The 72089-nt window shown below is 34.1% G+C and overlaps 3 protein-coding genes across 4 annotated transcripts; all 3 read right to left on the bottom strand.

Moving 5' to 3' along the window:
• Positions 1 to 37776: 37776 nt before the first annotated feature.
• Positions 37777 to 44430, bottom strand: LOC143627679 (uncharacterized). The gene is made up of 8 exons (XM_077097455.1): positions 44212 to 44430; positions 42703 to 42783; positions 41760 to 41945; positions 41551 to 41650; positions 41425 to 41459; positions 41191 to 41343; positions 38741 to 41119; positions 37777 to 38031 (listed from the first exon to the last, which is right to left on the bottom strand). The coding sequence occupies exons 2-7, from the start codon at positions 42771 to 42773 to the stop codon at positions 38758 to 38760; spliced, it is 2907 nt and encodes a 968-aa protein (XP_076953570.1). The 5' UTR covers positions 42774 to 42783; positions 44212 to 44430; the 3' UTR covers positions 37777 to 38031; positions 38741 to 38757.
• Positions 44431 to 56527: 12097 nt separating this feature from the next.
• LOC143627710 (uncharacterized) lies at positions 56528 to 60541 on the bottom strand. Of its 2 annotated transcripts, none has more exons than XM_077097476.1 (8): positions 60036 to 60541; positions 58709 to 58856; positions 58477 to 58627; positions 58275 to 58400; positions 58118 to 58198; positions 57842 to 58034; positions 57212 to 57482; positions 56528 to 57125 (listed from the first exon to the last, which is right to left on the bottom strand). In XM_077097476.1, exons 1-8 carry the CDS (start codon positions 60234 to 60236, stop codon positions 56842 to 56844), a joined length of 1455 nt encoding a protein of 484 aa, XP_076953591.1. In that variant the 5' UTR covers positions 60237 to 60541; the 3' UTR covers positions 56528 to 56841. The 2 variants fall into 2 exon arrangements, with proteins under 2 accessions (XP_076953591.1, XP_076953589.1); XM_077097474.1 differs by having other exon boundaries at positions 56529 to 57128.
• A 1444-nt stretch (positions 60542 to 61985) lies between these two features.
• On the bottom strand, positions 61986 to 66126 carry LOC143627712 (uncharacterized). Its single transcript, XM_077097478.1, has 6 exons — positions 65901 to 66126; positions 63893 to 64382; positions 63452 to 63770; positions 62850 to 62948; positions 62528 to 62648; positions 61986 to 62398 (listed from the first exon to the last, which is right to left on the bottom strand). The coding sequence occupies exons 1-6, from the start codon at positions 66076 to 66078 to the stop codon at positions 62184 to 62186; spliced, it is 1422 nt and encodes a 473-aa protein (XP_076953593.1). The 5' UTR covers positions 66079 to 66126; the 3' UTR covers positions 61986 to 62183.
• Positions 66127 to 72089: the final 5963 nt, after the last annotated feature.

Below are 72089 nucleotides of genomic sequence, written 5' to 3'. Positions count from 1 at the left end.
CACTATCTCAGGTAATTATCTTTCTACCTTTGTTTATTTACTAGCTAGTAAGTATTATCATTTTTCTAATGTTTAGTAGTTTGATATAAGTTTATGTTACCTAATATATCCAAAGCATATTGGTTTGTACTCTTGAGTTATATAAATAGAACCTATGTAAGACAATATATATATCAACCAAAGTTTGTTTTAAATGTTTATGAAAGAAAGTTTGTATATATACTAATCTAGATAAGAACAAGAATAGTTTTCTATGGTACTCTACTACTAATGTGTATGAAGCTACAGCGGTGTAATGAATGTTGGTTATAGGAGATAATTTGGACACTGAACTGTTGCGGCCAAACACAATTGACCCAGCCATTTGTTTATGTTGGATTTGGGGTGCCGATGCTTACAACTTGCATTAGTTAACACAGGTTTGAACTAGAAAGCGGTTTTTGACTGTCACCATTTTATATGTCATTGTTGGGTTGACCAGGAACAACTTTGTATTCTAATTTATGCAAAAAAAAAAAAACGTATGTACATACACTTAAATGTGTTTAACGTGGTTCAACGCGCGCGGGTCAAATGACTAGTTATTGTTAATTGTGTTTAGGTAATTTCAACAAAGGCTAAAGGCACTCGTGAAGAAAGTTATTGCAAGAGTTGAATATGATAATTCTGATGACTCAATGAAAAAAGATGAATCTGAAAAAGAAGAAAAGGTAATAATATTTAACTATTTTGATGGTTGACACTCTTTTTAAGTTAATTGGCTTTAATAATGTGTTAACACCACATTTACAACTTATTTTTATTTGAGTTTATAATGATGTAATGTGTTGACGTAAAGGATTTGATATTTTTGTCATGAATTCTGACATTTTTTCTGTGTCAACTTTTTTTTTTTTAGGTTGGGAGAAGCAAGGATGAATACACCTATGCAAATATTGATAGCATTTGTAAAGAATGGTCATGTTTCTCGGCCACATTTATTTTCCAGTGATAATTTGTATTGATAAATAGTATTTTGTTCACTTTAAAATATTTATTAACATATTTGACTTATGAGGTCTACTTTATAAAATGGATTGTTTTGCTTAATATGTATTTTATTTTGTATTATAATAGTGTATAATCATCATTTAATGTGATTTAATGATTACAATTTTTTTTAAAAAAAAACACTTAAAATTATGACACACATAATTAAATGTCATAAATGTCCGTCGTAAATGTGTGTCGTAAAGGCGTGTCGTAAATGCGTGTCCTTAAATTATGACAAGCAGATATGTGTCATATTTATTTTATGACAAGGGCTTCAATGACACACATATTTGCGCGTCATATATACCCATTAATGACAGTGTCATTAAAAGCCTTTTTTCTAGTAGTGCGGGAGCATCCAAAATGAAGAAGCAAACGCGTCAAGCTGCTATAAAAAAGGTGATTTAATCTATCCATGTCGCTTCTATAGTTACGTACAGATTTAGCTATCAAATTTAGTATTTCGATTGATTGTTTCTACAGACTACAACTCGTACTTATGTATTCGCCAATGCAAAGTAGGAGGAAAGTAAGACGTGTTGTAGCTCCTGAAGGTCATAAACACCCGAAGCTTCTTGAGATTATTGGATAGTATGGCCGAATAAGTGACCTTGAGCTTGCTGTGTATGTCATAGACAATGCTGTTGCCCTCGAGAAAATAGTCATAGATCCTTGCTGCCAGGCTTATGGGGAAGATTTGACTCCACAGGACTGTGTAAAGAGATACCCAGTTGCTGGATCATCTGCTAAGCGCCAACTCACACCGCTATTGTCTCCAGGCGTGGATTTAACCGTACTGTAATTTGGCATTCATGTATAAGTGTTACTGCGTGTCGTACACGTTACTGTTGAATGATGTACATTTTCTACTGCATTTTAATGCTTTGGATGTGTTGAGAAATATGAATGTTGTCTCATTATCCTTAGTTTTATTGGGTGATGATGATATTAAGGGTGTCTTTATTTCAAAGAATGTTTTAATAAATGGAAATAATTTTGGTTATATAAGAAATAATTTTGGTCATTAATTTGAAACACTAACAAGAAGTTAGACCCGCCAAACAAGCAACGCCGCCTAAACAACAAAGCAAAACACAATGTGAGCATAATACAAAATGTAAACTAGCAATAGAAAAAAAAAACCCACTTTACAACCCGTTTTTGTCACACCCGAAACCCTCACCCAGGGCCGGCCCTTAGGGGTGGCAGGGTGGTCGACGGCCACAAGCCCGACACTTCGCTGGGATCGAATTTTTTTTTTCCAAATTATATGTTTTTTTATTAAATACAATATGTATATTTAATGTTTAAACTTAATTACATAATCACTAACTTGGTCTAGTGCCAAAACGGTATTACTCACAACCAAAAGGTCATGAGTTCTAGTCTCATTTGTGACACATTTAATCGTATTTATATACAAAAATTTTTTACACAACCAAATTATAACCAAGTAAACCCATATAAAAATTAAATTGTTTAAACCCAACAAAATACTTATTTTTGCTTAAGGCCCAAAAATTTTTTCGCATTAGGCCCGAAACTTTTTTTGCTTTCTCGGAGCTGGCCCTGCTCGCACCAATTATCCTCCCAAGACCACCCGAGCCTCCATGATCTGTTCTTGATCCAAAGAAAGCCAATTGTTTTGACTTCACCAAACTTGAGACATGAATCGATGTCTTGTTATGAACCAAAGTGTTCCACTTCTTTCATAGGCACCATATCGCAACTAAACAAATGGCATGAAACACATTCATTGTCTCCTTTCGAAACGAGGAAAAGTTATGCAACTCCACCAAAACACAAAAAATAATGAAATCGGGCATCTTACACCATTGGGAAATCGATCTCCACTAAGTTTGTGCAAGGCCGCACGGAACACACTGCTCGACTCTACCACTCCACAAATCGGGCATAAAGTCGAACTAACTGGAATTTCCTTTTCCCCAAGGCGTCGAAAATCAGCAGTCGGCCTAGTACCGTGCGGCCTCTGTACCACGGACCCGACTTTCTTCATAACTAATCTGTTCCTATCAAAAACATAGAGTTATCCTCAAGATGACCCCTCATACTACGAACAGTAAACTCACTAGAAGAATCAAGGCACTAGAGAGTTTTATGACTTTATCCACCTCTTGTTCCAACACCAACCCTTGACAAATTTGCAATAGACCCCCAAATTCTTCCACTTCAAGTACACTTGATGACCCCTATACCAGTGCCGTCTCCGGGAATCATTAAGGGTCTATATGGTATGAAGTAATGGAATGAAAGATGGAATTGAATGGAGTGGACAATGGAATGAACAAAGGATTTGAATGAATCATTACTATTCCATTGTCTTGTTTGGTTAACATATAGCAACTAGGAAAGGATTGATTATTACGTTATATTGTTAGGTAGTCATGAGACGAAGGAATAAAATAAAATTGGTGATGAATGGCGATGGTGATGGTGGGCCGGGGCAATAGTGGGTGGTCGTGCTCGGTGGCGGGAGGCAGTCGGTGATGGTGGTTGGCGATGGTCGGAGGTGGTCGGTGACGGTGGTAGCCGGTGGCAGGAGTTGAGGTGGGTGGCGGTAGTGGTCTATGGTAGTGCTGTGATGGAGATGGAGGTGATGCATGGTGAAAGATGGGATGAAATGGGGAAAAAAACAAGGGGCGTAGATGAAATGAATTTGAGGTGTTTTAAAGGGAATAGTTAGGACAATGTAATAGGCGATTCCATTTCTTTAGTCTACCAAACACTCCTTTTCTCATTCCTTTGTAATGGTCCATTCCATTCTGCATCTCATTCCTGCCTACCAAACGGCACCTAAATATTTTTTAGTTGAAGGCGAAAAATATTTTAGGCCTTAAGTAAAAGGATTTTTTGTTTGGTTCAAACAATTAATTTTTAAAGGAGCTTACTTAGTTATGATTTGAGTTGTGCAAAAAATTGTGTTGACAAAAACAATTGGATTTAAACATTCTAAATACATATTCTTTTTGTAAAAACATGTAACTTTAAAAAAAAATAATAATAATTCAGACCTAGTAGGGTGATCTGGCCCGTGGTCATCGAGCACCCTGCCCTCCTATCCAAGCCGGCCATGCCACGTACCACTCCCACCACCACATATCCACCATCCAACATGTATAACCAATTGGCCACCTTACAACCCTTTGACATCTCCAACGAAAAAAAGTCTTGGCAAGTGAATACACAACGGAATTGACCCAACCCAAGTTTCGAGCCAAAACCGGGTGTTACTTCCACTCGTTTAACATTTTTTTTTCCTAAAACATCTATCAAGCACAATACTGGACTTCCAGAGAGACGAAGAGATCTTTACTATGCTGCTCCACGGCACGAGTAAAAAAGCTTGGCCGGGATAGCCGACCATGACTTACACAAATGATGAAAAGCCCTCTTATTTGTTTTATAGTTTTAAGCCCTCTTATTCTCCATGTTGAAAGTAAACCGAATGGCTCTTCGTCATATTTAAGAAATCAAAAACACAAGTTTACAAAAGTATATTTGAATACAACAAAGTCCATTTATATCTTCTGATATAAAAATTATTGATTGGATTTGATTAATTAAATACATAGATGATAACGTTTTCTTTGAGTATCTCCTTACGATCTCCTTACTAACAATCACGTGATTATTCCTTAACTGATCCTTGTCTCTTTCTTTACATACATGCATGCGTGCATATATCTTCAATTTTGTATGTTCTTTTATTTGTTTATAGATACCTATATGAAAAATAGCATGTCTATACATATAAGTACATACGGTTTACATGTGTATGTGAAGCCTAATACAGTTTTTAATTTCATATAAAGATAAGTAAGGACCTCGTTCTCGAAATTTTTGGGGCCACTTTTAAAAAAACACATGTACTAGGATATTATAATGTAATCTGATTATTTGATCAATTATGTTGTTATTTATTACAAGTATTCCACAATGTGGCCTTCTTGATCTTGGTTCAAATCTCTGCGTCGTGCTTATTAACTTTCCGTATTCATTTTGGTGTAAACATGCCATGTAGGCCCAATATGTTAACCAATTTTCTTTAATGGCCCATAACATAAACTATTAAATATTACACCACACTCCACCCGAAATCATTAACCTAATTTTGCATTCGTTAATGCAATAACTTTAAGCCGCCACAGCCGCCGTGTAGGCCCAATATGTTAACCAATTTTCTTTGATGGCCCATAACAAAAACTATTAAATATCACACCACACTCCAACCGAAATCATTAACCTAATTTTGCATTTGTTAATTCAATAACTTTAAGTTGTCGCCGCCGCCGTCTACAACCCTAAATGGTAATGATTCATTGATAATGTTAGAGGAAAAGAAACATCATCGCAGGGTAAACATTCTTTAGTTCTTGTTTTGTTACCTGTATTTTTTCTATCTTGTATGGGTTTATTATTGTTAGAGAAATATGTTTTGATTTTATTGTAAACTTTTGATTCTTTCACGAATATTGCAACCTTACTTGTTATCAGTTTCATGATGCAAGTCAGTGAAGAACACATAACACCCCACAACATGTTGATCGTTCATAGAAGGCAATTTGATGCATATGGTAATATTAATCTTTACAATTATATATGCGATTTTATTTCAACTCCTTATTAGTATATATGTGGGTTTTATCGGGTTTCGGGTTTATCGTGTTGGGTTCTTCTGATTTCAATGGTGAAAATCTAACCCGATAACCCAACCCTTTTAGATTAGTCTTCTTTTTGGGTCTAGGGTTTATTAAGTCGAGTTCGATTTAAATTGGGGTTTGGGGTTAAGTAACAAGTCACGAAGTGGATGCAATTTGGTGGGCTTTTATGTCTTCAAAGTGTTGAAACAAGATTCAATTTGGTGTGTTGTGTTGGCTATATTTTTTTCGGCCCAAAAATGAGATTAGAGAAAAGCAATGATTGTAAGTCTACTCCACTGCATATCTTATATAATTTATCAATCAAATTATTACGTATAAACACGTTAAGATTACTTTAGAGAAAAAAAGTTTAAAACTATGAAACATTAAGAGTTGATAATTAAATAATAGAAAACAAAACCACTATCTTAGTGACTAAGACTGTGTGTTGTCATTGAATTGAAGTAATTCATGTTGGAATACCGTATGCCCGAGACACATAATTAGGTTAATGTGGCTAGTTGTGTTTGATCCAAGTCGGGTCATACCCAATAACGAGTTAGACACACACCAATAATGTATTTGTTAAGATAAGATCTATGAGACAAATACAGAACACGATACATTCAGAAAATCGGGTTTCTGAATACCTACTTGAAAGTGTGAAATAAATTAATTGGTTAATTTATTTATTCAAATAATTATTATTGGAATGATTATTTAACTATGTGTTCTTTTATAAAATGGTTTATGAAAGATGGGGTGTTTATATATTTTATAAAGTATAAAATAAATAAAAATATATATATATATATATATATATATATTTTGGGGCCGGTTTTGGGTGGGCCCCACACCCCAAAATGTTTTGGTCAAGTTTTGTCATGGATTTGGTAGAGGTTGAGTATTGGTTACTTGACTTAAAAAACCTAACACCATATATGATTTGATTGGAAGATTTTATATATATCAAGATACTTTCAAGTAACAAAAAACACACACAACTCTTTCCTTTTCTTTGTTCTTGTTTTTCGGCCAAGATCAAAAGAAGAGGCTCGGGTCTCGGTTATTCGTGTTCAAGCTCCCTAACATAGCTCGGTGTGTGTTGGAGGCTCGGGGTATATTCCGTTTGAGGATTTTCCCTTTGAAAGTCTAGCATCAACATCATCATCTTCTTCAACATCAACTACACTCTTAAAAGGTTAAGAATGTAAGTGTTTATAGCTTTGATAGTTTAGTTTTCCCGTATCATTTGATCCTTGCTTCGGGTTTCTAATATATAGATTATTGGTAATCTTATAACATGAATAAATTAGGTTGTTCATGTACACATTTCCTAAAACTTGTAATATATATATATATATATATATATATATACATGGATACATACGTTTAGTTTGTTTATATCACGCTTCCGCCTTAATTGTGACTAGTTAAATAGTTAACTAAATATAAAATATCCATAGAAACCCAACAAATGGCATCAAGAGCCGGGATACGGGAAACTAAGCTTCGGGTTTTCGGTTTTATATTTTTCCCCTTGAAAGATTTTATACAAAAATTAACATGCATGATTTTTGTATTTAATCTTGTTTTAATTTTTGGCTTTGTTCAAAAAAAATATATATATATATATAAAACCGAGTAAATGGGCCGAAGCCCAATTCGGGTGAAATTGGGCCGAAGCCCACTTGTTTTGGTTAATGGGCTAACCGAAAAAAAAAGGGGAGAAAGTGCAATGGGCCGAAGCCCATTTTTGGTTAAATGGGCCGAAGCCCATGAGACTTTCTATTGGGCCGAAGCCCATGTGTTTTGCACATGTGGGCCGAAGCCCATAATCAAATTATTGGGTTTGTCTAGGCTCGATAAGGTCAAGGGGTTTTGGAACGGGTTCCTAAGACATAACGGGTTATGTTTGTTAAAACTAGACCGAGCCGTAGACCAAATGGATGTTTGTTGTGATTGTTATTAATTATTCAAAGTTTCGGTTTGTAATAATTAATTAGGGGCAGTTTTGTAATTATTTATTCATATGGGTATGTAATAAATAGATTATTTGTAATATCTTTATTTTATAGAAAAAATGTATTAGGACATTTGTTTTGTAAATTTAAAGAAGATTGCAAAATTGGAAGTTTGGGCCTTATTGGGCCGGGTATGGTGATAATGGGTCTCACAAGCCCATTAAGGGGATTCAAGCCCAAAAGGACCTAAGCCCACCCATTGAGCCCAAATGGAAGCTTATGGAAGCTAAGGCCCAAGTTCAAGCCCAATGGATTACAACGGGGTTGAAGAAGATGCTTGACGCATTTGGATGCGGGATCAAGTGGGAGCTACAACATCCATGTGTCGTGTGTCCCTTAGGATCGGACCTAAGACACACACTTGTTTCGGCTAACAAGTGTGGTCTAACTTAGTGGCTCGTGTCTAGTATAATTGTGTATGCTTGTTAATTGATTGTTTGATTATGTGGTTGTTAGATATTAGGATATCAACTTCGTCACATAGAATTAATTAACAAAGCATAAAACGGGTTCTAATAATTATCGGTAATTACGTGACACGTAGTTTAATAAAATGGATTTATTAACTAGCCGTCTCACGCCCATAATAAAATGGTTTTATTATAAATTAGAATTTTGAAAATGGTTTCAAAATATCATGTTACTAAATGCATGTTAGAACATGATTTAAAGTTTTACAACTAGAATTATTAAAACTAAAAATCCCTTTTAAAATTAAGGATAACAAGTTAAACACCATCCTTTTGTATAACGCTTAACATATTAGTAAGCTCTTAGTGGGAAAAAGGTCACCTAACCGCGTAGAGTAAATTAATATGTTGAGGTAATATTGGCATATAAATGGGAAAAAGGTCACCTAACCATTTATATGTTGATATTACAAGTTGATACAAGTAGGACGACTTAAATTAGAACCATGTGAAGAGGGTCACCCAAGCATGGGGTCTAATAGGTGTTGATGGGATAAACATGCCGACACGAAATATGATTTCGAACCGGTCCCATAAAATATAGAAGTTGCAAAAGGGTTTGCAATTGTTATGAATAACTACCTTGATAAACCGACAATGGGAAAAAGGTCACCTAACCGGAGTCGGGTTTATCGTTGGATTCTAGATTTTAATTATTAATTATATTTGGTATATATAAAAGGGTATTAATAATTAAAAAGGTAAAACACTAAAATGAACTTAATTAAAATTCTGCAGATGGCCGCACACGTCGACGACAACATAATCCCTAACGTCCAAAATGTATCTCTCCGATCTATTCTCGCTAAAGACCGTCTTAACCACAATAACTTTTCGGATTGGTTCCGAAATTTAAGGATTGTTCTAAAACAAGAAAAATTATATCATGTTTTGGAAACACCTATCCCCAACGAACCGGAAGAGGGAAGTGAGGTCGAATATATGAATTGGGTCCAACACACGGAAGATTCCATTCAAGTGTCATGCCTCATGTTGGCGACTATGGTTCCCGAAATCCAAAAGGATTTCGAAAACCATAATGTGTACGACATGATTACTCAACTTAAGGAAATGTTCCTTAAGCAATCAAGAGTTGAAAGGTTCGAAACGGTTCGAGCCTTGCATGCATGTAGAATGGATGATAATCAACCAGTTTCAACTTATGTACTTAAGATGAAAAGTTACATTGATCGCCTCGCCAAGCTCAATTGTCCCATCTCAAAAGAGTTAGCAACGGATTTGATCCTTAACTCCCTGTCGAAAAGGTTCGACACTTTCGTGTTAAATTATAACATGAATGGGTGGGACAAAAACATTGGAGAACTTCACTCAATGCTTAAAACAGCCGAGGCGAGCATGGGTAAAAGGGTTTTACCCGTGTTTGCGATCAATGAAGGTAAATCCAAGAATCGATCTCAACCCAATTCTAAGGCTAAGGTAGCAAAAAGAAAGGGTCCTCCTGTGCATCTTAAGGGTAAGGGCAAATCACCGGTTATGGCAAAGAAACAAAAGGTTGTGGAACCGAGGGGTCATAAGGATGATCCTTGTTTTGGTTGTGGGGAGACCGGACATTGGAAACGCAATTGCCCGGTCTACCTAAAGGAGCTAAGAGACAAGAGGAATGCGGGGCATGCCTCGGGTAATGTCTTTATGATTAATATTGAGCTAAATCTTATTTCTTCTAACACATGGGTATTGGATACCGGATGTGGAACTCATATTTGCAATTGGTTGCAGGGGTTCAAAAGGAATGAAGACTTAAAAAAGGGCGAAGTGAGTCTTTTCATGGGCAACGGTGCAAGGGTGCACGTGGTCGCTAGAGGAGACTTCACTTTATCGCTTCCAAGTGGTTTGGAAGTTGTTTTGAGAAATGTTTTGTATGCTCCTAGTTTGACTAGGAACATTATTTCCGTGCACCTTCTTAGACAATGTAACTTTGACTTTAAATTTGTAAAATCAGAAATGCATGTATCATCTAATGGTATCTTTTATTTTAAAGCTGTACCAAACAACGGTATTTATGAATTGGTTCATGACAATACCTCAAATAGCTCATTATATCAAACTTCCACTAAAAGACTCAAAAAGGATTTGAGTGATTCCTACATTTGGCATTGTCGTCTTGGACACATAAACAAGAATCGTGTAAATACTCTCCAAAAGAATGGTCTTTTGAAAACAAATGAGTTAGGTTCGTTTGATGAGTGTGAATCTTGTATTCAAGGCAAGATGACCAAAGAACCTTTTAAAGGTACAAATGAAAGGGCTAAGGACTTGTTAGGTATCATACATACGGATGTATGCGGACCTCTCAAGCCCACTAGTAGGAATAGTGAAAGGTACTTCATTACCTTTACCGACGATTTTAGTCGATATGGGTATGTGTATCTAATGAAACACAAACATGAGCCTTTGAAATGTTCAAGGAATTTCAAAATGAAGTACAAAATCAGCTCGACCGAACAATCAAGGTACTCCGCTCCGATAGAGGAGGCGAATACCTAAGTGATGCTTTTCAAAGTCATCTTAGAGATTGTGGAATTGTTTCACAGCTCACTCCTCCTGGTACTCCTCAACATAACGGAGTATCCGAGAGGAGGAATCGAACACTGTTGGACATGGTTCGATCAATGATGGCACGAAGCTCACTACCACCATCATTTTGGGGATATGCGCTACTTACAGCGGCTCGTATTTTGAATATGGCCCCGACCAAAAAGGTGGATCGAATACCCTATGAAGTGTGGCATGGAAAGGTTCCATCCTTTTCATATTTAAGGGTATGGGGATGCATAGTTTATGTTAAACGTGACACCCCAAATAAGCTTGAGGCTCGATCCATCAGGTGTATCTTCATAGGATACCCAAAGGATGATATAGGATATATATTCTATGATCCTAGTGAACAAAAAGTGTTTATTTCACGCAAAGGATACTTCTTAGAAACTAGGTTCCTTATGGAAGGACCTAGTGAAAAAAGAGTGGAACTTGAAGAGGTTCAAGAATCACTGGATGATACACAGTTGGTCGATACTAGTTTTCAACACGAGGATGTTGAAGGTGATCAAATGGTTGATCATACACACGTTGCTCGCAGATCTAGTAGGATTAGTCAACCTCCCGAGAGATATGGATTTCTCGTGGATGGTTGCTACTTGGTCGATTCGGATGAACCGATCTCCTACAAAGATGCTATGTCACAACCTGATTGTGAAAAATGGCTTGAAGCCATGAGCGCCGAGATGCAATCCATGCACGATAACCAAGTTTGGGAATTGGTTGATCGTCCACTTAACTCCAAACTGGTTGGATGTAAGTGGGTCTTCAAGAAGAAGACCGATATGCATGGAAATCTAGATACTTACAAAGCACGACTTGTAGCAAAAGGTTTCACACAAACTCAAGGGATTGATTATGATGAAACCTTCTCGCCGGTCGCGATGCTTAAATCGATCAGGATATTATTTGCCATTGCAGCCCATTTTGATTATGAGATATGGCAGATGGATGTCAAGACCGCTTTTCTTAATGGATATCTTGAGGAAGATGTCCATATGGTTCAGCCTGAAGGTTTTGTCGATCCATCTAATCCTGACAAAGTATGTAAGTTAAGGAAATCAATCTACGGGTTGAAACAAGCATCACGGATGTGGAATCATCGTTTTAATGAAGAGATCAAAGCGTTTGGTTTCGTCCAAAACGGTGATGAGGCGTGTGTGTATAAATGGGCTAGTGGGAGTATAGTCATGTTCCTTATTTTGTATGTCGATGATATACTTTTATTTGGAAATGATATACCAAGTATGGAAAGCGTTAAAGCGTGGTTAAGTAGTCGTTTCTCAATTAAGGATCTTGGAGAAGCGACATATATCTTGGGAATAAAGGTCTATAGGGATAGACAAAGGAAATTGATCGGACTCAATCAAACTGCATACATTGATAAAATCCTGAAAAGGTTCAGGATGGAAAACTCTAAGAAAGGTTTGGTACATATTCCTAGAGGAACCGTGTTAAGCTCATCCCAAAGTCCTAGCTCTAAGGAAGAGCAGGATAGGATGAAGCATGTTCCTTATGCTTCGGCAATAGGATCTATTATGTATGCAATGATGTGCACTAGACCGGACGTCTCGTATGCTTTAAGCATAACGAGTAGATACCAGCACAACCCAGGTGACAGTCATTGGATGGCTATCAAGAATATATTAAAATACCTTAGAAGGACTAAGGATATGTTTTTAATATATGGGTCTGGTGAGGAGGAACTCGTCGTAAAGGGTTACGTGGATGCGAGTTTCCAAACTGACCGAGATGATTCTCGGTCACAGTCGGGATATGTCTTCATTTTGAATGGAGGCGCTGTCTCTTGGAAGAGTTCGAAGCAGGATGTTGTCGCGTTATCCACTACAGAATCTGAGTACATCGCCGCTTCAATGGCAGCCCAAGAGGCTGCATGGATGAAAAAGTTCATCATGGATCTAGGGATTATCTCTACCATTCAGGAGCCCCTAGAGATATTCTGTGACAATGAGGGTGCTATTGCACAGATCAAGGAGCCTCGTGCTCATCAGAAAACGAGGCACATTGAGCGCAGATTCAACTACATAAGGGATGAAGTTGAAAAGAGAAAGATATGTATTCATAAAGTTCATACCGATCAAAATATTGCGGACCCACTCACGAAGCTCCTCGATAGGCCAAAGCATGAGGGTCATGTTTGTGCATTAGGACTTCGGTATTCTAGTGAGTGGATTTAATCTGTATTTAGTGTTTATATAAGAACGAATGTAATGGGTATCTCATGAAAATTTATTATGTTTTAATTATTCAATGAGTTATGTTCTATATTTGCATGTTTAATCCATGAATGACTTATGTTGTTCTAAACGTCCGTAGTCGATCATACTTGTGGGAACAAGTATGAAGTTAAGATTATTATGAACCCGGATTGGTTGATATTCATGTGATGAATATAGGGCATAGGTTTGCCACCAAGGTTCATAGATATTTGTGGGATACAAATATTGGACATGATCCGCTCTCAAGGATCACTGCATGGAGTTAGTGCAACTGATCATAAGTAATCCTTGAGTAAAGGCGAGTATCATTGTGTCCTTTGACCTGAGATGCATATTGGATCTGGTTTTTCATCAAGTCTGATATCTTGACTCTCTTCTTTGTTATTTCGGTAAAACGATGACGTGTAAGAAAGAGCTCAGATATCATATGAGATGTCAACGAGGATGTATGCAGTCAAGATGGGATTTGTTCCTCTTATGTGTTGAGAGTTTAGATGTCTAAGGCCTGTTAAGTTAAATCATTGAGAGAATGATCACTCTGTGTCTCTTCGATTTGACAGGACATCTAGTAACAAAGGGATGTAATGATAAGACTTACCTATATCGTATCAAGTATGGACTTGAAGGGGATGATGTTATTGAATGGCACTTAGTCAAACACACTAGGGGTGGTGACCTGTTGTTAGGCGGTATTCACCATTAGCATTAACTTCTTATGAGTCACGTGCAAGTGGGAGATTGTTGGAATACCGTATGCCCGAGACACATAATTAGGTTAATGTGGCTAGTTGTGTTTGATCCAAGTCGGGTCATACCCAATAACGAGTTAGACACACACCAATAATGTATTTGTTAAGATAAGATCTATGAGACAAATACAGAACACGATACATTCAAAAAATCGGGTTTCTGAATACCTACTTGAAAGTGTTAAATAAATTAATTGGTTAATTTATTTATTCAAATAATTATTATTGGAATGATTATTTAACTATGTGTTCTTTTATAAAATGGTTTATGAAAGATGGGGTGTTTATATATTTTATAAAGTATAAAATAAATAAAAAAATATATATATATATATATTTTGGGGCCGGTTTTGGGTGGGCCCCACACCCCAAAATGTTTTGGTCAAGTTTTGTCATGGATTTGGTAGAGGTTGAGTATTGGTTACTTGACTTAAAAAACCTAACACCATATATGATTTGATTGGAAGATTTTATATATATCAAGATACTTTCAAGTAACAAAAAACACACACAACTCTTTCCTTTTCTTTGTTCTTGTTTTTCGGCCAAGATCAAAAGAAGAGGCTCGGGTCTCGGTTATTCGTGTTCAAGCTCCCTAACATAGCTCGGTGTGTGTTGGAGGCTCGGGGTATATTCCGTTTGAGGATTTTCCCTTTGAAAGTCTAGCATCAACATCATCATCTTCTTCAACATCAACTACACTCTTAAAAGGTTAAGAATGTAAGTGTTTATAGCTTTGATAGTTTAGTTTTCCCGTATCATTTGATCCTTGCTTCGGGTTTCTAATATATAGATTATTGGTAATCTTATAACATGAATAAATTAGGTTGTTCATGTACACATTTCCTAAAACTTGTAATATATATATATATATATATATATATATATATATATACATGGATACATACGTTTAGTTTGTTTATATCACGCTTCCGCCTTAATTGTGACTAGTTAAATAGTTAACTAAATATAAAATATCCATAGAAACCCAACAATTCACTGGATTCATCATGTAGTATTGTGTCATACAGTGTTGACTGGATGCTGATTGTACACTCGTTGGAGCCCCTGTTTGAGTCTGTTTGAAATTGTTGTGATTCAAGTGAACGGGAGCTTCAACGAATTTTCTTTTTCTTTTTTTCAAAAATTTAAAACAATAAAAAATATTTTCAATAAAAAAACATTAAACATCTTACAAAATTTAAGAAAAACATAAAAAATACAAATTTATTTCTTTGCTCCGCCTTTTCATTTTTGTCTTGGTCTTTATCTTCTTTGATTTCCTCTAGAAGAAGCGCATGTCTTGTTCAAATACCTTTTGGCGACTTGGATCTAGATTGCTAAAGTCATTGGTAAGAAAGTTTAAGTTCCTCAACCTTTGTTTTCTACGATACTACTCGAGATATTTTAAGGACGTCTTCGGTAAATTCGGAATCGACATCTGTACCTGTTCTTTTTCCCTGGTCTTTTCCCGATTGGTCGACATAGGACTTGTGGTTGATGTTCTTGCTCGGCCATGTTTAGGTCGATCTCTACATGAGCATCCGAGTACTCGACCCATTTCGAGCACTACTTGAGTATTCTCCACAAGTAGTCCCCGTCCCTCGTTTTTATCGTCCCTTACTTATTAGCACTTTGGATTTCCATTCTTCGCATGTGAATTTGTAGACTTGAAGATCATCACTCCCGCTCGCAATTGACGAGTGTTTCTATTAAGTAAATACGTAAATAGTCCGACAAATTTGCGAGTTTCAGACCACCTTCCCGATATCATATTGTTAGTACGTTCTCTCCTTCCCACCAACGTGTAGAACAACTCTCCCACTTTGGTATATTTGTGCACTTAATAATCCGCTACAATAAAAAAAATACGGTTAACAGATGTTAAAAATAGTTTTTAAAATATTATACGAAACCAAAAAGAAAAGGTTAAATAAACGATACATCAACTCAGGCACGACACAAAGCCGTTTTCACCTTTGGCGTCCAAGGAGTTGCTCTTCTTTTTGTAACGACCTCCTGGCCCACTCCGCTCAAGCCTCCCGCTCCTCCTTGGCTCTTCTTTTTGTGCGCTCGTTTACCTTGGTGCCTTCTTAGGAGGCTCTTGCGCGTCAAGAATGAAGGCTCAATAGAAGAAGGTGATCATGCATATGATGATAGCTGCAGAGTTTGAGTTTTGCAGTTATTATCTATTCTTCTCGTTGTAGGGTTTCACTATTCTTTACCTATGGATTATTATTCACTGGATATAAATCTGTAAGGCACACACGAATACACTCTGTCTATATGACCATATAGCTTAATTATCAACTGATTTGAACACTGGATTTTGCATATTATTATTCATAATTCTTAGGGTTTAACTGATGTGAATGTAGCACACACAATTCGTACATTAGGCTTACTGCATCATTTGTGTATGCGAGTATTATTAACCGTTAACTGATGACTTGCATTTGTGAAGGGCGGGGGGGATCATGAGCCGCCAAATTCGAATGATTTCATCACCAAAATGCCAAATGATGTATCTGTGAAGACCGAAGTATTATGGTAATGATACATGTATCAATGTTGATGGACTCAAACAAGGCCCAATATCCAACTACAACGGTCAGAATATCTAAATACCTAGCTTCTCGGTTTGGCTATATATCATCCCAAATTTTGATTCAAAAAGCAATGCGTGTTCTTACTGACCATCCCTTTGAAAACCTCAAGCTTTTCAAAATTTTGGGGTATTGCAGTCGAATTAGTGATTTTTAACTTGCTGCATATGTGATTGACAATGCGGTTGCACTCAAGAAAATTGTGATTGACTCACGCGTTCCGGGTGTGAATCTAATGACACAAAAGGACTTGTTGAAGATGAAGAAAGTCGCTCGATCTTCTGCTGTGTGCAACTGAAAAGAATCGTCCCTATGAAGCCATCAGGCGTTAAGCTGGTCATACTTTAATTCAAATTTCATTGGACAATGACTAAAATAGGAGAATAGTTTTTGGTATTGAATGAAAATTGTCTAAGCTTAACTGGATGTCTATTTTCTTTTGGTTTTTGGCTGGTGTTGATTGTTGTATTCTGCACTTTTACTTACCAAAGAATTAATAAAATATTGGACATGGTTTCCTATATGTTTTAACAGTTTAAGAATTGATATCGATACATAGCTTATAATAATGTTATATGTGTACACCTTTTAAAAATGTATGATCTGTTTATATTTGGCGAGATATCGGTCGTTTGCCACATCGGCGTCACTCTCTGGTACCACTCTTTTGATTGTTCATAGCGTTAATGTATATCAAATTAAATTACGACTTGACCCATCCACTTTTGATATCTTAAAAGGTCTGCAGAAAGTTAAAACATCACATCCTACCAACATCCACTGTCCACCATCACCACCACCCACCGTTCACCACCCACCGTCCACCGCCACCACCACCACCACCCACCACCCATCGTTTGCCACCACCATCGTTCACCACCCACCACCACCGTCTACCACCAGCACTGTCCACCACCGCCTTCTACCACCACCACCACCACCACCTTCGTCCATCGCCACCATCCACCACCACCCACCACTACCACTATCACCATCCAGCACCACCACCACCACCACCCGCCACCCCTGTCCACCACCACCACCGTCTACCACCACTGTCCACCACCACCACCTACCATCCATCACCACCACCCACCACTACCACTATCACCATCCAGCACCACCCACTACCGTAGTTCATACACCAACACTAGTTTATTTTTGCAATATACTGACGTTAGCATTTATTTTAGCAATCTACAGATGTGTTCTCTACATATTACAAATGATCATATATGTTTATGCTAAAGAAATAATGTTATGAGATTTGACGAGAATAAACCTAAGATTATAGGATTGGGCAATATTTAGGCTTTAAAATAGGATGAATTGGGCTTAGGTTTTGTTGACAATCTAATAATTGTTTTGAACATAATATTTTACCCTAAAGCAAGTGTCTTTGTATTTTCATCTTGTTGTATATTTTTATATGTTAGCAAAAGAAAGAATATATGCATAAGAAGAATTGTTCTCAACTTTCACAATTCACCTTCAACATTGTTTTAAGCACAACATCTATTAAATATCATTGTTTATGCAAAGTACCGAACAAGTGATTTATAAAAAAAATTGTTTTATAAATATTATCTTAGTCTTGTTTGACTATTATTTAAATTTCTATGTTAAAGGACTTTTTTATTTAGATTTGAGCTTTATTTAAAAGTTTATGTTTGATTTTAGCAGTCTGCAGACGTTAAAAAACAAGCAGATTTTTTTTTGCAGACTGCAGAGGTTTGGTCCACCTTTTCTGCTACACATGCATGCAGATATGGTTTGCAGACTACAAACATTTACCTCCAAAAAAACAAATAGCACCTTAATATTTTTGGATGCATTGAGAATTATTAAATAAACGCTCTCTCATTATCCTTAATTTTAGTGGGTTTAATTCAAAGTACGTTTTAAATAAATGAAAATAATTCCGGTTAAATAAGAAGTGATATTACGTTAAATATCAAATTCTTTTAGTTAACAATATCACATGCACTAACTTATATTGAATTTGTATTTTTTTCAACAACTAACAAAAAATTTGATTAATTTGACACGCTAGCAAAAAGCTAGACCTGCCAAACAAGCAACGCCGTCAAACAACAAAACAAAACACAAATGAGCATAATACAAAATGCAAACTAGCAATGGAAAACGACACACTTTACAACATGTCGTCATCACACCCAAAGCGCGCATCAATCCACCCAAGACCACCTGAGCCTCCGGGATCTATTCTTGATTCAAATAAAGCCAAGCGTTTGACTTCACCAAACTCGAGACATGAATTTATGTCTTGTTGTAAACCAAATTGTTCCTCTTCTTTCATAGGCACCATACAACAACTAAACAAATGGCATGAAACAAATTCTCCTTCTCCTTTCGAAACGAGGAAAACCTATGCAACTCCACCAAATATCGAACACAAAATATAATGAAATCGGGCGTCTTACACCATTGGGAAATCAAACTCCACCATGTTTGCGTAATACCACACGAAACAAACACATGTTTGACCGTTTCCTCAACTTCTCCACAAATCTAGCATAAAGTCGAACTAACAGGAATACCTTTTCTTCAAGGTGTCATAAGTTGGCAGTCGACCTAGTATCGCCCTCCATGCCACGAACCCAACTTTCTTCGGAACTAAACTGTTCCAATAAAAAACATAACTCGGCACCATATTTGAGTGATGAAAAGCCCTCTCATTTGTTTTTAAGTTCTTAAGCCCTCTTATTCTCCATGTTAAAAGTTAAACAGCCAAATGGCTCTTCATCGTATTTAAGAAATCAAAAACATAATTCTACAAAAGCATAACCGACAATAATGTTCATTTATGTCTTGTGACATAAAAGTCATTAACCGGATTTGATTAATTAAATACATAGATGATAACGGTTTCTTGAGTATCTCCTTACTAACAATCACGTTATTATTCCTCAACGGATACTCGCTCTCTTTCTTTACATGCATGCATGTGTGCATATATCTCTGATTTTGTAGGTTCTTTAATTTGTTTATAGATACCTATAAGAAAATAGCATGTCTATACATATAAGTACATGCGGTTTACATGTGTATTTAAAGCCTAATATAGTTTTTAATTTCATATGAAGATAAGTAAGGGCCTCTCTCGAAAGTTTTGGGCCACATAGAATAAATACACATGTAATGGGATATTATAATGTAATCTGATTATTTGATCAATTATGTTGTTATTTATTACAAGTATTTCACAATGTGGCCTTCTTGATCTTGGTTAAAATCTCTGTGTCGTGCATATTAACTTTCCGTATATTTTAGCATTCATTTTGGTGTAAACAGGCCGTGTATATAGGCCCAATATGTTAACCAATTTTCTTTAATGGCACATAACATAAACTATTAAATATCACACCACACTCCACCCGAAATCATTAACCTAATTTTGCATTCGTTAATGCAATAACTCTAAGCCGCCGCCGTGTAGGCCCAATATGTTAACCAATTTTCTTTGATGGCCCATAACAAAAACTATTAAATATCACACCACACTCTATCCGAAATCATTAACCTAATTTTGCATTTGTTAATTCAATAACTTTAAGCCGCCGTCGTCGTCTACAACCCTAAATGGTAATGATTTATTGATAATGTTAGAGGAAAAGAAACATCATCGCATGGTAAGCATTCTTTAGTTCTTGTTTCGTTACCTGTATTTTTTTCTTCTCTATCTTGTATGAGGCTATTATTGTTAGAGAAATATGTTTTGATTTTATTGTAAACTTTCGACTCTTTCACAAATATTGCAGCCATACTTGTTATCGGTTTCATGTTGCAGGTCAGTGAAGAACACATAACACCACATAACATGTTGATCGTTCATAGAAGGCAATTTAATGCATATGGTAATATTAATCTTTACAATTATATATGTGATTTTATTTCAACCCCCTGTTAGTATATATGTGGGTTTTATCGGGTTTTGGGTTTATCGTGTTGGGTTCTTCTGATTTTCAATGGTGGAAATCTAACCCGATAACCCAACCCTTTTAGATTTGTCTTTTTTTTTGCGGTCTAGGGTTTATTGAGTTGAGTTCAATTTAAATCGGGTTTTGGGCTAAGTAAAAGTCGCAAAATGGATGCAATTTGGTGGGCTTTTATGTCTGCAAAGTGTTGAAACAAGTTTCAATTTGGTGTGTTGTGTTGGCTTTATTTTATTCGGCCCAAAAATGAGTTAGAGAAAAACAATGATAATAAACCTACTCCATTGCATATCTTATATAACTTACCAATCAAACTATTAAGTATAAACACGTTAATAGTACTTTAGAGAAAAAAGTTAAAAACTATGAAACTTTAAGAGTTAATCATTAAATAATATAAAACAAAACCACTATCTTAGTGACTGAGACTGTGTGTTGTCATTGAAATAATCCACTGGATTCATCCTGTAGTATTATGTCATGCAGTGCTGACTGGACTCTAATTGTACACTCATTGAAGCCCCTGTTGAAGTCACCTGAAGCTGTTGTGGTTCAAGTGAACGGGAGCTCCAACGAATTTTCTTTTTTCAAAAAATTAAAACAATAAAAGATATTTTTAATAAAAAAACATTAAACATCTTAAAAATATATAAGAAAAACATAAAAAATACAAATTTAAAAAAAAATACAAATTTATTCCCTTGCTCCGCCTTTTTATCGTTGTCTTTATCTTTGATCTTCTTTGATTTCCTCTAGAACATGTTCTTGTTCAAATACCTTTTGGCGACTTGGATCTAGATTGCTAAAGTCATTGATAAGAAAGTCTAAGTTCCTCGACCTTTGTTTTTCGTGATACTACTCGATATTTTACGGACGTCTTCGCTAAATTCTGAATCGACATCAGTACTTGTTCTCTTTTCCCGGTCCCTTCCGATTAGTCGACGTAGGACTTGTGGTTGATGTTCTTGCTCGGGCACGTTTTGTTCGATCTCTACATGAGCATTCGAGCTAACTCGACCTGTTTCGAGCACGACTTGAGTATTCTCCACAAGTAGTCCTCGTCCCACTTTTATACCGTCGCTTATCTATCAAACACTTCGGATTTCCATTCTTCGCATGTGAATTTTGCAGTGATTGTGTATTAATTCTTCTAGTTGTAGGGTTTCACTATTTGCGCAGTCCATGCGTTATTAGGTTTACTGCTAATTACTTAATTTGATTTGTGTATATATTGTAATCACTATAATCACCATTCTTCATACGTTATTCTATAGCCTACACACATTCAAGCATTCAAGCATCAACAATGGTTAACGGGAGTTCAAGCAGTAGCACCCAAACGACGATGACGTCCTCCTCGTCAGCTCTGCCCCGGCTCCGCCCCCATCGCAAGGCAAACGTGGAATGGCAACCATCAAGTAGCCCCACAAAGGTGGAATATGAATCCGGGCATATGCCCGGTATGCGGTAGAAACTTATGTCATGAAAAAGCCCTTAACAGGCATATGAGATGGCATACCCCGGAGGAAAGGCTCGCTGCGGGCTATGGGATCGAAGACGGCGATGGCCGCGGCAGCACCGAGGAGATACCAGGTGCCTGATCTGAACAAATCATCACCGGAAAGCGACGATGAAGGCGAAAGGTTTTAACATATTGTTAATAACAAATATATTTAGTTTCTACATATGGTTAATAACTAATAATACTGGTATTTTTAGTTTTGATATTAAATGTATCTTTTGTTAGTTTTTAATATTTGAAGTCCAAATATTCAATAGTTTATTAATTATTAGTTCAAAGAAAAAAAAATATCATACGCTCATATTTTGGGTCAACTTTTTTCTTTCCCCAAAAATTTTTGACACGAGTAGCAAAATCGAAAAAACTGAATCCAAAACCGAACCGAAACCCAAAATCCTAAAACCGAACTGAAAAACCCGAAACCGAACGGTTTTAAAAAGTCATAAAACTGAAAGTTTGGTTTTCGGTTCAGTTTTAACCAAAAACCGCACCGAACCGCACCACGCACACCCCTGAGCTATCTTCAAGTGTCATGTAGTGCATGTTATGCCCTAACAACTTAAATTTCTTGGTTTCAACTAACCATGGTTTGGGTTATAGAGATATTGAGATCAAATTTCTTGGTTTCAACTAACCATGGTGTGGGTTATAGAAATATTGAGATCCCGAGTTAAACAACCAAACTTTACTCTTGTTTTGAATCCTATTACGCAAAGTCGTCAACTCCATTTGACTGATAATCATATATAATGTTATCACTTGTTCATTTTTAAGACATCAAAAGAAGCTGATACTTGATACTATGAGTCACACTTATAATACTTACTTAGTTGCCACCGACAACACCATTGTCGTGCACGTTACTGTTGAATGATGTACACTTTCTACATGTTAATGCTTTTAGTTTTATTGGGTCATGATGATATTCAGGTGTCTTTAGTTGAAAGAATGATTTAAATAAATTGGAAATAATTCTGGTTATATAAGAAATGATATATATATTACGTTAAATATCAAATTTTTTTAGTTAACAATATCACTTGCAGTAACAAATACTGAAATTCTGTTTTCTTTTTTAACAACCAACAAAATATTTCATTAATTTGAAATGCTAGCAAGAAGCTAGCTAGACCCGTCAAACAAGCAACACCACCGCACAACAACACAAATGAGCATAATACAAAATGCAAACAACCCATGGAAAACCAATCCTCCCAAGACCACCCGAGCCTCCGCTATCTATTCTTGATCCAAAGAAAGCCAAGCGTTTTGACTTCACAAAACTTGAGACATGACTCGGTGTCCCGTAATGAACCAAAGCGTTCCTCTTCTTCCATAGGCACCTTTCAAAACAAGGAGAACTAATGCAAATCCACCAAATTCCGAACACTAAATTTTAATAATGAGATCGGGAAACTTACGCAATCGTGAAATTAAACTCCACTACGCCACGGACCCGATATTCTTCCGAACTCGCCAGAATATTCCTTTCTCAAGGCGTCGAAAGTCGGCAGTCGACCTAGTACCGCCCTCTACGCCACGGACCCGATATTCTTCCGAACTAAACTGTTCCAATCAAAAATATAACAGGCACCATATTTGAGTGATGAAAAGCCCTCTTATTTGTTTTTTAAGTTTTCAAGCCCTCTTGTTCTCCATATGTTGAAAGTTAAACAACCGAATGGTTCTTCATCATATTTAAGAAATAAAAAACATAATTCTATAAAAGCATAATTGAATACAATAAAGTTCATTTATGTCTTGCGATATAAAAATTGACCGAATGTGATTAATTAAATACATAGATGATCACTTTTCTTGAGTGACTCCTTAATTACTAATAATCACGTTATTATTCCTAAACTGATCCTTGATCTCTTTCTTTACATACATGCATGCATATATCTTTGATTTTGTAGGTTCTTTATTTGTTTATAGATACATATATGAAAATAGCATCTATACACATACTACTTTAAAACCCGTGTAACACAAAAGCTGCAAGTAAAGCAAATAATTATATAATGTATATTGAAAAACAAATTACATCTATGCTTGTATCTATATTGTATGTACATAAATTGATTTTATTTATATCACAAATGGATTTTTTTTATATAAAAATGAACTTAATAAAAAAATGCACGTGCAAAATCATACCCGAGAATGTTCCTTCTATTGGAAATTTCATTCTTAATATAATATATGTATAATTGAAAGAATTTTGGTTATGAAGCAATTTCAGGAAAAAGACTTCTCACGAAATAATAGTTCTCACTACACAGCCTAAATATAGATGGAGCGTTACCTTTGTTGATATATTTATCAATTTACCACCCATATAAGGAAAGGAAAATATTAAATTGTAACGATGGATGTTCTTCAAGAACTACGATTTTCTAAGCTACACCATGAAAATTTTTTTATATGTTTAGGGGGCTTCTCGACTTTGCATAGTGATAACATAAAAAATAACATGTTAACCCATACAATTTTGTGAATATTTTGCTTCATTTGAGCATAGTTTTGCATTACATGTTTCTCATACAACATTATGATCACCATTGTAGGATAATTAACGATGACACAAATATTTTAAATTTGATAAAAGTTAAGTATTGATTGGCATGTAGGAAGTGATCGCCATCTTTCCTTAAATTTTAATAGTAGAGAGAAAAATATTAATATGCCAATTCCCGAACCTTTTGAGTATTTCCAAATTTGCCATTGAAAATAAATTTGAAACCCGAATCATGTTTAAAATTCTAACTTTCATCCGTTTGACATTTTCGAGTGAACACTTTGAACCGGTAACAAATTTGACGATAAATCTATTAAATCTCAAACTTCTAAAAATTACGCACGTTACCCACTTTTGACATGTAACAAATTTTGAGCCAAATATAGTTATACCAAACAATCAATTTACCCACTTTTGACTCGTAACAATCAAGTTTAAGTTCCAAAAAAAACTCGAAACAATCCTTGATAGAAAAAACCAAGAAATTAAATTATAATGAACTTTGTTATATATGAAAGTGACTGGTAAATACTATCCTTACAATTTAACATATATATAGTTTATTAAATTAACCAAAAAAATAAAAGAAAAGATTTAAAGCATATATTTATAATTTATAAATTTATATGACAATTTACAAAATAATAATAGTAATAACAGATAAATGCATTAATTTTTAAGAAAATGTATCGACTTTTATGTGTATATTTATAATTTAATGGTTAAAAAATTGCTTCGTAAAATGAAAGCATATTCGAGTTTAGTTTTTTTTTAATCTACATCAATATACATAGTATAATATGTTAATGAGAAAATTTAAAATTATGTTTTTTTCAATCTTTAACAAATATGATTTTTTGTTAATTTTTGGATTTCACTAAATATATTTTGAAATATATAGTAATATAATATGTTAATATTTATTTTTATAAAATTGTATAGAAATAACATAAATATAGTGTAAAGAAAAGTGAATAATTATTGATCTATCTATTACATATATTAGCCCTATTAGGATCAACTAAGATCTAAATTTAGAAAGGAACATAGTTGTGAGGTTTAACCACAAAACGACATGTGTCACAATTATTATTTTTTTTTTTTGTTAGAAGAGTAGGATAAGTACATATGATTTACATGTGTGTGTGTGAAATCATAATATAGTTTTTTAATTTAATGTGAAGATAAATCTCAGTCATCAAAAGTTTTGAAGCCACATTTAAATAATATATATGTAATGGGATATTATTATATAATTTGGTTATTTGATCATTTACATTGTTATTTATTAGAAGTATTTCATAGTGTAGCCCTCTTAATATTGGTTCAAATCTTTGCATTGTGCTTATTAACTTTTCGTATATCTTAGAATTCATTTTGGTGTCAACAGGCCGTGTAGGCCCAAATATATAAACAAGTTTTTTTAATGGCCCATAACATTAGCTATTGAATATCACACCACACTCCACACAAACCATTAACCTAATTCTCCATTCGTTAATTCAATAACATCAAGCCGCCGCCGCCGCCGTCGTCTGCAACCCTAAATGGTAACAATTCCTTGATAATGTTAGAAGAAAAGAAACATCATCCCAGGGTAAGCGTTCTTTAGTTCTTGTTTTGTTACTTGTGTTTTTTCTATCTTGTTTGGGTTATTATTTTGAGTAAATATGTTTTGATTCTATTGTAAGCTTCCGATTCTTTCATGAATATAGCAGCCTTACTTGTTATCAGTTTTATATTGCAGAGAAGTGAAGAACACATAAACACACATAACATGTTGATCGTTCATAGAAGGAAATTTAATGCATAAGGTAATATTAACATTTACAATTATGAGATTTTAATTCAACTTCCTGTTAGCATATATGTGGGTTTTAACGGGTTTTGGTTTTATCGTGACGTGTTCTTATGATTTTCAATGGTGGAAATCTAAACTGATAACCCAACCATTCTAGATTCGGGTTTTATGGTTCTAGGGTTCATTGAGTCGAGTTATATTGGGATCATCACTCCTGCTCGCTCGCAATTGACGAGTGTTTCTATTATGTAAATTCGTAAAACAGTCCGACAAATTTGCGAGTTTCAGACCCCCTTCCGAATATCATACATATTGTTAGTACGTTCTCTACTTCCCACCAACGCGTAGAACAACTCTCGCACTTTGGTATATTTTGCGCTTTTAATAGTCCGCTACAATAAAGAAAAAGATAACAAATTATAAAATAGTTTTTAAAATTTTATATGAAACCAAAAAAAAGTTAAATAAAATACCAACTTCTCGATCTTGAGGTATATCAACTCAAGCACGACACAAAGCCGTTTTTTCCTACGGCGTCCAAGGAGTTGCTCTTCTTTTTGTAACGACCTCCAGGACCGCTCCGCCCGAGCCTCCCACTCCTCCTTAGCTCTTCTTTTTGTGTGTTCGTATACCTTGGCGCCTTCTTTAGGAGGTTCTTGTGTCTATGGAATAACCGTCAAGAATGAATGCTCAATAGAAGAAGGTGATCGTGCATATGATGATAGCTGCTGAGTTTGAATTTTGCAATGATTATTGTCTATTAATTCTTCTAGTTGTAGGGTTTCACTATCTGCGCAGTCCATGCGTTATTAGGTTTACTGCAGCTAATTACTTCATTTGATTTGTGTATATATTGGAATCACTAATCACCATTCTTCATTAACTTTAGGCTTCTGCTGAGGAATCAAGCTGCTCTTAAAAAGGTTTAATCATTCACAAATGATTAACGGAGTTCAAGCAGCAGCACCCAAATGACGATGACGTCCTCCTCGTCGGCTCCGCCCCCATCAAGTAGACCCACAAAGGCGGAATCTGAATCCGGGCATATGCCCGGTATGCGGTAGAAACTTATGTCATGAAAAAGCCCTTAACAGGCATATGAGATGGCATACCCCGGAAGACAGACTCGCTGGGGGCTATGGGATCGCAGCCGCAGAGATACCAGGCGCCCGATCTCAACAAGTCGCCACCAGAAAGCGATGATGAAGGCGAAGGCTACTATTACCTCATTTCTACCATTAATTACCCACAAACTACAAAATTACTGTGAGCACATGCCCACAAGTACCCCAAAACTTTATAAATTCATTTTAATTCTTCAATAGTCCACAATGAATCAATTGTATGTGGCTTCTCTAAATATATATCATCCAAATTTTCGATTTAAAAATAGAAACCAACTTTAGCCTCTAAACTTCACTTCTGAATAATCCAAAATGAAGAAGCAAAGGCGTCAAGCTGCTATCAAAAAGGTAATTTAATCTATCCATGTCGCTTCTATAACTACATATCGATTTCGATTGATTGAATTTTGTTGTTCTGATTGATTGTTTATGCAGATGCTTTGGTATTCACCGTGCTGTAGCTCCTGAAGGTCATAAACACCTGAAGCTTCTTGATGATGTTAGAGGAAAAGAAACATCATCCCAGGGTAAGCGTTCTTTAGTTCTTTAATCCAAGTCCATAATCTTTTCTTTGCTAACACTAATTAATTATTTATGCCCAACAACTAAACGCAACTTTCTTTTATTAAATACGAAAATTTAGGATGTTACATTTCTTGAGTGACTCCTTAATTACTAATAATCACGTTATTATTCCTAAACTGATCATTGATCTCTTTTTTACATGCATATATCTTTGATTTTGTAGGTTCTTTATTTGTTTATAGATACCTATATGAAAATAGCATGTATACACATACCAGCTTTAGAACCCGTGTATCACACAAAGTTACAAGTAAAGAAAATAATTATATAATGTATATGGAAAAATGTATTTACATGATTACATCTATGCTTGTATCTATACTAATGAATTTTTTTTTTATAAAAATGAACTTAATAAAAAAAATTGTACATGCAAAATCATACCCGAGAATGCTCCTTTTATTAGAAATTTCAATCTTAGTATAATATATGTATAATCGAAAGAATTTTGGTTAAAGCAATTTCGGGTAGAAGACTTCTCATGAAATAATAGTTCTCACTACGCAGCATAAATATAGATGAAGCGTTACATTTATTGATGTATTTATCAATTTACCACTCATATAAGGAAAGGTGAATATTAAATTGTAACGATGGATGCTCTTCAAGAACTACGTTTTTCTGAGCTACATTGTGAAATTTTTTTTGATAGGTTTAGGGGCTTCTCAACTTTGCATAGTGATAACTTAAAAAATAACATGTTAACTCATTCAATTTTGTAAATATTTTGTTTTATTTAAGCAATGATGGCCCAAGGTTTTCGGATGCCTCAATAGAACTAAAAAGTTGGGGCCCTTTTCTCAAAAACTTTTTGATATAAACCCTCGTGTTTCCCCAAGCTTACCGACAACATTGTTATTACTTATTAGTAATAATTTTAACTACTCAGCCAATTTCTAGTTTGTAATGTTCAAGTTTTCTACTAAATAGCAAAGAGAAAATTAACAAGGTTCTGATCACTAAGAAAGAGAAAATTGACACAATTAATTCGAGGGCTGTAAAGTAGTGTAAACCCCTTGGCAATTTGGTAACTGGACGTTTGATCCACACAACACAATAAGTATAACTTAATTTGAAGGCAATTAATAATTCATATTTAATAGTGACAGTTTTCAATTCCAATATTAATTGCATTTTAATTTGATGGATGATTAATTGAACTTTCCATTTCAGCAAAGGCAATTCATACTACCTGACTTCTCGGCATCTTTCTAGTTAAACTTCAATCGTTGAAATAAGAAAAAAAAAAAACAACTAATATTTACAAAAACAGTTTAAAAAATGGGGGCCTTTGTTTTCTTGGAGGCCTCAAGCCCCCGCTTGCCCGTTAAAGCTATTGGGCCCGCCTTGCATTTGAGCATAGTTTTGCATTATATACTTCCCATACAACATTATAATCACCATTGAATGAAAAGTTAATAATGACACAATATTTTAAATTTGATAAAAGTTAAAGTATTGATAGACATGTGGGTGGCATGTAGGAAGTGTTTGCCATCTTTCCTTAAATTTTAGCAGTAGAGAGAAAAATAGTTAATTTGCCAATTCCTGAACCTTTTGAGTATTTCCAAAATTGCCGTTGAAAATAAATTTGAAACCCGAATCATGTTTAGAATTCTAACTTTCATCCGTTTGAATTATGCGAGTCAACACCTGAACCGGTAACAAATTTGACGATAAATCTATTTACATTATCAAACTTTTAAAAATTACTCATGTTGCCCACTTTTGACCTGTAAAAAATTTTAAGCCAAATGTAGTTATACCAAACAATCAATTTACCAACTTTTGACTCGTAACAATCAAGTTTAAGTTCTACAAAAAAAACCCGATACAATCATTGGTATAAAAAACCAATAAATTAAATTATAATAAACTTTGCTATATATGAAAGTGATTATTAAATATTATTCTTACATTTTAACATATATATAGTTTATTAAATTAACCGGAAAAAATCAAAAGAAAAGATTTAAAGCATATATTTATAATTTATATGACATTTAACAAAATAATAATAATAATAATAATAATAACAGATAAATGGATTAATTTTTAAGAAAATGTATCGACTTTTATGCATATATTTATAATTTAGTACGTGGTTAAAAAATTGCTTCGTAAAATGAAAGCATATTCAAGTTTAGTTTTATTTTTTTATCTACAGCAATAAACATAGTATAATATGTTAATGAGAAATTTTAAAATGATATTATTTTCAATCTTTAACAAACATGTGTTGTTGATTTTTGGATTTCACCAAATATATTTTGGAATATATAGTATTATAATACGTTAATATTTATTTTTATAAAAATGTCTAAATAACATAAATAGACTGTAAAGTAAAGTAAATAATTATTAATCTATAAAAAGATATATTACTTAATTAGGATCAACTAAGATTTAAATTTAGAAATGAACATAGTTGTGAGATTTAACCATAAAATGACACGTTTCATAATTATTATTTTATATTGAAAGAGTAGGATAAGTACATATGATTTACATGTGTCTGTGAAAGCATAATATAGTTTTTTTTAATTTAATATGAAGATAAATTAAGGGTCTTATCATCAAAATTTAAGCCATATATATACCTATATAGGGGATGGATCTTGCGAGAAGTGATATTACAACGAGAAGTGCGAGAAGTGAAGGTATAACTCCATTAATCCCTAATTTCTCGCACTTCTCGCTGTAAAAAAACTTCTGAAATGATCCAATACCTATATATATATATAGGGGATGGATCATGCGAGAAGTGAAATTATAGCGAGAAGTGTGAGAAGTAGATCAGAACCATTGATTGTGTTTAATCAATGGTGTACAATAGAGGTGGCAAAGTGGTAATTACTAGAACAAAAAATTAATATGTCTTACATTAAAAAGGGTATATGTGACCTTTGATTTTAGGCTAATTAAATTATATCTCAACTCATTCAACCGTTCCCAAATTTTAAGCTATAATCAATTAATGAAGGATAATTCACAAAAATCATCTTCTAGTTCCTTTGATTCACAAAATCTTCAATCTGTAATAGTTTGTATCATACGCTAGGTTATAAGGTTGGATTTGGGCAAGACTATCCACTACCGTTTTCGTCAACTGCAAAATTAGGGAATTTGACTTTTCTGAATCAAGGTATTTCGACTATTGTATTAACCTACATCTCAGATACAATAGTTACACACATGTTTTCATTTATTATTCATTGTGTTTATTATGGAGACACGATTGTTTGGAAAAAATAGGGTTATGCATATATAATCTGCTTATTGTGTACCTACGTTGTTTATTACTGTGTATGCTTGTTTAGCTAATGTGTAGATTGTTTTCGGTGTAGGCTTGTTACATGTGTAAGGATGTACGCAGTTTGTATTGTGTGTAGGCTTGTTACATGTGTAGGGATGTACACAGTTTGTTTTTTGTGTAGGGTTAATGAGCATGTTGTATAAGTATTTTTTTTTATTGTGCAGGGGTGAGTGTGATTGTTTTGTGGGCATTTTTTTTTTACTATGTAAGTTTGTTGAGCTTCTTGTGAATGTGACTTGTTTATTGTGTAACCTTATTTTGGCAATGTGTAAAATGTTTTCTGTGTAGACTTGCTTCCTTTGCAAGGGTGTATGAAGTTTGGTTTTCTGTGTAGGATTAACGGGCCTGCTGTGTAAGTGATTTGTTACTGTGTAGGGGCGACTATGGCTGTTGTGTATGCAAATTGTTTACAGTGTAGGTTTACTGAGCTTCTTGTGTAGGCGGTTTGTTTATTGTGTATGCTTATTTAGGTAATATGTAGATTGTTTTTTGTTTAGATTTGTTGTATGATGTTAGGCTGAAGAGATTTTTAATATGGTCAGTGTAAATTCACTGAAGGTTTTTGGTTGGCTTTGGTGTATGATGTTAGGTTGATATATAGTTAAGAAATGGTGAATTTTCGTGTATGTGTTTTGTTCATTGTGTAGAAATTTTACTTAATTTGTATGTGATAATGTAGTTTGTTACTTGTGCGTCATCAGTTTCAAAATTGGTAATACCCTTGAATTTACATATTTGTAAATAGTTTATTCTGTTTGCTGTATAGCCGATTTGAAAATTAAATTTTGTAATTTTGTGTAGAGGGATTATGTAGGAATATTATGCTATATGTAGGTTTATGATGATTTATTTAGTCTTTATTTATTTCGTTGGAGTTTATATTTTTTAAGAAGATTGTTTGATGTTTGATATTGGAAAAACAGAAAGCTAGTTTTAGATTATTATTAATTTTATTATTTGGTTTTTTAAACAGGCCGAGAGGCATTGGCTTTTAAAGACGTCACAACCTCAAGAGAGTTTGGTTCGATGAAAACAATATATAGCACACACTCGATGGTGGTATGACTAGAATGACATTAAAAGACATGTAGCGGTTACCAACATACGTGGCTAGGATTCTATTATCGAACACAAAAATGAAACGATCACATATTATAGAGGTTTTAAGTTCGGATCGAAGGTTTGGTTAATCAAGGAATGGTAGGATAAATGGATTACTTTGTTTTATGGTTTTTACCCATTTTTATTCCTTCCTGTTTGTTTAAAAAATCTTGTGTATATAAGATATATAGTTTGTTGTGTAGGAAATGATTATGAAATTGTCCATGAATTACTTATATATTTTTTATGGTATCTTGTTGTTGCTGTATGTTTGTGGCTATTTGTTATGTAGGTATAACAATTTGTTGTGCATGGTTTAATTATAAAAGTGTTTATGAATTACTTATCGATCCTTCAATTGATTTGTTGTAGATTTTCATCAATGTAAATTTGTAATCATGCAAATAGAATAAAAGGAAATCGATTTTTGACGATTGAATATCTTGGTTGAATCAAAGAAAAAATTACAAACTTGAATTAAATTATTTGGGTTTAATAGATTTTTTTGACAAAAGTGGTTGGCTAGAATTCAGCTATTTATAATTTGGAAAAGGTAATAAACATGTCGTTAAAAAAAAGGTAATAAACAATTAAAAAACTAATAATATAAAGAAATATGTAACTTTCACCACACTAAAGTCAGTTACCAAAAATATAAGAATCAGATTTTTACTAATATACTCTTAAAATAAAATAAATCATAAAAAAAGATAAATTATGATTGGTTAGATTTATTTCTCGTACTTCTCGCCGTAAAAAAACTTCTGAAATGATCCAATACCTATATATATATATATATATATATGTAATGATATATTATTATGTAATTTGGTTATTTGATCATTTCATTGTTATTTACTATAAGTATTCCACATTGTGGCCCTCTTGGGTCTTGATATTGGTTCGAATCTTTGCATCGTGCTTATTAACTTTCCGTATTTTTTAGAATTCATTTTGGTGTCAACAGGCCGTGTAGGCCCATATATATAAACAAGTTTTCTTTAATGGCCCGTAACATTAGCTATTAAATATCACACCACACTCCACACAAACCATTAACCTAATTCTCCATTCGTTAATTCAATAACACCAAGCCGTCGTCGTCGTCTGCAACCCTAAATGGTAACAATTCCTTGATAATGTTAGAGGAAAAGAAACATCATCCCAGGGTAAGCGTTCTTTTGTTCTTGTTTTGTTACTTGTGTTTTTTCTATCTTGTTTGGGTTATTATTGTGAGTAAATATGTTTTGATTTTATTGTAAGCTTCCGATTCTTTCACGAATATAGTAGCCTTACTTGTTATCGGTTTTATGATGCAGGGAAGTGAAGAACACATAAACACACATAACATGTTGATCGTTCATAGAAGGCAATTTAATGCATATGGTAATATTAACGTTTACAATTATGAGATTTTAATTCAACTTCCTGTTAGCATATATGTGGGTTTTAATGGGTTTTGGGTTTATCGTGACGGGTTCTTCTGATCTTCAATAGTGGAAATCTGAACTGATAACCCAACCATTCTAGATTCGGGTTTTATGGTTCTAGGGTTCATTGAGTCGAGTTATATTGGGATCGTTTAAATCGAGGTTTGGGTTAAGTATAAAAGTTGTGAAAGGGATGGTATTTGGTGGGCTTTTATGTTTGCAAAGTAGAGATTATGGTACCGAAAATCCCGATCCCGAAAATCACAAAATCTTGGTACCGGTATCGAAATTTTTAGTTCGGTAACAGTACCGGGACGTTACCGGTACTACAAAGTGATGAAACAAGCTTCAATTTGGTGTGTTGAGTTGGCCTTATTTTATTCGGCCTACAATTGAGATTAGAGAAAAAATAATGATTATAAGTTACTCTCCAATCAAACTATTAAGTATAAACACTGTTAACAGTACTCTAGAGAAAAAAGTTAAAAAGTATCAAACATTAAGAGATAATCATTAAATAATATAAAGCAAAACCACTATCTTAGAACGTGTGTTGTCGTTGAAGCCATCATTTGGATTTATTTTGTAATATTGTGTCATGCAATGCTAGTAGTACACGTACTTGTTAAAGCCTCTTGCTGAAACCACCAGAGCCTATTATGATTTAGGTGAACGAGGGCTTCAACAAATGTTCTGTTTTTTTTTTCAAAATTTTAAAACAATATTATAAACTAAAAGATATTTCTTAATAAACATCTTAAAAAATTAAGAAAAACATTTAAAAAATGTAAATAAAAAATACAAATTATTCCTTTGCTCCGCATCTTCCTCTTTGTCACTGTCTTTGATCTTCTTTTATTTTCTCTAGAAGAAGTGCATGTTCTTGTTCAAAAACCTCTCGGCGGCTCGAATCTAGGTTGCTAAAGTCCTTGGTAAAAAGGTCCAGGTTCCTCAACCTTTGTTCAGAAAGTCTCACCTCTGCCGTCGTCGCGATTCTACTCGATATTATACAGACGTCTTCGCTAAATTATGAATCGACATCGGTAGTTGTTCTCTCCCCCCCCCCCCCCCCCCGGGTCTCTCCAATTGATCGACGTGGGACTTGTGGTTGATTTTCTTGCCCGTGCACGTTTAGGTCGATCCCTACATGGCTACATGAGCATCAGAGCTAACTCAACCCATTTCGAGCACGGCTTGAGTATTCTCCACAAGTAGTCCTCATCCTATGTTTTTACCGTCCCGTACTTATTAAACGCTTTCGCTTTCCGTGCTTATTAAATGCTGATACTTAGGCACCTCTTGAGCCTAACCACTCTGTTCAATGGCTTTCCGTGGTTTTCAGTGTTGGCTCAATGGTGTCTAATGGAGCCTAACCATGTTATGTGTATTAATGTGATTGGCCTATTTTTTTTCATTGATAGTTTTTAAAAGTAAAATTTTCATACTTATTTTAATAGTTTTCTCTATATTTAAATTAAAGGCGCTAAGCTTGTGGAGATTAATGGATATTATGGTCGAATCAGTGACCTTGAGCATGCCGTCTATGCCCTATCTTCTGCCATCAAAACTCTCTCTAATCATACCGCCCAAAGCTCGTCGTCACATGTAACAAAGAATTATGTTCAGCGGCCACAAAAAAATTCATTCAAAAATCAATCAAATATCACATTTGATGATCAAATGACTAGCCCGCTTAAATATCATAGGACATAATTGCCTACTAGAGTTTATGTCAATAGCTCAGGCCTGTCCAAGGTTGGAGACATTTTCAATATCTGTAAGTACTTGTGCTATATATGTCAATATATTTAAATTAAACGCACTATAACTAGACCATAAAGTGGTTATTTTGTTTTTGCAGCTGATATGGTTATCACCTCTGAAAAGGAGGAGGAAAGTAAGACGAGTTGTAGCTCCAGAAGGTCACAGACACCTTAAGATTGTGGAGATTAATGGATATCCTGGCCGAATTAGCAACCTCGAGCTTGCTGTATATGCAATAGACAACGCTGTTGCATTAAATGATATAGTTATAGATCCTACATGTACGTGATGCTTTTGGGGAAGATATAATTACATACAACTTTTAGAAGAGAGAGGAAGCTACTCGATCTTCTGCCAAGCAACAGCTCACACCGCTATTGCCTCAAGGTGTTGATTTGGTCATACTATAATATGTAACTCATGTATAAGTGTTGCTAAATGATGTACAGGTTGCTACTTCTTGATTGCCAATGTAGTTTTTAAAAGATTGGGTTTTGGAATTCAAAAGGGGTAGCGGCGGAGCTTGTTGCCCGCTTGTCTTCTGTTTCGATGTAATCACTACTTTTCAGCTTAATATATATTTATATGTATGTAAATGCAATATCCTGATTCAAACCATGTTAAAAGCCTACTTGTTTTTTTTATCTTACTATGTTACTGTCTGAAAATACATATGGTATATGTCCGTCCGGTACAAATTTAAGATATAATGTCTTTTTATCAGTGTCACTACGTCACATATTAAATCCGTTCATGATAATATCATGTCAAGTTTATCGAAGTAGCATCCATTCAGCTTGAGAAAAAAAGTAGAAATCGGATCGGTTTGATCTTTACAAGGCGTTACGAGTCACATGTAGATGCGGGATGCCATATTCACCGATCGTCAGTCCATAAAGAGAAGCATTTACTTATGAATTGGTCTATTTGAGTTCTCGTTAATCTAAAATGGGGTGAATGATTTGAATGCTAATTCGAATGGTATGAATGTATGAAAGTTACGTTAATTCAAAGATTTAGACTATTATTGTTACAAAAATGATTAGTGATACTCTATATTAAAGTTGGTAAAAGACTTGTTTGTCCTTAAACAAAGGCAATGGTTTTGAATTCACAAGTTCTCTTGATGAAGTTAATGGCTGCTACTACAATAGCTATTTTCAACTAACCATGGTTTGGGTTATAGAAATTAAGGGGGACTCTGGTATACAAAGTTCAAGGCATAAAAGTTACAACATGATATGTGCACTTCATTGTGGATCAAATGCTAATGATCGTTTTAGGCCATTAAGATGTTAATGCCGCCAAATTGACGCTGTTGTTGATGCGTTGGTGTAAACAGAGATCCACCACTTCTTAAAGTTCTTAAAAGGTTATCATATTAGCAGTGCACTGTAAACAGAGATATCTTGATGAAGTGACTGCTTTAGATATATCTAGAGGAGCAGAGATGCACAAACCGGCTATTTTTAGGAACCGGAACCGGTTCCAGCTATGGTCAACAAAAGTCAAAACTGGGTCGGGTAGGAACCGATTCCGGGTATAGCCGGGTGTTTGTCCCTGTTCTGACCAGGTTTTTGCGGGTTTTTTCGGGTTTCAGGTAGAGTTGGGTCGGGTTTTAACCAAGTGAAGGTGGAACCGCTTCCATCGGGTCCGATTCCTGGTGCAAGTCCGGGGAGAAACCCAATACCAGGTCGTGCCAGCGGGTCTCCGGTTCTGGGTCGGGCCTGGAACCGGGTATTTTGTGCACCTCTATAAAGGAGAGCTAAATGGTACATTTTTGGACAATTACCTATCAACTTTTGCCATCTTGGTTACAAATGACTTATTTTTTGTGCGAAAAACAAATGGACATGTTACGGGTATGCGTTGCTATAAAATGTCTTATCTATATCACAGTTTCTTATTGTAATGACTCAAGTTAGTTTCATAGATTGGAAAACACACAACAGTTTCTTTGTGTGTTTTCTCACATGTTAACCGTACACTTACTGTTGCTTGTTCCATCAACTAGTTATTATAAAGGTAAAAAAATATAGCATGAAAGTGTGTTTCGAGCTAACCAACCGAACTTTACTCTTGTTTTGAATCCTATTACACAAAGTCACCGTGTCCATTTGGCTGAGAATCAACAGTAAGTGCCTATTTCTAAAAGAAATTGATACTTGATAAACTTGCTAACTTAGCTGCAACCGGTCACGTTAGTGCCTATTTCTAAAAACGACACGTTTTAACCTACTAGAAAAATGACATTATGAAAAAAATGTGCCCACCCTAGAAATCAACTTTGAGCATATCAAAAGATGAATATACGCTGAATTTACATCGTTGTGTCTATGAAAATTTCCGAAGGCATATAATATGCTGGAAAAAGAGTTATTGTTTTTCTCAAGTTTTACCTGAACAAATAACAATGTGAACATCAAAAAGAAAGCTTAGCCTACAACCAAATTCACTTGTATACAGGAATGGAATAATATAGTATATTTTACAAATCTCCCACTCTCATGAACCTTGCCAGCCAATCAAGAAACTTCACCCCGTTCCCCCGCAATAATCGCTTATTGCTTAAACTAATAAATAACACAAAATATTAAAACTCTCGTGAGTAAGCAATTCTCGTCATTATGTAATAGAAAATAGTAAAACCAGATTTACATGAAATCGCAAACCCATACCCGTTTATAAAACCATGTTCCATGCCCATCAGGTTCGCGGGGTGTATCCGTTTATGGTCTTATGTGGTTAAAAAATTATGCGTTAAGATGCCCATCACCCGAAACCCAATCATCTAAAAAACAGACTTTAAATAGATACATAACTACACTTCTAAAAATTCTAAAAATTTAATAATTTCAAATCTCTTAACAACTTAAACATACTAGTATTATTTTTTAAGATTATATAACATATTAATATATTCGGTTTCAATAGAAGTAAACGGTTTAGGGCAATCAGGCGCGTATCACCTAATACCATACATGTCTCAAACCTGTGAAACTTTTTAAAACCTATCCCATATCCAAATAATCATCCCAAATGTCTCGGGTTTCAGTTTTTCTATTGGGTTTGGGTCAAAAGTGTAACTTTTAAAAACTTATTGATAATGGAAACAGGTTGAAAGCGACCCAAAGTATATTTAAAAGCTTACCATCTCTTAAATCATTTTGTTCAAAATATTTAGAAAAGTATTTTAATAACATAGCTTTTGCAATCATTTTTTATCCAGCAAATCATATATAAAAATCAAGAGAAAAGAACAAAAGCATAAACCTTTATTACCTGAATATTCTTCAGCTTCATCCTCTCCTGAAAATGCTTGACGGGCTAGAACCATCACTTAGATTCAAATCAGCTTTACTTTTTCTAGCAAACTTTAAGAGTCGCTTAAACCCTTTCGGTCCATCTTTTTGGTTCACCATAGCAGGCGGCTGCTGGGCATTTCCCCACTCACAACTGTCAGCTTCACTCGTGGTCTCCTCTAGAAGCATTTGAAATAAAGAGTGACGAACACGTGGACTCGAAGCGCCAGCAGGCGCACCAGGATTGGCTGGACCCGGTACCTGAACAGGACTTTCTTTACATGGAACAATCTCATCCTGATTATTATTATTATTCTCTTCAATTTCCACCCATGCGGTTGGTGATATTGAAATTGTTGACTCTTCTTCAATCTCTTTCTTCTTAATCCCTTCATTACCCGTTTTGTTGAACCGACTATGAATAAACCCCTCCGGTTCCTCACGTTTGATGGGAGTAAGCAATTGGGCTTCCGACTCTGTAAACGATTCTGTGGGTTCGCATTCCATCTCTTGATTTTGACTTTGACTTGTGATTTCAGTAGCTTCAACTTCAACGGCTTGATTATTGTTATCCTCGGACTGAATCATATCTCCAGTATTATCAGGTTGTTGTTCCTCGGGTTGAGCCACAACTTTACTCTTAACAACAACTGGGCCGACACCAGGCCCAATCCCAGTTCCTTTACGAAGGAACGGTTTCGTTTCCAGTGGGACCACACTGCTTTTCTTAGTAACTTTGTTGTAAAAACTGGGTTTAGCAGTGGTGGCAGCGGCGGTGGTGGCGGTGGAGGTGGCGGCATTAGGAGTGGTTGCCTGAGTCCGGGATTTCGATTTTGCAGCCGGTGCACTTTTCGTCACTGTCGGCTGCTTTTTCTCCTTCACGGTTTTAATATTCTTGGTACCATCAGGTGGAGTTGACTTCAGAGTCTTCGGTTGCAATTTTGACTTTTCAACTTTTGTGCTTGACCGTAGAGTGGACGAAGTAGTTTGAGGTTTCCGAGTCAAACTTGCATTAGTAGAAACAGGCCCAGATGGAGTTTTAGCAGGTGATGAACCTGCGGGTCTTGGTGAAGGGGTTGCGGGCCAAGACTTGCGCGTAGCGGGCAAAGGCGATAGTTTATTTGTAGTTGAAGTTGTAGATTTTTTCGCAATAGGACCTTTTGATGTTTCCTTTTTGGTATTCAGCAACTGGGTTGGGTTTTTTTGTGAATTTTGAGGTTTGATTTTGTTCACGATGGGTTTTTTTCGGCTATCAGTTATATTGGTAGATGCCATTTCAGCTTTTTTCTCATCAAGAAACTTCTCCATCTCTTTGAATTGGGATTCTTTCTCAGCTTTCTTTCCAGAAGCTTCTTTTCTCAGCTTTTCGTCTCGTTTTTGTTTATAATGATCATAAAATCCACCTCTTTGCTCCTTTGAGTTATTATTTTTACTTTTGCCATTATCATTTGTTACACTATGACGTCTAACTGGTTTACTTTCCATCATTTTTTTGAACAGTTGATTTAATTCTGCTTCCTTTTGTTGATTCCATTCAATTGAAGCAGGATGTTTTTCATAAACTTCCTCACTTTCATCCTCAGAGTTTTCCATTTCCAGGTTTAATATGTCAGCTTTAGCCTTTTTGGGTGGGGATGATTTAATGTTTTTTGCAGTTTCAGAACTTTGACTAGTCAAAGACTCCGTATTGCCACCTGGCGCTCCGTCATCACGGTTGCTCGAAGAAGAAGTTTTGTTAATTGTATCGTTTTGGATTTGGGTAGCAGCGCTTTCACTCATACCCGAGCTCCATCTTCGCAGTACAGCTTTGTTTGCAACTGGTGCGGTCAACACCGTCTTTGACTTCTCGGTTTCCACTGCTTTTTCTTTCTGTTTGTTTTCAAATAGACTGATTTTATCTTGCACACTCATTCTCAATGCATTTTGCTTAGCGGGTGTCTCTGAGTCTTCTTCCTCATCACTAGCATGAGATGTGGCGTCTTTCTGAGTTGATAATTTCTCTCTATTTGGAAAATAGTTTAGACTTTTGATACTTATTGTAGCAGCCCTGTGTGGGCCCGCCCGTCCAATTTGAACCCGTCTCATTGGAGATGCTAACCTTCTTGGTGTTGCGGATCTTGCAACAGGTCGACTTCTTTCAACAGATGGTTGATCTTCATCTTCTTCTTCTTCACTTGAAAATGTATTTTCACTGTCAGTTGAACTTTGTCTTTCAACCTGTGCAGCTTTTGCAGGCGAGACACCATATTTGACAGGTGGATTTAACTGTGAAGTGTGAGTAGCAAGAACAGTTTTTTCGGGTGTAGAGTCTTTTGAAGATGGGAATTGACTTATAACTAGAAACTTCTGTAATGAGTCCCTGAAACAGGCAACTAAATGGTAAATCTTGATTGCATATTAAAGAAAGTTTATTTTATATGTGAATAATACCTTATATCTTCTGCTCCAAAATGATGAGCAAAGTTTTCCAAGTTGGAGAGATCTTTAGGTGAGCATGTTATACCAGTAGCCTGATTAAGGGCCTCACCAAACTGTTGTTTCAATTCTGAGAGCCTTGAATCCACTGCTCGCAGTAGTTCATTTCTAACAGAATACAAATAGGTTGAGAAATGAAATGCATGGAAAAAAATATTTGTTAACATGATCAATACAAAAAGAACGTACTTTGATTCAAAGGATGATGTCATATCAACTTCAGCCTGTTAAAACAAGAATCAAATAGGAATTGAAATGAACAAATGTATAAAGGCAGAAATTATATGATGTTGATAACATAACTTATTAACTTACCTTTGCAAACAATGAAAGCTGGAACTTTCTGGTCTCTTCTAACTGAGTAATTTCATTTCCAATACTAAGAATGTCAGGTGAACCAGCGATGTTCAAGAATCTGACAAGATGAAAATTACTAGAGTGAGCAAGAAGAGAATCACAGCCTCTCAATCCACGTAAATGAAGAAGAAATATGTAATAAAAATTATATGATATGGATAATGGACCTTGTTAATGTGACTGTTGTAAACCAGTCAGCATTACTGACACCATCAGGTGTTAGAATCCTGAATTTTGAGTCATTGGTTTTGGATGACAAATCTTTTACTTGAGGTAAATGCAACAATAGTTGTTGCAAGTCTCCAGTTGCCGCCTTTTCAATTATATTGCTAGTTGATACACATGCCTCATACCTACAGAACAGCAAAGCCTTATACACTTAAGTGATTTGTATGTATATACCTATCTAACATTCTATGGTTAATTCCTAGGATCATCATTCTATGGTTAATTCCTAGGATCATCTGAGCCACACCTAATTCTAATCATAGAATCATGAGCAATCTTAAGAAGTACAAGTCCTGCAAAAGAATATGCTGTTGACTATAATTTCTATTATGTATACACTGAAGCTGTTGTAGATCCACATTCAAATATTAGCTTTGAAGTTTTAGCAGAATATAATTAACAATAACATTTTGGTTTCTTTACAGGCAAAGGAGAAAAGGGAACAAAAATCAAGCCATCAAGTGGAGGTTGCAGTGTTACACCAAGTTATGGTCTCTGTTTTCTAACAACAGGCATCTAAAATTCTTAGTGCAAAATTAAACAAGACCATGTGAGTAGCAATAACTCAATAAATCACAAATGGACAGCTAAACAAATCAAGCTTCAGATTATTTGTGGATAATTAACATAAGTTATTATATGCTTCACTGACCCAACTAGATCAATCAAGATTCCACCTTGCACATTATTGTAACTGATATACAAATGATCTCTAGAGGAATATTTTCACAGTCCTTGTAGTTACATATCATCTGGAGTTCTTGGCACATGCAATGAGGTCTTACATAGAATTTTGAATTGAATTTTAGAGGATTCAAAACCAAGTAAACAGATATATTTGGCAAGTAGAGTCTCAGTCAAATAAGTTCAGCATAGGAGAACCTGTTATGGCTTGGAAATATCTGGAGCTCAACATAATCAAGAGGTGCAACAGGATCAATTCTTCTCTCCATCTTCAACAACCTGAATCAATAAAATTCATAATTCAGCTTCCAATCAATTTCAATTCCTGAAATACCTCTACATAAACTCACTTTCAATAACAATCCAAAACAGCATGCAAGCAAATTCCTCAGTTCAATAGTAACATCTCACTCCAAATTTGTATACAGACAACAATTACATCCATTCTAAACTCACATATAACAAATCATCAACAAAATGAATCAATAAAATTCATAAATCAACTTCCAACTCCTAAAATACCTCTTCATAAACTCACTTTCAACAATAAAGTAAAACAACATACAAGCAAATTCATCAGTTCAATACTAACATCTCACTCCAGATTTGCATAGAGATCAACACCTACATCCATTCTAAACTAACATATAACAAATTATCAACAATCATTCAACAAAACACAAATCCTGACCTAAAAACCCCTAAATCAACTTAAATCCAATCTCAATTCCTAAAACACTTCTTCATAAACTCACTTTCAACAATAAAGTAAAACACCATCAATTATTCATCTGTTCAATAGTAGCATCTCACTCCAAATTTGCATACAGATCAACACTTACATCCATTATTCCATTCTAAACTCAATCATAACAGATTATCATCAATCATTCAGGAAAACACAAATCCTGACCTAAAAGTACCTAAATCAACTTAAATCCAATCTCAATTCCTGAAACACCTCTTCACAGACTCACTTCCATCAGTTCAGTGTCTTAACACTTCACTCCAAATTTGCTTAATACAAAAATCAGCATTTACATCCAATTAAAACTCACATAACAAATTATCAACAAACATTCACATCAACACCTACATCCATTCTAATCTCACACACAACAAACCACCACCAATCAATCACCAAACCACAAATCCTGACCTAAAAAACACCTAAATCAACTTAAATCCAATCTCAATTCCTAAAACACCTCTTCACAAACTCACTTTCATCACATCATTAACAACAATTAGACAGCAAACCACAAATCCTGACCTAAAACACCTAAATCAACTTAAATCCAATCTCAATTCCTAAAACACCTCTTCACAAACTCACTTTCATCACATCATTAACAACAATTAGACAGCAAACCACAAATCCTGACCTAAAAAACACCTAAATCAACTTAAATCCAATCTCAATTCCTAAAACACCTCTTCACAAACTCACTTTCATCACATCATTAACAACAATTAGACAGCAAACCACAAATCCTGACCTAAAACACCTAAATCAACAACTAACCAACAGATCTAGCCTAAAATAAGCCCTAACCACAACAATCGCCATTCACCGACAGCTCCCACCAGCATTTCAAATCGATTCGCGCACAATCAAATCTAGCATCTAGTAACCGTCACTATGCATGTAGTAATCGAAGCAGTAAACAAACACAGAGTGTAGTGTTATAGTGTAGTGTGGTATACCTAATTGAGTTGCAATGTATTTGAAGTGAATGAGTTAGTTACAGATCTTGAATGGTGAGCTCGAGTGAGTAGATGTCTGTATGTACTTGATTTTCGGATTTTTTTTGTCTGGTGAACAGTGAAACGACAGCACGGCGGTGTCACGAAGGCGCGTTGATATTATTATTATTATTATTATTATTATTATTATTATTATTATTATGTAAGGAAGGAAAATAGAGTGTGGTGTGATGTGTGTGTGTTGTATATATAATTTTATTTTATCGATTGATACCGGAGTATGCGGCGCGTGAGGTGACGTTCTACTTTTGAATGAGTGAAAGCGATGGGGATTTATGTATTTTCCTATTATTATTATTATTATTATTATTATGTTTTGTACATAGCGACCATGGTGAAAAATTTTAACTATTAGTGTTATTAGGTTGTCAATTTGAATCTCAAGTTTATTTAGGTTTTAGTTTAATTGTATGTTATGTTAAAGAGTTTTGATGTAATACTGGCATAATGACTGTCAAGTAGGAGTCGGCCTTATTGTTGTCCAGAAGAATGCTCAAACCAAACTATGAAGTCAGCATGGGTTCGGTTAAGACAATATAATATGGCCAGTGTGGAGCAACGGGGCTGACCAAATTGGAGAGTGCGGTGGCCAAACACACAAGAAAGTTGTCGTTCTAAAAGGAACTAGGTGGTCACATGTCAGCTAACGGTCGATCCTAGTGTGGACCCCTTGAAGTGTTTCTCTCGAAAAGCATAACCCTTGGTTCTCGGGTCTTCCCCGCATCCACGTAGAAGGAATCTTCGCCCCTAATGCCTTTCGACGCTAGTTTCACCGTCGAAAGAGTCGAAACCTTCTGACGTAACGAAGCAGGGTTTTATTCCCCAGTGTGGCTCGGATTCGAACCAACAACCTCCTAAAGAACATGTATTTTTTATCTTCGTTGTTATAACTAACTGGACTAACAAGAAAGTTTTTATTATTATTATTATTATTATTATTATTATGATTAAAACTACAAATTTTCTTAATCCAATAGTAAACTTTGTGGCAAATACTCGTCATACAATTTGATTGAAATCTTGAATATGTAGATTAAGATTTATATAACGTTTTTTCAATGTGATTGTATGGTAATAACTTTTATCTTTTGAGGAGAATTTTTGGGTTTATCTCTTAATAGTAATTTAGGAGTAAAAGTAAATGAGTATGTTAGTTGTTGTCGAAAAAATTATATATCTATCTATCTATCTATCTATATATATATATATATATATATATATATATATATGAAGGGGGTTAGAGGAACAAATCACCATTTGTTTGGATTGAATCATCAGTGTTTAGATTAATAATTGATTTGTTAGGATTGAACCATCTATGTTTTAATTAATAGTCGTGTTTTGTAAGCATAGATGACTTTTTTAAGGTAAAAATGACTAAGAACGTAAAACTACTATGAGAATGTGACATTAATTAATATACATATATATTATTTCAGTTATAAACCTTTCATTCATAATCACATGATTACAAAACTAAGACACGTTTAAACCAAATACATATGAAGAGATAGGTGTTAGGTCTTATTCAACTTCTTATCCTGAGTACCATCATGTTATGAGATAATTGTAAATCTCATTAACATGGTTGTCATGGAATCTCTGTACAAACCACTACTTGTATCATAACTGATCGAGCTCCATTTTGATCTTGCAGGTTGTCACCATGTTGTTTACATTCTTTTGTGTTCAATTCTTTAGTGATTGTGACATCCCCATGACTCGGGCGTCACTTATGTTGGATTTACACATCGCATACATAGTATGGACTTTATTAAAAACAATCACTAATATTACGTGACAAACCAAAACTTATTAAATACAACTTTAATAAAAGTTCTATCCTAGGATGTATGCCCATGGCAGATAGCCCAAAGTGTCGCATCACCGATCAACAAACTCACTCTGAAACACATACTACAAGTTGGCTTACATGATTTCATATCTAATGTGTTAAAGTAGCATTCAATAATAGCTCATTGTTTATAATACTTCAAAAACCAGTTATTACAAATATAAGCTTAAGTGTTGTTTTACATGATTTCATATCTAATGTGTTAGGAGTAACATTCAATAATAGCTCACTATTTATAATACTTCAAAAACCAGTTATTACAAATATAAGTATTAAGTGTTGTTTTTTACATCAAATATTGTAAAACTCTTAAATTAGAAAAAGTTCGAACTACCATTGTCAAATGTTTTATAGTATAATATTAGATATATTTTCCTCTTTTTTGTTATTATGTGAATAAATCTACAATGTTTCTTAATCCAGTAGTAAATAGTGTAGCAAATACTCAACATGATTATAATTCGATTGAATATGTAGTAATAGGATTTATATAAAGTCATGCCGGTCTTAATTGTGTGGTAAAGGTTCTTTTTTCAAGGGGGGAAATTACGTTGGAGCAATTTAGAAGTCGGAATAGATGGATGTACATGTGTGTCATCGTTGAAAAAATAAATTATATGAAGGGGTTTGGAGGAACAAATCACCATTTGTTTGGACTGGACCATCGATGTTTAGATTAATAATCGATTTGTTAGGATTGAACCATCCATGTTTTAATTAGTACTCGTGTTTTGTACGCATAGACGAGTCACTTCCGTTGGATTTATGTACACATGACATACATCAGTGGCAACTCTTGATTAGTGACAATTATCAAGTAGTTGAAATCTCTAGCCATTCTTCATAAGCAACAGTTCTAAGAAATTTACCCCAACATATATTTCCTACAATTGTTTGTGGTCATTTGTTTGGGTCAAAACGTTACCAGCTATAAAATGTAGGGAATGATAATTTTAAGAACCTATAGGGATGAAATAAGAGATTTGTAAATTCTTAAGCAATTTTTAAACTCTTTGTTTTTAATACAATATTTTACTTTTTTGTCGGGCTTAGGGACACCAGGTTTGTTGCTAGACAAGCCATGGTAAAGGAAGAATCAAGAAAAAAACGCTAAGTACGAGAAGACTTGTGTCGAGAATCAACACGCTTTCATTCCTTTTGCTTTCGATACATTTGAGTCTCTTGCACCCACTACTACGTTTTTGAAAAAAGTTCCACGGGTCATACACAGTAACTCATCGACGCCGAAGAACAATAACTTTGTTTTCAGTAGTGTCGGGTTTGTCATTCAAAAGGGTGACGACACAACTTATTATACGTTTACATACCTCTCTATTGTAATTCGATCATTTTATTGCTTTTATAGCATGTTTATATAAACTTGATGTTGAATATAAAAAAAAAGATGAAATAACAAAAATTCAGAATTAGTTTAAGGTTAGATAGATATTATCACATGGACACAATAATTATTTGTATGTTGTGGTTCGGCTATGTGTTAAATAACACACCTTCACTACTAGAAAACAAGTCATTTTCTCACAAAAACTTTCTATAAATTTCCTACAACAAGTAGTTTTAACAGATTTCCAACAAAAAAATAAGCTCAAACTTTGCTACAATATTATCTAATAAACATTATGAATAGTTTTTGTAGGAAGTTTACAACCACATGTTTTTGTAGCAATTTTGTAAGAAAAGTTGTTGGAAGACGGTTGAAAACAATTTTCAAGCATGTGTTTTTCCAACAACTTTTTTGTTAGAAAATTGTTAGAAACTGAATTTTTCCAACAACTTTCCTACAATTCGGTTGTAGAAAAACATCTCTTTTTCTAGTAGTGCTTACAATTTACATCCACTCTTTGGTTTTCAACCAACAATTTTGTCTTAACTCTTACCTTTCTAATTTGATAAACCAAATTGTGTACAAACTTTGGGAGATCACTAAAACTTCTTACTCGTTACAATGTAAATTGAATCACCACTAGCTTCTCAATTTTAATGAACTTGTCACCTCTTTCTCTTCTCACTAGTCCTAGTCCAGGCAGTGATCACTTTTTTATATTCCCGACTAGCGACTATGACATACACAAGTATTCATATAATGGTCACGATCGATGTATAGCATCTACATTAATTTCTTATTGGCAACCACTTAATCTTGGTCTTTCACTCGAATTTATATGAACAAAAGATATTGATAAAATTTAAATTTCGGTAAGTGTAAGAGAGATACAAAGTGTTGAACTTTATAAAAACAAATTTGAAGTACGTACTAAAATATTTTAGACAGTTGGTCCATGACCATCTCAATAATATTTTGCGACTTTCGTTCTTTGTTGACTTTTGTTAAAAGTTTAGTTTTCACAAGTTTCAAAGTGATAGACTGAGTTATTATTAAACAATTTGTGATAACATAGATTTTACCTTCTTCATCGGGAATAATTTGAAACATTTTTTTGATAAAACGAATAAATAATGAAATGTTTAGTAATTACAAAAGGCTAAGCCTTGCGTTACATGGCATATCGTCAAGTGGCGAAGCTTGGACTGAACCACCAGGGGTCGAGCTCAAAACGTATGCAAAATTTCACAAACGAGAGGGGGGTGGGGGCTCAAATTTTTTGCCAAAAAAGTCTAAACTTACACTACGTATAAAATTTTTTGACCGAAAATGGGTAAATTTACACTACTGCGTAAAAAAACAGAGGGGCCGGGACCACCCGGGCCTCAATAAAGCTTCGCCCTTACCGTGTATAGTTGTTATTATTGTTTAGTGAAACAATAATATTTGATATTTGTTATATCAAACACGTGAATAAATCTTGTTTATAAGAAATGGCACTTGATACTTAGGCTGGTCGTTATGGGGCTTGGTTGGGATGGTTTTTGGGGCGCGTGGGGCGCGGAACATCGCGGTCCAACCAAGGGCGCCGAGGGAAAGGTGGTTCAAACGGCCGGCACGGATGTGTGAAATGTGTGGGCCCCCTTTCAACAGATCTCTCCATCTCTCTCACACACATGCATATATATATATATATATATAATAGGGGCGCCCTTGAGGCATTAAACCATAGCAGGACATCTTTGGGGTGGGGCTTCGAAGCCCTCGGTGCTTACGTGGCACGGTGGAGGGGCTTCGAAGCCTCCCACCATAGAGGACAGCCTTATACACTTGCGTGTGTATGTATACACACACCGGAGACATAAAACATATATATGCATAGTAAAAAATGTTAAAAATAAATAGATATTTATGTTTATAAATCACTGCAAGTAAAATTTAAGTTATGATAAGTTGGATGTGGCTCAATGGTAGAGCACTCACTTTACTAATGAGAGTTAGGGGGTTCAAACCTCACTACCACCAACTGATATGGGAGGTATGAGGGATGACCCTGGCTTGCCAGGGTTCGAGTCCTGATCTCACCCGGTTTTACCGGCTCCTCGCTGTCGTGCCGTTTGGCGGGCGTGGGGTCGGGTTTTATCCGGTGAATCCCTCAACAGGTGGACCGCTAGGGGCTCCATCCGTCCGGACTAGTGGCCGGCTCGGGCTATCTTTAGCCAATGAGGGCCGCGTACGAAGTACCCGACTTTACTTAGTTGGCCGTTCAAAAAAAAAATTTAAGTTATGCATTTATACATGCTTTATCATTTAATTAGCAACTACCCAAGTTAGTTAATTATCATAAGATGGGTTCTTATGATTCTATCTAGATGGTTTCTAGCATTATAGCTACTAGTGTATTATGCAATTAAATGCACAGGTGTAAATACATATGTAAGTATGTAACCCCGACAGATTAAGGATAATCTCAGGGTTAAGTAGATGTTCCCCACGAGGGTTAGGTCCGGCAAAGATGGTTATTCTTCTCAACCTGCAAAACAGACACCGTGAGATCTCGATCACAATTATATATATATACACGTACATATATAAATAGATAAAGGGTGTTCGGTCATCGGTGGAGATATCTATCTATTACCACTATACCACCGTCACTATACTACGATACATGTTCAAAATGATAATATTCGAATATTATTTTAAATATTCTTAGTGTCTAGTTTTCTTTTATAAAGTTAAAATCTTAATATCAAAGATAAAAAAAAAAGAAAAAAAAGTGAAGTAGAATTAACATATCTGGTGCACATTACATTTTGATGCCTTCAGTTACAAGCAACCCTCATAGTCGAAATGATCTGGCGCGTGTTAAAACTGTTAACGAGACCAAAAATACTTATAAATAAAACACTATTATCGTTAAAATCTATATCGAAATATTTACGGCCAAGTCAAAACCACGGTCACATCCAAAGGCCAGGGTTGGCGAGGTGTATGCATTGGCATACCTACACGGTACACCTATGGTGTAGGTGCTGACCGACCCCTGTAAGAAATTTTTTTAAAGGTATATATATGTGTATAAAATCTCAATCGACTCCTATAAAATTTTGACACCTACTATCTTTCGTCCCATGTGAATTTTTTTCTAAATCCGTCACTAAGTGTATGCGTGGTCCTAGAATGATCCACAATAACGAACTATAACATATGTTCTAATTTACAAGTCGTTTCGCTTTTATCTACATGTGATATATTGATTTTCAACTTTCATATTCACATTACACTAATTTCACACAATTATAAAATTTTTGAAAATATATGAAATTCAGTTATTTGTACTATAGAAACAACTTGATTTATTTAATGATATTTTCTGATGTTACATTTCACACACATATAATAATCCGCTTAAAAATGCATAACAACCTTAGTTAATGTCTTTACTTTAAGACTCCTTTAAATCAAGAGCTTTCTAACTTAATCATCTAATAATCTTTTAATTGGTTGATCTAGGCTATCAAATTCTTTCATCATAACATGATCATGTATGGAAAGCGAAAGATAAATGTCAGTTTAAACCGGTCCTGTAACGTACTACAAAAAGCCAAAATTAGTTTATAAACCGATTGCTTTAATCATTTTCAATCGTTTTCTCACTCAACAACCACCAAACCGAAAGTGGTAATTGGTGAATCTTAAGGAACAAATTCAATATGAAGTTTTATGAAATTCCCACCAAGGTTTAAAGTTATGTTATCACAACACCATGATGCACTTTTGCTTTATAAACAAAAAAGCATTTGTAGTGGAAAGTAAAAAAGTTTCAACCACCCCACATGCCAATAGAGTCACTTTATACTCGTTTTGAGAATTGTTACACCAATTTTTTTTCTAGAAACCATGGCTTTTGGCCTAGTGACAGCAATGAATACCTATAATATTCCTATATATGGGTATGGAGGGTTCACAATTTCTTGGCCATCAAGGCATCAACCACATGCCAACTACACCCAAACCCTATCAAGCTAAACATCATCTTAGATTTAAAATGTCATTGGCATATAATACTATAGGTGAAAATCTTAACTCAATTACTTAAAGATTGGTGGATTTGAGTTTATATTTTATTGGTAAACTTTAGAAGGTCGGATAAAATGGATAGAACGGTTGAAAGTCATCTGAAGTGTATTTAAATGTTTATAACCTCTTAATTCTTAAGTCACTAGCTTTATTCAAAAGCATTAGACTGGTATTGTAATAATATAGTTTTAGAATTCGTATTTTACTACATAAACTATTAGTAAAGTTAAAAAGAAAAAAAAAGAGGGGGGGGGGGATGTTTGCGGCTCAACTAGATCCGAACCATTTAGCCCATGATAAAAGTCACATTTTTTTTACTTGAACCGACCTACCCGTCCATATTATCTCTATAACATAAGTGACGATTGAGGAGATCAAAAATCTCATTACATGAAAGCTTTCACAATAATTTGGAAAGAATATTAAGAGGAACATGATCCCTAGCTCTATTAAGTATTAGGAGCGCGTACTTAAATGACAAATAAATACGTGAATTAATGTGATACATGATTCGCGCGTTTTAAATCCAAAAATTGAATTAATCGAAATCACGAAATTTGGGAGCAACAGGCAAAATCAAAATTGGTGCTCCAAAGTCCAAATGGGAACTTGAATTTATATTTGGCAAACCGCTTATGATGTTATAATTTGTGGCTCATAACTTTAAACATATCATAAAGTTTTGCTCATTTTAAGTTAAGCTTAGACTCTAGCTCACTTACTTTTTATCAACATATTGCATATGGACATTTTTCATCTATATAATGAACATCAAGAAATTGACTATATATTGACTTTTTCAACAACTATGTAATATTTCAAATCAATCACTTTGTTAAATGCTAGGGAAAAAAAGCAAAAAGGACAGACAAAGACTCAAGTCATCCCCATCAATGACTAAAATATGCAAAAGGATGTTACCAGTCACGTCATCAAACTCCACAAAAACAGGCTATTTATATGCACAATAAATTTACTACTAAAGCATGTAAGATAAACTAAATATCATGTTCATGAGTATGTGTCTAAAACCTGTGGTTAGTCTTAACATCAAATTATATCATGCCAAATATCCTTAACTACATAATTAAAAAAACAATAATCATGCTAAATCTTTTAACAGTTTTAAAAGAAATGTTAATAACTTAATACCATAAAGCAGCCTCCCTCAATGTTATGACTTACGTGGGTATAATTCCTTGAATCAATGAGCACAAAAGAAAATGGGCCGGCCCAAGTGGCTCCAACAAGTTGGTTGTGGGCCTGTGGCCTTAAGGGGTTTTTTAATGACCAAGTTTAGGGTTAATGAGATTACTTGTTAACCAACTTGTGTTAAGTGTTAGCATTATATTTACATAATTGAGTCTGGGATTATGTAGGAGATTTTTTTGAGTTATATTTCCTTGATAATAATATTAGGAGTTATCAAGTAAATTCTTGTTTGTGTTTTAGTTTGGTGTTCATATCGATTCGAGACTTGACTCGGGGTACATGGGTATCATACTTCTCTGGATGCTGTCGGTAGACGTGCACAAAAAAACCGGTTCCGGAACCGAACCGGTGGAACCGACCCGGAACCGGTTCCAGTTCCTACCCGATGGACCAAATACCCCGTTTGGGTATTTTTCTACACGAAAATCATACCCGGTTCCCCTATTTGTATTTCCCAATCGGTTCCTACCCGGTTCATAATTGTACCCGGTCCGGTTCCTATCCGAAAAAACCGGTTCCGGCGGGTTTTTTTTAAAAAGTCAAACACATGTCAAACTAGCCGTTGGAACCGGTTCCAACGGTAATATAGCCGTTGGAACCGGTTTTTGAGACACAAAAGAGCCGTTGTAACCGGTTCTTGTAGCCCAAAACCTATATATAAGTTGTTTTCCATTACTTGTTTCACCACCAAACTCAAAAACAAACTAAAATACTTCTCCTCTAGCAAGCCCGACCATCCAACTAAATATTATTATGGCACTCATCAAAAAAACCAACAAGAAGGCTAAGAAGAGTGTTTTTATTGAACCCGTTCCTCCTATGGAGGACCCAAATGTTCTTGCGGTCGTCACCCATAACTGCAACCAAGACATATGGAAGAATTGGGATTTGGTTGTGAATGCCGAAGGTTATCAAAAGGCTCGTTGCAAACTATGTGGAACACAATTAAAGCACGATTCCAACTCGACTTTGAGAAAGCACATCGAGAAGCCATATTGCAAGGCGTTGAAAGGGATTGGCGCGACCGATCAAATTGACTTGGGTAAAGATGGTACACTATTTCGTTACAACACGACTCAAGTTCAAGATAGAATGGCAATGTTCTTAAAATATTTTGAAAACATACCGCCGGTCTTCACTTGTGCCGCCGCTTTAAACCCATATTGGAATGTTCATGGGGTTGAGAGAACGATTGAAGAAATATTCGACAACATGGGTATGCACGAGATCGACCCGAAGTTGTCGACGGAAGCGTGTGAAAAGTTTAACAAAAACCTTCAAGACCTTTATGACCATTATTTTCAACTTTATGGTCCAAGCACGAGATCGTCTTTTATTAAAAAAACGACTAGTAGGCCGAGCAAGGACCTACTTATAAACTTGATGAATAGGATTCGTGAATCGGCATCTAAGAGGCAAAGAGGAAACACACCAACTAGCGAATTTGGTCGATATAGTGGAGCAAACTATATTGAGGGTGCAACGGTCGACGAGGTTCGCAATATTGATTTCTTGGCTTGGTGGAAAGGAAATCAAAACGAATTTCCTATTCTATCCGCCATGGCTCGTGATTTGCTTGCCGTACAAGCCTCAACGATTGCTTCCGAATCGGTTTTTTCTCTTAGTGGGAGGGTATTATCAATGCGAAGAACTAAATTAACTCCCGAGTCTCTAGAGGTTTGCATTTGCCAAAAGGACCATTTGGATGCGGTTGATCGTGTACAACACAAGGCGAACTTTAAAGACGAAATACCAATAGAGCGTCCTATTCATGATGAGGAGGCGGAGGACGAGCTTTCTTCCGATAATGAAGACGATGGTGGAGACGAGAATGAAGACGAGGGTGAAGACGGAGAAGAGTTGTAATTTTTATTTGTTTTTATAAAACTATTTGTAACAAGTTCAACTAATATGTAGTTTTGATTTGTTTAATAATTACTTTTGTGTTGTTTATTTCTTATTAGTCATGATTAATTTTTTGTTACTTTTTTAATAACGACAAACATTTTATTTATTTAAACAATAACTATTACAAACATTATTAAAACATAAACGATACTAAACATAACAACTTAAACTTAAAAACAACGTCCGTCGTTTCAATCCGGCGTTTTACAACGATTAAGCGTTGTCACCGGCGGTAGATGCTTGGGTTGTAGAGCCGGACAACTCTCCCACTTCCGCTTTTTTAGCATCAAAACTCCTTTTCTCACGACAATACTTATTTGTATGTTTTTGTAATGTCGAGTTGGACCCTGCTTTAAGAAACTTCGAGCAATATTTGCAACGAGCAATCTCTTGTGCGTCGGTCATGACACACAAGTCGTAATGAACCCAAACATCTGGGCATCGTGTTGTTTCGATCACCATAACAACGTCGTCATTAGTTGCCATTTCTTGTCGGTTTAACCTTAATTGTGCTTGAGAGTGTGTTATATAGTTTGGGAAGTGGTTTAACTAACAACATAAAAGACATTGCTATTTATAGTATGTTTTCAAGCTTGATATAGTAAAAAAAACCGGTTCCAACGGTCAAAAACGGCTATATAGCCGTTGGAACCGGTTTGTAACGGCTAGTTTATTTGAATTTCAAAAAAAAACCGGCGGAACCGGCTTTTACGTAATAACCGGTCCCGGTTCCTACCCTACCCGGTTCCTAATAGTTGGCATTTCGAAGCATCGGTTCGGGTCGGGAACCGAACCGGTTCCTGACTAGAACCGGTGCCATTCTCTACCCGGTGAGAAAAAACCCGGTTCCGAACCGGTTCGGGTTTTCTAACATTACCCAATTTGTGCACGTCTAGCTGTCAGTGCCCAAATAACAAGTAACAAAGAAAGCATGTGCCCAACAATGAAAAATTAGTAGCCGAATCATAAGGGCACTCCAGGTGCTAAGGGCTCGCCTTAATAGAACGCACTAAATAAGTGCATTCTCGAAAGTCACCACCATCAATCTCATTGTCATCATACCAAAACTCAGTCAATGAATTTTTAAAATACTATCTGAACATTCAATTAATCGATCCAAAGGCTCATAAATGTAACATCCTTATCATAATATACACCCAGATATATTTTTACATCTTTAGTCGTATTTTTACATGATGCGATTTAAATTTGGATGGACCACTACTTATCATTCACAATCTTGCTCCCGCACGTTCATTTCAAATCCATTGTTTTCACCCGAGCCATGTAATTTTCGGATAAGCCCGCTACTTATAAGAAAAAAAAAATCAATCATACCCAGCATATCCCACAAGTATCAAAGAAAGCATGTGCCCAACAATGAAAAATTAGTAGCCGAATCATAAGGGCACTCTAGGTGCTAAGGGCTCGCCTTAGTAGAACGCACAAAATAAGTGCATTCTCGAAAGTCACCAACATGAATCTCATTGTCATCGTACCAAAACTTGGTCAATGAATTATTAAAATATGATCTAAACATTCAATTAATCGTTCCAAAGGCTCGTAAATGTAACACATCCTTATCGTAATATACACCCAAATATATTTTTACATCTTTAGTAGTATTTTTACATTTTTACATCTTTAGTCATATTTGAATCACATCACAAGGTTCAGTTCACTTGTTGATCACTCATAAACAACTACAGTGAGATGTTACTTTCTAGTTAACCCACAACACATAGTCTAATATTGATAATTTGGCTCAAACCACAATAACATAGTTGTAATGTACTCTTAATTTTACCATAACTCGACTTTTTATATATAAATTAAAAACTCGTACAAGCAAACCCAACAAGAAATTAAGATAGATTATATCTGTCAGCACAATTGAGAGTATAAGAGAGAAAAATAACTTTCATAAATAAACTACAAAGAAATAAAAACAACTTCAGCTGCTCAAAGACAGCTTGATGATACATTACTTTATGCTCATGCAACCAGACCATTGCACAATTCATCCATCCGGGCCGAGCATACCAAAAGAAAAACAACAGATACAACTCAACAGTTACACGGTGTGTGGTTCGATTCGGTTTACAATAAGGAATCATTTTTGGGCTTAATAAATCCATACTCTGAAAAATCAAACCAGACACCGCCTTTAGTTAGACCACACATGAACCAAACCAAGCCTATTACCCGTGTAAATCTCATTACGCTCTTCATCGTAAAAAAGTGCAGTAATATCCTCCAAAGCTTCAGAAACCGAGCTTGTAATCCTCCGTCCCTGAGCCCGTTGCTTTGAGTTGCACCTGCATCTTCTACCACTAGATTTCCCAGTCTCACTGCAAATGCAATCATTCACTAATGCACCATCAATCGCCTTCACTTTAGCAAGACATTTTCCCGTTAAAATATTGCTAATATTAATCGAACCGGCTGCTGCTGCTACATTAATTCAAAGAATTTAGTAAAACAATTAAAAAAAATCTGAAACTTATTATTTAAAGAGTGAACTGTTAGATTATTACAGTTTCCGTCTGATGCAGAATCTTCTGAATCAGCTTTGCAATAAGAGATGATAAGATCTTGATCACTTGTGATGTAAATATTGTTAGTGTTGCAATCTGGATGCCATAACAAATGATCTTCAAACGATGTCACAAGCTCCCCACGAAAGTTCCAAACCGCCACTGTTCGGTTTCTGAAGGTCAAGAATAACTGATTCTCATAGAGAAATATGAATGCTGACGGTGTCATAAACTCGGTCCTGCTAACTTCTGTTAATTCAGAATTACGCACCTACATAAAAATCATTCCTTAGATTTGAAATATCAGACACTGAAAGTTGCAAAATAAACAATCTAGTCAAAATGAGCCAACTCTCATCCAGGTAGAAACAAGACACTTTTTATGCAAAAAAAAAAAGAAGTTATCTTTAAGTAAAAAGATAAGACTTTAAAATATAATCACAAAAATTATATATCTATTTTTTGAAATACATATATATAAGACCAATGTGACTGTTTTGCGTTAAAGATCACTTTTTTTTACTTACACATTTGACCTATTAATGCATAACCTGAATAAACACATTCATAAGTGAACCAGTCAAAAATTGCGTATATTGATAAAGAGTGAGAATAAAAAAAGAATCTTACATCAAGAATCTGAAGATTCTCATTCTCCTGCTTGACAAGAAGCTTCTCATTAAACTGTTCAATGAAATCAACTTTCTTGTTTCGATGAAGAAGATGATTAAAAGTTTTCAACACGGTTCCATCTTCAATGGAGAGAATCTTGAGAGGGACATGACCGCTAGCTTTGTTAAATATCAACAGCATGATTCCAGGGCTGTTTTTCACAAAATAAACAAATTTAACAAACACATCAACAGTTTTCAAATAATTTCAATGTCGAGATAGAAAAATATTTACCTTATTTTAATCTCTTGGACATTTTTATCTGATATAGAGTATAACATCATGTAGTTTTTCAAATCAAACACCTTGTAGATGCTGACAAAAAACAAGAACAAAGATTCAAGTCAACCAAACAAAAAGAAACATTGTGAAATATTAGTTAAGAAATTACCTATCTTGTGCTGAAAATGTAAGTACTTTGCCATTAACATCATCAAACTCCACAAAACCAGGCCATTTCAAAGACTCCGACTCAAAAAGAGCAAAACCTGCATCTGGTTTACCTCTTCGTATGTATCTGACGCAATTATAATCACAACAAATTTAGTAATAAAACTCATAAAACCAATAATAACTAATGAGTTTTTACGTACTCGATTCCAGTGGTTCTACATTTCAAGGAGCTAAAACTGTCTGATGCATAGACTGAAACCGTGATAAGTGAATCGTTGTTTTTATTGTAAAACAAACTTCTTATAACTTCATCTGGACTGACATTCAGAAAGCATATCCTCTGGCTAGTTTCTGCATTAAACAAATACTACTTCAAATACCAACTTCCATCACTAATTACATTTCCAAAAATCTTTTTCTCCCTAACTATACCTCGGCTATACGCAGCACAGATTCCAGATTGTGCAAGAACAAAGACTATATCACGTGCAGCTACAACCTCAACAATTTTCGACCTTTTCTTAAGAAAAGGCAATACAGTAGCACAATGTCCCTTTGGATCATGTGTATCATACTCTTCCTGGTGACACATCAGCATATATAAGGTGCATGGAAAAAAAATGCATACCTCAAAAAATCTGTAACATTAAACCAACTCAAAACTACGGATATTAAACATAACCAATAAGTATAAATCTTCCTAAAAAAACACTATCAATTGCATACATGTTAACTAAATTAAAAAAGTATAGTGATTTTATCATGCCTATACAAAAATCAACCTAAATATAACTATGATATAATCCAAAAAAGAATGAACCTCTTCCTGATGACACGTCAGCAAAAATAATACATAGTAAAAATGTCATCTCAATTGCTAAGAACACTAAACACTTACATACATGTTACCTAAACTAAACAAACTAAACTGATTTTTATCATACACATAAACATCAACCTAAACATATTTATAATATAAATCTAAATAAATAAATCTTTTATACAACTAATTCCACCATTAAACCTAAACAAAGTTAAGTGCTTTTGTTCATACATACAAACATTAATCTAAATAAAACTATCATATAACCAAAAAAGAATGAACCCCTACTCTTCCTGATGGCACATCAGGAAATATAAGTCATATAGTAAAAAAAAAGTAATCCCAATTGCAGCAAATAAGTATTAGAATTTCTCAATGGCCATGAGCACTTAACACTTACATACATATTAACTAAACTAGACAACTTGAACTGATCTTTATCATACACACAAACATCAACCTAAACATAACTATAATATATATCTAAACAAATAAAATGAATTCCTTTATATAACCAATTCAACTAAACCTAAACAAAGTTAAGTGTTTTCTATCATACATACAAACATCAACTTAAATATAACTGGTATACAATTACACTACAACTGTCAACAGGCAGATTAATAATCAAAAGCAATAGTATGTTTCTAAATATAAGTTACATAGTAAAAAATGTCCTCAACTGCAGCAAAAAGTATTAAATTTTCTCAATTAATGTGAACACTCAACACTTACATACATACTACATAAACTATACAAATTAAACTCATTTTATCATACACACAAACATCAACCTAAACATAATAGCTACAATATAACTCTAAATAAATAATAAATCATTTATACATCTAAATTCCACAAAACCAAAATATAACTTTAATCCAATTACACTACAACTATCTACAGGCAAATTAATAATCAAATATAAACACTAACCTGTAACCTAATGTTTCTAAACCTCTCTTGAGCATCACACATACTAAACGACCGGTCTCGCTTCGAACAAATCTCTCGCCGTTGAAGCTTCTTCACACTATTCAAAAACCCATCATTACCTCCGCCACGTGGCCGCTTCTTCGCCACCACTCTCCGCCCACTCGACACCTTCGGACTCGCAGTTATCCTCCGTCCATCCATCACCACTCAACAACAATAATCCAAACCCTAGGTTTACTAACACACACACGTTACCAGCATATCCAATGCTTAATTACAACTTTACAACACAAATTCACCAAATTGACCAAATTCAACAAACGAAACCCTAAATTTGGAAACGAAACCCTAAATCTGAAAAAAATTAGGGGTTTTTGAGGTGTACGTGGAATTGATGATGGGGGTTTTGAAATTGAGAGTTGAATCTGGTGATATGGGATGTATGTGTATGTATGTGTGTATCTAAAGGTTATTATGTTTCTCTCTCTATAATTGGGGTTAGAGAGAGAGAGTAATAATAATGGAATGGAGGAGAAACGTAAAATGAATAAATACTGTTATGTAAGAAGATATTGTGTTCGAATATATAAAGTATTTGGCGTCCGCTTCCATTTCAAAATTTTCAAATTTACAATTTCAAATTTTACATAAATCGAGTCACTAAATATTCAAATCATTGTTTGTTTTTTTGCATCAAAAAAGCAAAGGAGGATAAAATGCGGGATCAGATTTACGATATATGTTGTTAAATTAAAAAAAAAACGTTGATTATATTAAAATTTTAAAAAATGGAATTTACATCACCGTCAAAAGATTTTTTATGTGAAACAAAAAAAAATACTAAAAAATGTTAAAACCTTTAATATAATAAAATATGAAAGTTATGTACTTAATTGAAACAATTTTTAAATTTGATTGACCTAATTAAAACATTTTTGAAATTTGATTACTATTTTATAAAATTGGAACAGTTAATACTTCGTAGATAAAACTCATTTATTTTATCCCCACTTGCATCAATTTTGATGGATTTGAGTTATGCATTGTGAAATTGTCAGTACGAATCTCGAGCTCACCCAGGTTTCATCCACCGTGTGTTACACCAGAGAGTTCTGCCTTGTGATGGCACAACGACTATCAAGTGGCAGTCGGCGCTATGGTGTCCTTGGGGGGACATCCAAGCCAAACTTGGAAGCCTGCGTAGGCCATGTTAAGACAACATAGTTTGGCTATAGTAGGGCAACAAGACTCTCCAATTAGAGGAGTGTGGTGGCCTAAAACACAAGAAAGTCATCGTTCCCAAAAAATCCAAGCTTCAAAACCCGAGCTCGAGAATAAAATGAAGCTTGGAGCATCATCCATGGCTAGACGTGTCACGTGGGTGTTGAATCAGTTTTAATATAGAAAATGTAGCATAACTTTTGTTGGTTATGCATTTTTATCTGTCACTTTTATAGTTCTCAAACTACTTTAAGTATCCATGTGTTTTGTACCTTGAATCGTTTTACATGACAAAATGGTTTTTCCAAAGTCGGGGTCTCAACGGGTAGGAAAGGTTTGTCTTTGTCCCGCCCTTTCAACGTGGAGGAAAGCTTTTGCAAAAAGAGGAATTTTACCAAATAACTTTAAAAACAAGAGGAAAAATTGAATAATAGTGTGTGTTTAATAGTTAAATAACAGCTCAATAATCAATGTATAATAAACATGTCGAGTTTGGACCAAGTTCAAGCTCATACCGTCATTAACAAGTCGAGTTTAAGCTCTCTTAAGTTGAATGAGTGAATTTTGTCAAGTTCGTTATGCTTGATCATCTAATTCGACCTTTGAAGAGTATAGGAGTAAATGTCTATGCGAATTGGCCGATAAGCGTTTTTCAATTTTCATCAGATTAATTTCTTTTTATTTTGATTCTTTAAACATTTTTAAATGTTTGATATTTAGCGTCTCATACCTCCTTTATTAGTTTACATCGAAATACAAGGCAAGCGGGCAACATGTATATTTCTGAAACTGTTACATAAATGATAAATATAATAATAAAGTCAAGAAATGATATGATATCATACATTAACTGATCCTGTTTCCTAACAAGTATATACCAACATTATCACTGTCTTGAATATAATTATGAATATCCTTGATGAATCTTTATGTTGCTGCTTGCAGTGGCTGTGATTGGATTCTCACAAAGACACGCGTCAAAAAATTATCGACAACTGTCACAAACTCGTGCGGATTTTCCTCATGAGGCAAGTGACCACATTTCTTTATTACTTCAATGTGAGATCCCGGGATAGCTTGCGAAAGCCTTACCGCATTCCAAGATGGCACGAGTCGGTCACTATCACCCGTGATGACTAGAACTGTTTCATTTGTTCATAACATTAATCAGCGTCTAAACATAAGTTTAGGTGTTTACCTATACGAGTATGCGTTTACACTAAGAATGCATTTGTGAAAAAAGGGCACCAGGGTGCGCCAAACATACGAACCTGGACATGAGATTTCATGCAATCTTTCTGTTAATGGCGGATTTGATTCGGGCAATGAACCAGCCACCATCTCTGCTGTGAATTCCACAAGAGCCCGATCCCAACCCTTTGCTCGTAATGGCTGCAAACAAATAACAACCGGGCAAGATATATTACTACATGCAATTCAAAAAGGCCATGCTTGACTGTTACGGGCCAAAGTAGATACTCACTGAACTTCAAGTTTCACGAAAAGGCAAAAATTACCTTTTGTGTGAAAAATAAGTTATAACAACATTTAAAGAGGGGGGGGGGGGGTTAAGAACCAGGTAAACATGCTTACTCTTGTATAAGCCTCAAGAACACTGTCAGTAACTTTGCTTGCATCATACCAAGCATTTTTAATGGCCGATATCCCAAATTTACCTATAACCATCCTTACCTGACAAAAACATTAATCAATACTATTAAAGTTCTATTAAACAATTCTCAGACTCGAATATTGAAGTTTGCAAAGTATGGTTTAGGGGTGGCATTCATTTTGGGTTGACGGTTGACGCTAATGAACCCAGACACGAAACATGTCAAAGATATCAACCCTAGCATGCACACGCTTAAACCATGTAACCAGAACAAGACCAAGGTAACCCGTTTATCTAATTATTTAAACAAGTCAAACGGGTTGACTGGTTGTAATCACGTTGTTAATGGGTTAAACGGGTTGTGAAAGAGTTGTATTAAAGTTGTAAACGGTTGGCGTGCTGAACCAATGAGTTGTGTATATGTTTTTCTAACTAACGGGTCACCGGTCACCCATTTAGTTATAGTACAACACTAACATGATCCATTTATTAACGGGTTAGGACCGGTTAACCCGAGCGCAGCTGTCAACCCAAAATATGACTATAGATCACAATTAAATTCACATATGAATAGTCTCAATACCAGCATAACTCCAACAGGGGACCGAAAGAATGCAGATAACGCTTTCTTGTACAAAGAATTAACCATATTAACCATCCCTTTAAGCAAACCTATTACCGTCTGAGCTATAATTCTTGAAAATTTTGACAACATACTCAACAGACTGAAAAAAGGATTTTTAGTATCATCTGACTTTGACCCGTCTTCTTGACTATCTGCTTTGACTTTTTTAGGTGATGTCAAAGGAGCTACAATTGCAGGGGCGACAAGAATCATAGCAGCAACGCGTTCAGGTGCTTGAAAATATGTTTGAGCTGCTACAAGACAGCCAGCAGAATGCCTGCATCTCATTAACATCATAAATGACCATTTTACCCTTTTGATGAACTTGAGCTTAATTAAAGAAACATCACAAGTGAGCCAAGATAGAAGCAAATATGAAAATGAACAAACTTTGCATACCCGACAAGTATTGCTTTCTCAGCAGCTAAGAAATCAATGAAGTACAAAGTTGCCAGTACAGCAAACGCCATCGAATATGGATTAAGTGGCTTTGTATCCTGGGTGCTGCCAGCTGGCGCATGATTAAAAGGATTATCTACCCTTGATGTCAGCCCAAAGGCGGGTCTATCGAATGCTAAAACTTTTGAACCAGAAACATTTGCCAAACGCTTCATAACTGCATTCCAAGAGAACAAAGAGGCTCCAAATCCATGTAATAGGATTAAAGGGTATTTAAGTTTTTCCATTTGAGATGAATCAGAAATGGTTTCATCATGTGACAAGCTGTGTGGTTCGGATTCTGGTTCACATATCTTGTGGTGTAATTCCAACCCTTGAAACTCACAAAAGCTACTGTCGGGGTCAGCTAAAAGTTTGGGGTCAACTAACTCGTCTTGGTCAATGCCAGCTATTTTCCTCGCTTTCTTTTTCTCGGCAGTGGACAATGGTTCTGAAAATAACTAAAATTTCATTCTATTAATAATCCAAATTATGAATATTGTATACACATGTAAAAAGTAAAAACACAATATAAGTTTGATCCATGGTTATTATTTGACTCACTTCTTGTGCATAGGCCCATTTTTCAAGTGAGGCCCAATATATGTGCTTCTAGAGTTCTAGTCCCTAAACCCTCAATTTTTGAAGTTGACGACACGTCTATTGGTTTGATGACGGATCAAGAACAATGATCACTTGAATAGTTACTATATATTACAAACTTTTGGTTTTCATGTTTTGAACATTTTGTTATTCAAGTTTTGGAATTGCATTTGAATGACTCTTTTAGAACTTTTGGTACTAATTAGATTAAATGAATGTTATATAATAGCATTTGTTTATTTTATATGAAGAATAGTCTTATTTTATTAATACATAATGAATTTTATCTTTTTTCATTTAAGTGCGTTTTTTTTTCTCTGGCCCTCACTTTTTCTGGACCTTGCGCCTAGGCCCCAGGCGAGGCCTATGCGCCTTGAGTGCGCCTAGCGCCTTTGATAATTATGACATTAACCTTGACATGAGACTACAAAAGAAGCACAAAAAGAGAGACTTAAGTTCTTATTTGTTTGTCAAACATGGATTCAGATGATGAATGATTCCCAAGACTTACTTAATTTCAACAAATATTTCCAATTTTCTATATACTAAATGGCTAACAGATTATCTTCTGCAAAAAAACAAAGTTAAAAACCGATCTATGTTGCCCTAATGCTGCCTATTGAAAAACTTGTTTCACACTCTTCCCTTACATATAACGACAACCTAAGCCAGTGTCGTAAAAATCGCAATTAGACGCTGATTGATAAAGAATCAGAGGGCTACCAATTCGATTTCACCTAATCGGCCCCTAAAAATCCAAAATACATATCAGTGAAATCAGTCCAAATTGGTCAAATCTTTGAAGTACTTGAAAATTTATACTTATTTTGAAAAACTACACATAAAACTCCAATCCGAATAGTCCCTATTAATCGCTAGTCGGTACCCCAACCCGACTAGCGCCTAGCAAGTTCTACAACACTGATCTAAGCTTCATTGCAGCTCCACAGTAGGGTTGTTCACGAATCGAGCCAGGATAGGTTCGAGCTCGAGCTTGAAGTTAAACGAGCCTAAGATCGAGCGGAGCTTGGGACGATCCAACTCGGTTACAAAAATAAAATCAAGTTCTTTTATCTAATTTTATTGAGTGAGCTACGAGCCGCAAGTTTTTTGAACAGCCCAACAGTTCACATTTTGTCATAAAGAAAATTTCACCCCTATCTAGGCCTGTAAACAAACACGAACAAGGGCATGTTCGTGTTCGTTCATTTAACTTTAAACTAGCACGAACACTTAATCGAACACATATTTTGTGTTCATGTTCGTTTAAACAGTTCACGAAGATAAGCAAGCAGACATAAACTATTAAATAAATAACTACTGCTTCACGGTTAATGAGATATCAGTAAATAGTAATTATAATTACCGGAATATTCAGCACCGGATCCGGTGAATGAAGAGGACGCTAGGATTTTGACGGATAAACGGCTGTTTATCGCAAGTTGTAATTGCAACGACGTCGTTTTGAGTTGAATCGACGGGATATTAATAAGAAATGGCCGGTTGGATAATACGAACTGATTATATGCTACCGGAATCGTCATGATTATTTAATTAATAATCAAACCGGTAACGGAATCAATAGCCGGAGTTCAGTTCAACCACCAGCCTTTTATCTTTTTTTTTTAAATATCCTCAAAAATGTAATCACACAGCCTTTACATTTATTTTTATTTTTATGCTAAAAATAGTAAAATGCAATACATGGGAGTCTTTCTGACATGAAAATGTAAACGATTTTCATGGTTCATGTCTGACTCACCTATCTAACTATACTATTAAAATAAATGAGTTTAACTCAACATGGCCTCTTAACTTTTCAATTTTATCTATCACTTCTCTACTTTTGATGTGAAAAATCTAAAATAAATAAAAATACTAGACAATAAATTCTATTAAATGATATTGATTACTAATATTAATTTATATCATTTATATTATTTCTTTTTTTATTATTCATTATAACGTATTTTATCATAAACCCAAATCAATTATTCATTTTTCACGCCTCCATCATGTTCTTCCACGGATCTCTACGTTCATTTCATTTCATTTATCCGGAAAATTGACCGTCCACCGTCGATGAAGCTGTTCACCAGCCGGACGTTTAATCTACAGCAATTCGGCCTACCCATGACTGTGTTAACAAACCATCAACGTTTCTACCGGTCACTTAAAGCATCAGGTATTGTGTTGTGTATGTTGATTCACATTAAATTATATATATATATATATATTTGTGATTTCATACACTAATTTAGGCTGCCCACCAGGTGTTCGATCAAATGTCAGTTTGTTATTTTTTATTACTATTGCTTAATGTTTAATTGTTTAATGCATAAATTGATAAATAATGGTTTCAATTTCATATTTATGAGATTTGACCAATTAATTGCAAGTAAACTTAGAATCCGTAATCAATTGCAAGTAAATTTCTCTATATTAGGAACAAATCAACCATATAATTAAGGATTGCTTTGATTATGGAATTTCAAAATTATAATCAATTATGATATATATGTGGTATGAATTATTTTAACATAATCATCAAATCAACCATATGATTAAGCATCTAAAAATATCATAATGATCCTAATTTTAGGGATGGTAATAAATAAAAAATAAAATTCATTATACAAGAAACAATTATAAAAGGGGTTCTAAAATTATCATAAATCTACAACTTATATCAGTTATGCAATTATTCAATTGATGATTAATTTTATTAATGGTAATATAATAAATAAAAAAATAAATTAGTTACATATTTTTGTACATTACTATCTTTTTGTTGTATGTTGAAATATGGTGTAGATTTAAACATATTAATGTTATTTATATTGTAATTATAATATAATAATATAATTTAGCAACATTAAATTCAAATATTTCAAAATCTGTAATCAAAGACCTCCTAATTTCCGTCCATATTTCAAGCTAATTCAAAATCCCTAATTTTATGATTTTTAATTAATTATATTTATACCTTCCTTCTTTATTCACCTATCCAAAAATTCAAACATCTAACACTTTTGTATAAATACTCTGACCTTCACACAATAATTCTCACACCATAACACCGGAAATATAAAAAACAAATGTGTTTCTTTTTAAGGTATATAGTTTGTTCGTGCTTATATAATTCATTTTGTTGTTTAGTTGTTCGGTTCAAAGTATAATTGTTCAAAAATTAATTGTTTGTTTATTTTTTATTTTTCATCACCAGAAAGATGGAGCTAACAAACATTACAGTGATGATCCAATTGAATGTTTTTAACAAATACTATGTCCTCAAGGTTCGTATTTTGAAACTATAGCGTCTCAAGGACAATAACAAGCCCGGAGAAGATTGGTCGATAAAGATGATTTTGCAAGACGAAATGGTATTGTTACATAAAAATAAATAGCTTACCATAATTCGGACTTTTACTTTTATTCTAAATTACACATTAATTAATTTTAGTATATTATTCACACAGTTTTGTAGTAATTATTGGACGATGAATGTTTTTATATTTATTGGTTAGGTTTTCACCGATTTTGTACTAATACACATTTATATGTTTTTCCAGTAAGATTATATCGTTTCCGGTAAGGTTTACATTTGTTTACGTAATTCAAATCTTCCATAATTGGTAATTTATTTATTTGTGATCATAATATTAATATTTAATTTTATCATTTCAGGTTATTGTCCTCAACTTGATATAATGGATTAAGGATTTGTTGACAACATGTCTTATTTTTTGTTTAACGTTAATGTATATTTTTGTTATTCTTCATGTATTTTTTTTTCACAATTCATGTATTTTAATTGATTATTATATAATCTGAAAATGAAATTTAATTGATCATTCTATAATAAATTAAATTAGTTATAGTAAGATAATCAATCTTATATTGTTGTTGTTTAGATTCCAATTAAATCACTAACGTCAATGCAATTTAAAAGATTATTATACTTTCCAATATTATCGTATTTAACATTTTAAAACAATACAATTTAATATGACATTTTAGAAACCGATTTTCACCATTAAAATTTGGATTTTCACTATTAATGTGAAGTTTACAAAAATGTGTTATATATTTTTGATTTTCACCAGCTATTCAAAAACCGAAGTTTAACGAATTTGACTATTTCATAAATTTTCAATATTAATGTCTTAAATAAAAAAATATTTTTAATAACCATTTCTAAAATTATTTCAAGTTATTATGATTTTAATGTCAATTTCAACTAAATCTATTAATATATTTATTCCGAAATATCAAAAATAAAAAATATAATAAAATGTACATTTATTTAATTCAGTATAATACCTTTAATTTATGGTTAATATTCATAACATATATAAACCCTTATTTATATTTTTTTTATATTTGACCATTTTTTAATTATGTATAAATTTCAAGATTTATAACTTTAATAAAACCCCCGTATTTTCTATAACTGATTAAATAAGGAATTTACAAATTAAATACAAACTTTTACAAATTGAATGTCAAAATTAATTGATAAAATAAGCCCCATTTTAATATTACAAAAATAAAAAAAAAATTATTTTTTTGAAGTTTATTTATTACAATACAACTGTACTAAATATTTTTTTTGAAGTATACTAATAAATTTTTTTATTCATAAAAGTGAACACTAGCATTGGATGTAATAGATCTAACAAAAAAAAGTTATTGAATGTTTCTTATACAAAAGTTAAAATAAAAATTCTTTTATAACAATTTGTATATTTATTTATTACAGTTTTTATATAATTATATGTTTTTGTTCATATACAAAGCATGTATTTTTTCTTCATTCCAAATATTTTTAAAAAACACTACAATTATAGTTTGTCAAATTCTAGCTATATAATTTATTTGTAGTCGTATCTCAAACTCATCAAATATTATTTGACCAATTCTCATTGACATTTAAAAGATTTTGATACTTTCCAATCTTAAAAAAGATTACATTTTTTTATTTGACAATTTTATAATTATGTTAAATGTCAAGATGTATATGCCTAAATATAGCATCAATTGACTTCCTGAACTTTTGTACCTTAAGCATTTTGTTATTTCATCACTATTATCAAATTAACTCATTTTCTATTGTTACAATATTTTATAAAATAAAAAACCATTATTGTTAGAGTCAAAAATCAATATTCGTTTTATATCAATAATAATAGTATTACCAAATTTATTGTTATATTAAATGTAATTACTTAAAAATTTGATTCGTATTAATTAATTATTTATTTAGTAATTATAACACTTTTAATTATGGTATCAAAATATATAATACCTTATTCCTAACTAGAAATAAAATTATTTGTAACTTTCAACTTATATTCGTTTAAATAACATTAATTATAAAGTTTATTTAATAGTCATCAACGATATTCATATACATCATCTACTAATTTATGTTTTAATTCGTATTTTAATCACTATTTTTATTGTACAAAATGATAATATTTTTTTTTACCTAATATAAGTTTTGACTTTAAATTAATTCTTAAGTTGACAAACATTAATTTACATTAAAATCTTATATTTTTAAACACCTAAAAATAATGCATAAAATTTGTCAAACAACTAGTGGTTGCTAAAAATAAAACACGTTTTCTCCTTAATTTATACATTTATCTCTGTAATTAACCATTATTGAACATGGAATGTTTTCTTAGTTTATTCATATTATTCCCATAATGAAAAATAATTTTTAATTATTTCTATGGCTACGTTTTAACAAAATTAAATTTCTATTTTCATCACCACCAAATTAGCATGTACGAAATATCGCGAAAAGTTTAATCTCCCGGGTAGATACAATTTGTCTAAATGAGTAAAAAAAAATATACAGCTACAAAGAAAACGGATACACAATGAAAGAAACATAAAAGCTAAAGAGCACAATCTATTAAAACAATATTAGATTATTATTATATGTATTCAATAATTATTTAACATAATTTATCCTTAAAGAAGTTATAAAAAAATGGATGAGAAAGCTTTGCCTAATTTCCTAAATGATATATATTAGGAATCAACTATATGTCAACTATACTTGAATGAAAATTTATATGTTATTGAATATTGATTAAGACTTTATTTTGAATATCAATTAATTATGGTATTATGAAAGACTAAATTTAGGTTTTAGATTGTCGTAACAGTTTGTTTTGTAACATAAATTTAAAATATACTTATAAAAAGAAATGTTTTAGATACTGTCCATCTTTTAACATTGATGTGCAACAAATATTTAATTTGATGTGCAAATAAACACGGGTACCATCTTAGATTAATAAACATTACGGTTATTGATGTTCAATAAATGTCTCAGATATAGTTTATCTTTTGAATCAACATTGAAATAGTAGTTTTGTTGAATCAAAATTGTAAAATTGTTTTGTTGATTTGGAGACTAATTTCTTTGTTTGCTTATTATTGTACTCTTGATATAAGTTATAAAATATTTTAATTTTTCATTTATCTTTATTAGTTTTTATATGTTTTTGTATGTGATTCTATTAAGTTATGACGTCTTGTAATTTATGTAAAATTATCATTTATTTATACATACAACATTTGCATTTCATTATTTATAAATACAACAACGCGACTATATATATACCAGATGATCTTTTGATTGGTGATTCATCTGATCCTATTTTTGATCTGATTGATTTTGTATATCCAGCATTATTGGAAAATTATAATGATGTTTCATATTTTTTAAGAAAGGGTCATACTTGCACCTTTAAATGAGGTTGTCCAAGTTATTAATGACAAATTTTGTCTTTGTTTCCCAGATAAAAAGTTGAATATCTCAATTTTGATAGCATAGAAAAGTCTAATAGTGTTGGTCCTGGTTTTGATCCAGCATTACACTCACCGGATTTTCTAAATGGTTTAAAGATGTCTAGTATGCCTAATCATAGTTTGGTTCTAAAAGTTGGTAGCCAATAATGTTACTAAGGAATATTGATAAGAAGAACGGTTTATGCAACGGAACCATATTACAAGTAATTAACTTGGGGATGCGTTTTATCAAAGTAAAATTTATTTCAGGTACTAACATCGGGTTTTGCACTTATATAACTCGTAGTGGTCTAACTCCTTCAGATAAGAAACTGCCATTCATATTAAAACGAGACAGTTTCCTGTTGCGGTTTGTTTTGCAATGACCATTAATAAAAGTCAAGGCCAATCACTAGCAAGAGTTGGCATATACATGCGAGAACCGGTGTCTACACATGGTCAACTGTATGTGGCTTATCACGAGTGAAGTGTTAAAATGCTTATATCAGACAAAGAAAGTAAAGTTACAAATAAAACTACAAATGTGGTTTATAAGGAACTATTTACTAATTTATAATTGTAAAATGGATGTAATTATAGTTGAATGTTATGTTTTTACATGATTTATATATAAGCTAATGCTAGAAACGTGTGGATGTTACATGATTTATATTTTTCTACCCGTGGCATCCACGGGTCAATAACCTAGTCGAGCAATATGAAAAACTCCTTAATTAGGTCTTGA

This window comes from Bidens hawaiensis, unplaced genomic scaffold (assembly GCF_021521415.1).
Source record: "Bidens hawaiensis isolate Kalapana, Puna unplaced genomic scaffold, B.hawaiensis_p1.1 tig00000458_1, whole genome shotgun sequence".
In the NCBI taxonomy this organism is placed as follows: Eukaryota; Viridiplantae; Streptophyta; class Magnoliopsida; order Asterales; family Asteraceae; genus Bidens; species Bidens hawaiensis.
Note: the sequence above shows the minus strand (reverse complement) of the source record. Positions and strands in the feature narration are given on the sequence as shown.

What these genes read in the sequence shown, in the direction of transcription:
- LOC143627679 (XM_077097455.1), bottom strand. Translation starts at nt 42,773, where the DNA reads ATGGAGAGAAGAATTGATCCTGTTGCACCTCTTGATTATGTTGAGCTC. An exon ending in ACAACAGTCACATTAACAAG is followed by an intron (nt 41,651 to 41,759) that starts GTCCATTATCCA and finishes TCATCTTGTCAG; the next exon opens with ATTCTTGAACATCGCTGGTT. An exon ending in TTTGGAGCAGAAGATATAAG is followed by an intron (nt 41,120 to 41,190) that starts GTATTATTCACA and finishes TGCCTGTTTCAG; the next exon opens with GGACTCATTACAGAAGTTTC.
- LOC143627712 (XM_077097478.1), bottom strand. Translation starts at nt 66,078, where the DNA reads ATGACGATTCCGGTAGCATATAATCAGTTCGTATTATCCAACCGGCCA. An exon ending in GAGAAAGCAATACTTGTCGG is followed by an intron (nt 63,771 to 63,892) that starts GTATGCAAAGTT and finishes AATGAGATGCAG; the next exon opens with GCATTCTGCTGGCTGTCTTG. An exon ending in TTCTTGAGGCTTATACAAGA is followed by an intron (nt 62,649 to 62,849) that starts GTAAGCATGTTT and finishes ATTTGTTTGCAG; the next exon opens with CCATTACGAGCAAAGGGTTG.
- LOC143627710 (XM_077097474.1), bottom strand. Translation starts at nt 60,236, where the DNA reads ATGGATGGACGGAGGATAACTGCGAGTCCGAAGGTGTCGAGTGGGCGG. An exon ending in TTAGAAACATTAGGTTACAG is followed by an intron (nt 58,857 to 60,035) that starts GTTAGTGTTTAT and finishes ATGTGTCACCAG; the next exon opens with GAAGAGTATGATACACATGA. An exon ending in TGTAGAACCACTGGAATCGA is followed by an intron (nt 58,401 to 58,476) that starts GTACGTAAAAAC and finishes TAATTGCGTCAG; the next exon opens with ATACATACGAAGAGGTAAAC.